Genomic DNA, 54,754 nt, shown 5'->3' with positions numbered 1-54,754 from the left:
AAGGGTTGGCAGTCAAGAAAACCTCGGAAAGCAAAGCGGAGGTTGTGGTGGGTCATAGAAAGAGATGAAAAATTTTTTGAGTCAAAAAGAAAGTGGTGAACAAATGCCCGCCGGGTGGGATCCGATCGCACGACCTCCAGAATACCGGTCTGGCGCGATTACCACTACGCTACCGGCGGGGCTGTTTCCCATCACTTTCTCGGGAATTTATGTTAAGGTATTTTTGTTTCCTGCACTTGGGGGTGGTAACCAGCGCCATTCGGACCACTCGGGGTGAAGGGGACCTTCTTTTTAACCCCCGGGCCGTGACTCGAGTGTCTACGACATGTCGAGAGTGGTCGACCAGCGTTGAACCCTCTTAAGCTCCCTTTGGCACCAAGACTGCCAGAACAGAGGCCCTCGCTAAGCATGTAGCGAATCAGAAAATGGGAAATGAGAGGCTCCGTGAAATAAGACAGAAAATAAGGCTTGGCAGTCAAGAAAACCTCAGAAAGCAAAGGGGAGGTTGTGGTGGGTCATAGAAAGAGATGAAAAATATTTTGAGTCGAAAAGAAAGTGGTGAACAAATGCCCGCCGGGTGGGATCCGAACCCACGACCTCCAGAATACCGGTCTGCTGCGATAACCACTACGCTACTGACGGGGCTGTTTCCCCAGCATTTTCTCGGGTATTTATGTTAAGGTATTTTTGTTTCCTGCACTTGGGGGTGGTAGCCTGCGCCACTCGGACCACTCGGGGTGAAGGGGACCTTCTTTTTAACCCGCGGGCCGTGACTCGAGTGTCTACGACATGTCGAGAGTGGTCGACCAACGTTGAACCCACTTAAGCTCCCTTTGGCACCAAGACGGCCAGAACAGAGGCCCTCGCTAAGCAAGTAGCAAATCAAAAAATGGGAAATGAGGGGCTCCGTGAAATAAGACCGAAAATAAAGGTTGGCAGTAAAAAAAACCTCGGAAAGCAAAGGGGAGGTTGTGGTGGGTCATAGAAAGAGATGAAGAATTTTTTGAGTCGAAAAGCAAGTGGTGAAAAAATGCCCGCCGGGTGGGATCCGAACCCACGACCTCCAGAATACCGGTCTGGTGCGATAACCACTACGCTACTGACGGGGCTGTTTCCCCAGCACTTTCTCGGGTATTTATGTTAAAGTATTTCTCATTCCTGCACTTGGGGGTGGTAACCAGCGCCATTCGGACCGCTCGGGGTGAAGGGGACCTTATTTTTAACCCCCGGGCCGTGACTCGAGTGTCTACGACATGTCGAGAGTGGTCGACCAGCGTTGAACCCTCTTAAGCTCCCTTTGGCACCAAGACTGCCCAAACAGAGGCCCTCGCTAAGCATGTAGCGAATCAAAAAATGGGAAATGAGGGGCTCCATGAAATACGACAGAAAATAGGGGTTGGAAGTCAAAAAAACCTTGGAAAGCAAAGGGGAGGTTGTGGTGGGTCATAGAAAGAGATGAAGAATTTTTTGAGTCGAAAAGCAAGTGGTGAAAAAATGCCCGCTGGGTGGGATCCGAACATGCGACCTCCAGAATACTGGTCTGGTGCGATAACCACTACGCTACCGGCGGGGCTGTTTCCCCATCACTTTCTCGTGTATTTATGTTAAGGTATTTGTGTTTCGTGCACTTGGGGGTGGTAGCCTGCGCCACTCGGACCACTCAGGGTGAAGGGTACCTTCTTTTTAACCCCCGGGCCGTGACTCGAGTGTCTACGACATGTCGAGGGTGGTCGACCAGCGTTGAACCCTCTTAAGCTCCCTTTGGCACCAAGACTGCCAGAACAGAGGCCCTCGGTAAGCATGTAGCGAATCAGAAAATGGGAAATGAGGGGCTCCGTGAATAAAGACAGAAAATAAGGGTTGGCAGTCAAGAAAACCTCGGAAAGCAAAGGGGAGGTTGTGGTGGGTCATAGAAAGAGATGAAAAATATTTTGAGTCGAAAAGAAAGTGGTGAACAAATGCCCGCCGGGTGGGATCCGAACCCACGACCTCCAGAATACCGGTCTGGTGCGATAACCACTATGCTACTGACGGGGCTGTTTCCCCAGCACTTTCTGGGGTATTTATGTTAAGGTATTTTTGTTTCCTGCACTTGGGGGTGGTATCAGCACCACTCGCACCAGTCGGGGTGAAGGGAACCTTCTTTTTATTCCCCGGGCCGTGACTCGAGTGTCTACGACATGTCGAGAGTGGTCGACCAGCGTTGAACCCTCTTAAGCTCGCTTTGGCACCAAGATTGCCAGAACAGGGGCCCTCGCTATGCATGTAGCGAATCAGAAAATGGGAAATGAGGGGCTCCGTGAAATAAGACAGAAAATAAGGCTTGGCAGTCAAGAAAACCTCGGAAAGCAAAGGGGAGGTTGTGGTGGGTCATAGAAAGAGATGAAGAATTTTTTGAGTCGAAAAGAAAGTGGTAAACAAATGCCCGCCGCGTGGCATCCGAACCCACAACCTCCAGAATACTGGTCTGGTGCGATAACCACTACGCTACAACCGCGGCTGTTTCCCCATCACTTTCTCGTGTATTTATGTTAAGGTATTTGTGTTTCGTGCACTTGGGGGTGGTAGCCTGCGCCACTCGGACCACTCGGGGTGAAGGGTACCTTCTTTTTAACCCCCGGGCCGTGACTCGAGTGTCTACGACATGTCGAGGGTGGTCGACCAGCGTTGAACCCTCTTAAGCTCCCTTTGGCACCAAGACTGCCAGAACAGAGGCCCTCGGTAAGCATGTAGCGAATCAGAAAATGGGAAATGAGGGGCTCCGTGAATAAAGACAGAAAAAAAGTATTGGCAGTCAAGAAAACCTCGGAAAGCAAAGGGGAGGTTGTGGTGGGTCATGGAAAGAGATGAAGAATTTTTTGAGTCGAAAAGAAAGTGGTGAACAAATGCCCGCTGGGTGGGATCCGAACCCACGACCTCCAGAATACCGGTCTGGTGCGATAACCACTACGCTACTAGCGGGGCTGTTTCCCCAGCACTTTCTCGGATATTTATGTTAAAGTATTTTTGTTTCCTGCACTTGGGGGTTGTAACCAGCGCCATTCGGACCGCTCGGGGTGAAGGGTACCTTCTTTTTAACCCCCGGGCCGTGACTCGAGTGTCTACGACATGTCGAGAGTGTTCGACCAGCGTTAAATCCTCTTAAGCTCCCTTTGGCACCCAGACTGCAGAACAGAGGCCCTCCATAAGCATGTAGCGAATCCGAAAATGGGAAATCAGTGGCTCCGTGAATTAAGACAGAAAATAAGGGTTGGCAGTCAAGAAAACCTCGGAAAGCAAAGGGGAGGTTGTGGTGGGTCATAGAAAGAGATGAAGAATTTTTTGAGTCCAAAAGAAAGTGGTAAACAAATGCCCGCCGGGTGGCATCCGAACCCACAACCTCCAGAATACTGGTCTGGTGCGATAACCACTACGCTACAACCGGGGCTGTTTCCCCAGCACTTTCTCGGTATTTATGTTAAAGTATTTTTGTTTCCTGCACTTGGGGGTGGTAACCAGCGCCATTCGGACTGCTCGGGGTGAAGGGGACCTTCTTTTTAACTCCCGGGCCGTGACTCGAGTGTCTACGACATGTCGAGAGTGGTCGACCAGCGTTGAACCCTCTTAAGCTCCCTTTGGCACCAAGACTGCCAGAACAGGGGCCCTCGCTAAGCATGTAGCGAATCAGAAAATGGGAAATGAGGGGCTCCGTGAAATAAGACAGAAAATAAGGCTTGGCAGTCAAGAAAACCTCGGAAAGCAAAGGGGAGGTTGTGGTGGGTCATAGAAAGAAATGAAGAATTTTTTGAGTCGAAAAGAAAGTGGTAAACAAATGCCCGCCGGGTGGCATCCGAACCCACGACCTCCAGAATACTGGTCTGGTGCGATAACCACTACGCTACCAGCGGGGCTGTTTCCCCACACTTTCTCGGTATTTATGTTAAAGTATTTTTGTTTCCTGCACTTGGGGGTGGTAACCAGCGCCATTCGGACTGCTCGGGGTGAAGGGGACCTTCTTTTTAACTCCCGGGCCGTGACTCGAGTGTCTACAACATGTCGAGAGTGGTCGACCAGCGTTGAACCCTCTTAAGCTCCCTTTGGCACCAAGACTGCCAGAACAGAGGCCCTCGCTAAGCATGTAGCGAATCAGAAAATGGGAAATGAGTGGCTCCGTGAAATAGGACAGAAAATAAGGGTTGGCAGTCAAGAAAACCTCGGAAAGCAAAGCGGAGGTTGTGGTGGGTCATAGAAAGAGATGAAAAATTTTTTGAGTCAAAAAGAAAGTGGTGAACAAATGCCCGCCGGGTGGGATCCGATCCCACGACCTCCAGAATACCGGTCTGGCGCGATTACCACTACGCTACCGGCGGGGCTGTTTCCCATCACTTTCTCGGGAATTTATGTTAAGGTATTTTTGTTTCCTGCACTTGGGGGTGGTAGCCTGCGCCAGTCGGACCACTCGGGGTGCAGGGGACCTTCTTTGTAACCCCCGGGCCGTGACTCGAGTGTTTACGACATGTCGAGAGTGGTCGACCAGCGTTGAACCCTCTGAAGCTCCCTTTGGCACCAAGACTGCCAGAACAGGGTCCCTCGCTAAGCATGGGGCGAATCAGAAAATGGGAAATGAGTGGCTCCGTGAAATAAGACAGAAAATAAGGGTTGGCAGTCAAGAAAACATCGGAAAGCAAAGCTGAGGTTGTGGTGGGCCATAGAAAGACATGAAGAATTTTTTGAGTCGAAAGAAAGTGGTGAAAAAATGCCCGCCGGGTGGGATCCGAACCCACGACCTCCAGAATACCGGTCTGGTGCGATAACCACTACGCTACAGCGGGGCTGTTTCCCCAGCACTTTCTCGGGTATTTATGTTAAAGTATTTCTCATTCCTGCACTTGGGGGTGGTAACCAGCGCCATTCGGACCGCTCGGGGTGAAGGGGACCTTCTTTTTAACTCCCGGGCCGTGACTCGAGTGTCTACAACATGTCGAGAGTGGTCGACCAGCGTTGAACCCTCTTAAGCTCCCTTTGGCACCAAGACTGCCAGAACAGAGGCCCTCGCTAAGCATGTAGCGAATCAGAAAATGGGAAATGAGTGGCTCCGTGAAATAGGACAGAAAATAAGGGTTGGCAGTCAAGAAAACCTCGGAAAGCAAAGCGGAGGTTGTGGTGGGTCATAGAAAGAGATGAAAAATTTTTTGAGTCAAAAAGAAAGTGGTGAACAAATGCCCGCCGGGTGGGATCCGATCGCACGACCTCCAGAATACCGGTCTGGCGCGATTACCACTACGCTACCGGCGGGGCTGTTTCCCATCACTTTCTCGGGAATTTATGTTAAGGTATTTTTGTTTCCTGCACTTGGGGGTGGTAACCAGCGCCATTCGGACCACTCGGGGTGAAGGGGACCTTCTTTTTAACCCCCGGGCCGTGACTCGAGTGTCTACGACATGTCGAGAGTGGTCGACCAGCGTTGAACCCTCTTAAGCTCCCTTTGGCACCAAGACTGCCAGAACAGAGGCCCTCGCTAAGCATGTAGCGAATCAGAAAATGGGAAATGAGAGGCTCCGTGAAATAAGACAGAAAATAAGGCTTGGCAGTCAAGAAAACCTCAGAAAGCAAAGGGGAGGTTGTGGTGGGTCATAGAAAGAGATGAAAAATATTTTGAGTCGAAAAGAAAGTGGTGAACAAATGCCCGCCGGGTGGGATCCGAACCCACGACCTCCAGAATACCGGTCTGCTGCGATAACCACTACGCTACTGACGGGGCTGTTTCCCCAGCATTTTCTCGGGTATTTATGTTAAGGTATTTTTGTTTCCTGCACTTGGGGGTGGTAGCCTGCGCCACTCGGACCACTCGGGGTGAAGGGGACCTTCTTTTTAACCCGCGGGCCGTGACTCGAGTGTCTACGACATGTCGAGAGTGGTCGACCAACGTTGAACCCACTTAAGCTCCCTTTGGCACCAAGACGGCCAGAACAGAGGCCCTCGCTAAGCAAGTAGCAAATCAAAAAATGGGAAATGAGGGGCTCCGTGAAATAAGACCGAAAATAAAGGTTGGCAGTAAAAAAAACCTCGGAAAGCAAAGGGGAGGTTGTGGTGGGTCATAGAAAGAGATGAAGAATTTTTTGAGTCGAAAAGCAAGTGGTGAAAAAATGCCCGCCGGGTGGGATCCGAACCCACGACCTCCAGAATACCGGTCTGGTGCGATAACCACTACGCTACTGACGGGGCTGTTTCCCCAGCACTTTCTCGGGTATTTATGTTAAAGTATTTCTCATTCCTGCACTTGGGGGTGGTAACCAGCGCCATTCGGACCGCTCGGGGTGAAGGGGACCTTATTTTTAACCCCCGGGCCGTGACTCGAGTGTCTACGACATGTCGAGAGTGGTCGACCAGCGTTGAACCCTCTTAAGCTCCCTTTGGCACCAAGACTGCCCAAACAGAGGCCCTCGCTAAGCATGTAGCGAATCAAAAAATGGGAAATGAGGGGCTCCATGAAATACGACAGAAAATAGGGGTTGGAAGTCAAAAAAACCTTGGAAAGCAAAGGGGAGGTTGTGGTGGGTCATAGAAAGAGATGAAGAATTTTTTGAGTCGAAAAGCAAGTGGTGAAAAAATGCCCGCTGGGTGGGATCCGAACATGCGACCTCCAGAATACTGGTCTGGTGCGATAACCACTACGCTACCGGCGGGGCTGTTTCCCCATCACTTTCTCGTGTATTTATGTTAAGGTATTTGTGTTTCGTGCACTTGGGGGTGGTAGCCTGCGCCACTCGGACCACTCAGGGTGAAGGGTACCTTCTTTTTAACCCCCGGGCCGTGACTCGAGTGTCTACGACATGTCGAGGGTGGTCGACCAGCGTTGAACCCTCTTAAGCTCCCTTTGGCACCAAGACTGCCAGAACAGAGGCCCTCGGTAAGCATGTAGCGAATCAGAAAATGGGAAATGAGGGGCTCCGTGAATAAAGACAGAAAATAAGGGTTGGCAGTCAAGAAAACCTCGGAAAGCAAAGGGGAGGTTGTGGTGGGTCATAGAAAGAGATGAAAAATATTTTGAGTCGAAAAGAAAGTGGTGAACAAATGCCCGCCGGGTGGGATCCGAACCCACGACCTCCAGAATACCGGTCTGGTGCGATAACCACTATGCTACTGACGGGGCTGTTTCCCCAGCACTTTCTGGGGTATTTATGTTAAGGTATTTTTGTTTCCTGCACTTGGGGGTGGTATCAGCACCACTCGCACCAGTCGGGGTGAAGGGAACCTTCTTTTTATTCCCCGGGCCGTGACTCGAGTGTCTACGACATGTCGAGAGTGGTCGACCAGCGTTGAACCCTCTTAAGCTCGCTTTGGCACCAAGACTGCCAGAACAGGGGCCCTCGCTAAGCATGTAGCGAATCAGAAAATGGGAAATGAGGGGCTCCGTGAAATAAGACAGAAAATAAGGCTTGGCAGTCACGAAAACCTCGGAAAGCAAAGGGGAGGTTGTGGTGGGTCATAGAAAGAGATGAAGAATTTTTTGAGTCGAAAAGAAAGTGGTAAACAAATGCCCGCCGCGTGGCATCCGAACCCACAACCTCCAGAATACTGGTCTGGTGCGATAACCACTACGCTACAACCGCGGCTGTTTCCCCATCACTTTCTCGTGTGTTTATGTTAAGGTATTTGTGTTTCGTGCACTTGGGGGTGGTAGCCTGCGCCACTCGGACCACTCGGGGTGAAGGGTACCTTCTTTTTAACCCCCGGGCCGTGACTCGAGTGTCTACGACATGTCGAGGGTGGTCGACCAGCGTTGAACCCTCTTAAGCTCCCTTTGGCACCAAGACTGCCAGAACAGAGGCCCTCGGTAAGCATGTAGCGAATCAGAAAATGGGAAATGAGGGGCTCCGTGAATAAAGACAGAAAAAAAGTATTGGCAGTCAAGAAAACCTCGGAAAGCAAAGGGGAGGTTGTGGTGGGTCATGGAAAGAGATGAAGAATTTTTTGAGTCGAAAAGAAAGTGGTGAACAAATGCCCGCTGGGTGGGATCCGAACCCACGACCTCCAGAACACCGGTCTGGTGCGATAACCACTACGCTACTAGCGGGGCTGTTTCCCCAGCACTTTCTCGGATATTTATGTTAAAGTATTTTTGTTTCCTGCACTTGGGGGTTGTAACCAGCGCCATTCGGACCGCTCGGGGTGAAGGGTACCTTCTTTTTAACCCCCGGGCCGTGACTCGAGTGTCTACGACATGTCGAGAGTGTTCGACCAGCGTTAAATCCTCTTAAGCTCCCTTTGGCACCCAGACTGCAGAACAGAGGCCCTCCATAAGCATGTAGCGAATCCGAAAATGGGAAATCAGTGGCTCCGTGAATTAAGACAGAAAATAAGGGTTGGCAGTCAAGAAAACCTCGGAAAGCAAAGGGGAGGTTGTGGTGGGTCATAGAAAGAGATGAAGAATTTTTTGAGTCCAAAAGAAAGTGGTAAACAAATGCCCGCCGGGTGGCATCCGAACCCACAACCTCCAGAATACTGGTCTGGTGCGATAACCACTACGCTACAACCGGGGCTGTTTCCCCAGCACTTTCTCGGTATTTATGTTAAAGTATTTTTGTTTCCTGCACTTGGGGGTGGTAACCAGCGCCATTCGGACTGCTCGGGGTGAAGGGGACCTTCTTTTTAACTCCCGGGCCGTGACTCGAGTGTCTACGACATGTCGAGAGTGGTCGACCAGCGTTGAACCCTCTTAAGCTCCCTTTGGCACCAAGACTGCCAGAACAGGGGCCCTCGCTAAGCATGTAGCGAATCAGAAAATGGGAAATGAGGGGCTCCGTGAAATAAGACAGAAAATAAGGCTTGGCAGTCAAGAAAACCTCGGAAAGCAAAGGGGAGGTTGTGGTGGGTCATAGAAAGAAATGAAGAATTTTTTGAGTCGAAAAGAAAGTGGTAAACAAATGCCCGCCGGGTGGCATCCGAACCCACGACCTCCAGAATACTGGTCTGGTGCGATAACCACTACGCTACCAGCGGGGCTGTTTCCCCACACTTTCTCGGTATTTATGTTAAAGTATTTTTGTTTCCTGCACTTGGGGGTGGTAACCAGCGCCATTCGGACTGCTCGGGGTGAAGGGGACCTTCTTTTTAACTCCCGGGCCGTGACTCGAGTGTCTACAACATGTCGAGAGTGGTCGACCAGCGTTGAACCCTCTTAAGCTCCCTTTGGCACCAAGACTGCCAGAACAGAGGCCCTCGCTAAGCATGTAGCGAATCAGAAAATGGGAAATGAGTGGCTCCGTGAAATAGGACAGAAAATAAGGGTTGGCAGTCAAGAAAACCTCGGAAAGCAAAGCGGAGGTTGTGGTGGGTCATAGAAAGAGATGAAAAATTTTTTGAGTCAAAAAGAAAGTGGTGAACAAATGCCCGCCGGGTGGGATCCGATCCCACGACCTCCAGAATACCGGTCTGGCGCGATTACCACTACGCTACCGGCGGGGCTGTTTCCCATCACTTTCTCGGGAATTTATGTTAAGGTATTTTTGTTTCCTGCACTTGGGGGTGGTAGCCTGCGCCAGTCGGACCACTCGGGGTGCAGGGGACCTTCTTTGTAACCCCCGGGCCGTGACTCGAGTGTCTACGACATGTCGAGAGTGGTCGACCAGCGTTGAACCCTCTGAAGCTCCCTTTGGCACCAAGACTGCCAGAACAGGGTCCCTCGCTAAGCATGGGGCGAATCAGAAAATGGGAAATGAGTGGCTCCGTGAAATAAGACAGAAAATAAGGGTTGGCAGTCAAGAAAACATCGGAAAGCAAAGCTGAGGTTGTGGTGGGCCATAGAAAGACATGAAGAATTTTTTGAGTCGAAAGAAAGTGGTGAAAAAATGCCCGCCGGGTGGGATCCGAACCCACGACCTCCAGAATACCGGTCTGGTGCGATAACCACTACGCTACAGCGGGGCTGTTTCCCCAGCACTTTCTCGGGTATTTATGTTAAAGTATTTCTCATTCCTGCACTTGGGGGTGGTAACCAGCGCCATTCGGACCGCTCGGGGTGAAGGGGACCTTCTTTTTAACTCCCGGGCCGTGACTCGAGTGTCTACAACATGTCGAGAGTGGTCGACCAGCGTTGAACCCTCTTAAGCTCCCTTTGGCACCAAGACTGCCAGAACAGAGGCCCTCGCTAAGCATGTAGCGAATCAGAAAATGGGAAATGAGTGGCTCCGTGAAATAGGACAGAAAATAAGGGTTGGCAGTCAAGAAAACCTCGGAAAGCAAAGCGGAGGTTGTGGTGGGTCATAGAAAGAGATGAAAAATTTTTTGAGTCAAAAAGAAAGTGGTGAACAAATGCCCGCCGGGTGGGATCCGATCGCACGACCTCCAGAATACCGGTCTGGCGCGATTACCACTACGCTACCGGCGGGGCTGTTTCCCATCACTTTCTCGGGAATTTATGTTAAGGTATTTTTGTTTCCTGCACTTGGGGGTGGTAACCAGCGCCATTCGGACCACTCGGGGTGAAGGGGACCTTCTTTTTAACCCCCGGGCCGTGACTCGAGTGTCTACGACATGTCGAGAGTGGTCGACCAGCGTTGAACCCTCTTAAGCTCCCTTTGGCACCAAGACTGCCAGAACAGAGGCCCTCGCTAAGCATGTAGCGAATCAGAAAATGGGAAATGAGAGGCTCCGTGAAATAAGACAGAAAATAAGGCTTGGCAGTCAAGAAAACCTCAGAAAGCAAAGGGGAGGTTGTGGTGGGTCATAGAAAGAGATGAAAAATATTTTGAGTCGAAAAGAAAGTGGTGAACAAATGCCCGCCGGGTGGGATCCGAACCCACGACCTCCAGAATACCGGTCTGCTGCGATAACCACTACGCTACTGACGGGGCTGTTTCCCCAGCATTTTCTCGGGTATTTATGTTAAGGTATTTTTGTTTCCTGCACTTGGGGGTGGTAGCCTGCGCCACTCGGACCACTCGGGGTGAAGGGGACCTTCTTTTTAACCCGCGGGCCGTGACTCGAGTGTCTACGACATGTCGAGAGTGGTCGACCAACGTTGAACCCACTTAAGCTCCCTTTGGCACCAAGACGGCCAGAACAGAGGCCCTCGCTAAGCAAGTAGCAAATCAAAAAATGGGAAATGAGGGGCTCCGTGAAATAAGACCGAAAATAAAGGTTGGCAGTAAAAAAAACCTCGGAAAGCAAAGGGGAGGTTGTGGTGGGTCATAGAAAGAGATGAAGAATTTTTTGAGTCGAAAAGCAAGTGGTGAAAAAATGCCCGCCGGGTGGGATCCGAACCCACGACCTCCAGAATACCGGTCTGGTGCGATAACCACTACGCTACTGACGGGGCTGTTTCCCCAGCACTTTCTCGGGTATTTATGTTAAAGTATTTCTCATTCCTGCACTTGGGGGTGGTAACCAGCGCCATTCGGACCGCTCGGGGTGAAGGGGACCTTATTTTTAACCCCCGGGCCGTGACTCGAGTGTCTACGACATGTCGAGAGTGGTCGACCAGCGTTGAACCCTCTTAAGCTCCCTTTGGCACCAAGACTGCCCAAACAGAGGCCCTCGCTAAGCATGTAGCGAATCAAAAAATGGGAAATGAGGGGCTCCATGAAATACGACAGAAAATAGGGGTTGGAAGTCAAAAAAACCTTGGAAAGCAAAGGGGAGGTTGTGGTGGGTCATAGAAAGAGATGAAGAATTTTTTGAGTCGAAAAGCAAGTGGTGAAAAAATGCCCGCTGGGTGGGATCCGAACATGCGACCTCCAGAATACTGGTCTGGTGCGATAACCACTACGCTACCGGCGGGGCTGTTTCCCCATCACTTTCTCGTGTATTTATGTTAAGGTATTTATGTTTCGTGCACTTGGGGGTGGTAGCCTGCGCCACTCGGACCACTCAGGGTGAAGGGTACCTTCTTTTTAACCCCCGGGCCGTGACTCGAGTGTCTACGACATGTCGAGGGTGGTCGACCAGCGTTGAACCCTCTTAAGCTCCCTTTGGCACCAAGACTGCCAGAACAGAGGCCCTCGGTAAGCATGTAGCGAATCAGAAAATGGGAAATGAGGGGCTCCGTGAATAAAGACAGAAAATAAGGGTTGGCAGTCAAGAAAACCTCGGAAAGCAAAGGGGAGGTTGTGGTGGGTCATAGAAAGAGATGAAAAATATTTTGAGTCGAAAAGAAAGTGGTGAACAAATGCCCGCCGGGTGGGATCCGAACCCACGACCTCAAGAATACCGGTCTGGTGCGATAACCACTATGCTACTGACGGGGCTGTTTCCCCAGCACTTTCTGGGGTATTTATGTTAAGGTATTTTTGTTTCCTGCACTTGGGGGTGGTATCAGCACCACTCGCACCAGTCGGGGTGAAGGGAACCTTCTTTTTATTCCCCGGGCCGTGACTCGAGTGTCTACGACATGTCGAGAGTGGTCGACCAGCGTTGAACCCTCTTAAGCTCGCTTTGGCACCAAGACTGCCAGAACAGGGGCCCTCGCTAAGCATGTAGCGAATCAGAAAATGGGAAATGAGGGGCTCCGTGAAATAAGACAGAAAATAAGGCTTGGCAGTCAAGAAAACCTCGGAAAGCAAAGGGGAGGTTGTGGTGGGTCATAGAAAGAGATGAAGAATTTTTTGAGTCGAAAAGAAAGTGGTAAACAAATGCCCGCCGCGTGGCATCCGAACCCACAACCTCCAGAATACTGGTCTGGTGCGATAACCACTACGCTACAACCGCGGCTGTTTCCCCAGCACTTTCTCGGTATTTATGTTAAAGTATTTTTGTTTCCTGCACTTGGGGGTGGTAACCAGCGCCATTCGGACTGCTCGGGGTGAAGGGGACCTTCTTTTTAACTCCCGGGGCGTGACTCGAGTGTCTACGACATGTCGAGAGTGGTCGACCAGCGTTGAACCCTCTTAAGCTCCCTTTGGCACCAAGACTGCCAGAACAGGGGCCCTCGCTAAGCATGTAGCGAATCAGAAAATGGGAAATGAGGGGCTCCGTGAAATAAGACAGAAAATAAGGCTTGGCAGTCAAGAAAACCTCGGAAAGCAAAGGGGAGGTTGTGGTGGGTCATAGAAAGAGATGAAGAATTTTTTGAGTCGAAAAGAAAGTGGTAAACAAATGCCCGCCGGGTGGCATCCGAACCCACGACCTCCAGAATACTGGTCTGGTGCGATAACCACTACGCTACCAGCGGGGCTGTTTCCCCAGCACTTTCTCGGTATTTATGTTAAAGTATTTTTGTTTCCTGCACTTGGGGGTGGTAACCAGCGCCATTCGGACTGCTCGGGGTGAAGGGGACCTTCTTTTTAACTCCCGGGCCGTGACTCGAGTGTCTACGACATGTCGAGAGTGGTCGACCAGCGTTGAACCCTCTTAAGCTCCCTTTGGCACCAAGACTGCCAGAACAGAGGCCCTCGCTAAGCATGTAGCGAATCAGAAAATGGGAAATGAGTGGCTCCGTGAAATAAGACAGAAAATAAGGGTTGGCAGTCAAGAAAACCTCGGAAAGCAAAGCGGAGGTTGTGGTGGGTCATAGAAAGAGATGAAAAATTTTTTGAGTCAAAAAGAAAGTGGTGAACAAATGCCCGCCGGGTGGGATCCGATCCCACGACCTCCAGAATACCGGTCTGGCGCGATTACCACTACGCTACCGGCGGGGCTGTTTCCCATCACTTTCTCGGGAATTTATGTTAAGGTATTTTTGTTTCCTGCACTTGGGGGTGGTAGCCTGCGCCAGTCAGACCACTCGGGGTGCAGGGGACCTTCTTTGTAACCCCCGGGCCGTGACTCGAGTGTCTACGACTTGTCGAGAGTGGTCAACCAGCGTTGAACCCTCTGAAGGTCCCTCTGGCACCAAGACTGCCAGAACAGAGTCCCTCGCTAAGCATGTGGCGAATCAGAAAATGGGAAATGAGTGGCTCCGTGAAATAAGACAGAAAATAAGGGTTGGCATTCAAGAAAACATCGGAAAGCAAAGCTGGGGTTGTGGTGGGCTATAGAAAGACATGAAGAATTTTTTGAGTCGAAAGAAAGCGGTGAAAAAATTCCCGCCGGGTGGGATCCGAACCCACTACCTCCAGAATACCGGTCTGGTGCGATAACCACTACGCTACCAGCGGGGCTGTTTCCCCAGCACTTTCTCGGGTATTTATGTTAAAGTATTTTGTTTCCTGCACTTGGGGGTGGTAACCAGCGCCATTCGGACCACTCGGGGTGAAGGGGACCTTCTTTTTAACCCCCGGGCCGTGACTCGAGTGTCTACGACATGTCGAGAGTGGTCGACCAGCGTTGAACCCTCTTAAGCTCCCTTTGGCACCAAGACTGCCAGAACAGAGGCCCTCGCTAAGCATGTAGCGAATCAGAAAATGGGAAATGAGAGGCTCCGTGAAATAAGACAGAAAATAAGGCTTGGCAGTCAAGAAAACCTCAGAAAGCAAAGGGGAGGTTGTGGTGGGTCATAGAAAGAGATGAAAAATATTTTGAGTCGAAAAGAAAGTGGTGAACAAATGCCCGCCGGGTGGGATCCGAACCCACGACCTCCAGAATACCGGTCTGCTGCGATAACCACTACGCTACTGACGGGGCTGTTTCCCCAGCATTTTCTCGGGTATTTATGTTAAGGTATTTTTGTTTCCTGCACTTGGGGGTGGTAGCCTGCGCCACTCGGACCACTCGGGGTGAAGGGGACCTTCTTTTTAACCCGCGGGCCGTGACTCGAGTGTCTACGACATGTCGAGAGTGGTCGACCAACGTTGAACCCTCTTAAGCTCCCTTTGGCACCAAGACGGCCAGAACAGAGGCCCTCGCTAAGCAAGTAGCAAATCAAAAAATGGGAAATGAGGGGCTCCGTGAAATAAGACCGAAAATAAAGGTTGGCAGTAAAAAAAACCTCGGAAAGCAAAGGGGAGGTTGTGGTGGGTCATAGAAAGAGATGAAGAATTTTTTGAGTCGAAAAGCAAGTGGTGAAAAAATGCCCGCCGTGTGGGATCCGAACACGCGACCTCCAGAATACCGGTCTGGCGCTATAACCACTACGCTACCGGCGGGGCTGTTTCCCCATCACTTTCTCGTGTATTTATGTTAAGGTATTTTTGTTTCCTGCACTTGGGGGTGGTAACCTGCGCCACTCGGACCACTCGGGGTGAAGGGTACTTTTTTTTAACCCCCGGGCCGTGACTCGAGTGTCTACGACATGTCGAGGGTGGTCGACCAGCGTTGAACCCTCTTAAGCTCCCTTTGGCACCAAGACTGCCAGAACAGAGGCCCTCGGTAAGCATGTAGCGAATCAGAAAATGGGAAATGAGGGGCTCCGTGAAATAATACAGAAAATAAGGCTTGGCAGTCAAGAAAACCTCGGAAAGCAAAGGGGAGGTTGTGGTGGCTCATAGAAAGAGATGAAAAATGTTTTGAATCGAAAAGAAAGTGGTGAACAAATGCCCGCCGGGTGGGATCCGAACCCACGACCTCCAGAATACCGGTCTGGTGCGATAACCACTACGCTACTGACGGGGCTGTTTCCCCAGCATTTTCTCGGGTAATATTGTTAAGGAATTTTTGTTTCCTGCACTTGGGGGTGGTAGCCTGCGCCACTCGGACCACTCGGTGTGAAGGGGACCTTCTTTTTAACCCCCGGGCCGTGACTCGAGTGTCTACGACATGTCGAGGGTGGTCGACCAGCGTTGAACTCTCTTAAGCTCCCTTTGGCACCAAGACTGCCAGAACAGAGGCCCTCGGTAAGCATGTAGCGAATCAGAAAATGGGAAATGAGGGGCTCCGTGAAATAAGACACAAAATAAGGGTTGGCAGTCAAGAAAACATCGGAAAGCAAAGCTGAGGTTGTGGTGGGTCATAGAAAGAGATGAAGAATTTTTTGAGTCGAAAAGCAAGTGGTGAAAAAATGCCCGCCGGGTGGGATCCGAACATGCGACCTCCAGAATACTGGTCTGGTGCGATAACCACTACGCTACCGGCGGGGCTGTTTCCCCATCACTTTCTCGTGTATTTATGTTAAAGTATTTGTGTTTCCTGCACTTGGGGGTGGTAGCCTGCGCCACTCGGACCACTCGGGGTGAAGGGTACCTTCTTTTTAACCCCCGGGCCGTGACTCGAGTGTCTACGACATGTCGAGGGTGGTCGACCAGCGTTGAACCCTCTTAAGCTCCCTTTGGCACCAAGACTGCCAGAACAGAGGCCCTCGGTAAGCATGTAGCGAATCAGAAAATGGGAAATGCGTGGCTCCGTGAAATAAGACAGAAAATAAGGGTTGGCAGTCAAGAAAACATCGGAAAGCAAAGCTGAGGTTGTGGTGGGCCATAGAAAGACATGAAGAATTTTTTGAGTCGAAAGAAAGTGGTGAAAAAATGCCCGCCGGGTGGGATCCGAACCCACGACCTCCAGAATACCGTTCTGGTGCGATAACCACTACGCTACCGGCGGGGCTGTTTCCCCATCACTTTCTCGGGTATTTATGTTAAGGTATTTTTGTTTCCTGCACTTGGGGGTGGTAGCCTGCGCCACTCGGACCACTCGGGGTGAAGGGGACCTTCTTTTTAACCCCCGAGCCGTGACTCGAGTGTCTACGACATGTCGAGAGTGGTCGACCAGCGTTGAACCCTGTTAAGCTCCCTTTGGCACCAAGACGGCCAGAACAGAGGCTCGCTAAGCATGTAGCGAATCAGAAAGTGGGAAATGAGGGGCTCCGTGAAATAAGACAGAAAATAAGGGTCGGCAGTCAAGAAAACCACGGAAAGCAAAGGGGAGGTTGTGGTGGGTCATCGAAAGAGATGAAAAATATTTTGAGTTGAAAAGGAAGTGGTGAACAAATGCCCGCCGGGTGGGATCCGAACCCACGACCTCCAGAAAACCGGTCTGGTGCGATAACCACTACGCTACTGACGGGGCTGTTTCCCCAGCACTTTCTCGGGTATTTATGTTAAGGTATTTTTGTTTCCTGCACTTGGGGGTGGTAGCCAGCGCCACTCGCACCAGTCGGGGTGAAGGGAACCTTTTTTTTAATCCCCGGGCCGTGACTCGAGTGTCTACGACATGCCGAGAGTGGTCGACCAGTGTTGAACCCTCTTAAGCTCCCTTTGGCACCAAGACAGCAAGAACAGAGGCCCTCGCTAAGCTAGTAGCGAATAAGAAAATGGGAAATGAGAGGATCCGTGAAATAAGACAGAAAATAAGGGTTGGCAGTAAAAAAAACCTCGGAAAGCAAAGGGGAGGTTGTGGTGGGTCATAGAAAGAGATGAAGAATTTTTTGAGTCGAAAAGAAAGTGGTGAACAAATGCCCGCCGGGTGGGATCCGAACCCACGACCTCCAGAATACCGGTCTGGTGCGATAACCACTACGCTACCAGCGGGGCTGTTTTCCCAGCACTTTCTCGGGTATTTATGTTAAAGTATTTTTGTTTCCTGCACTTGGGGGTTGTAACCAGGGCCATTCGGACCGCTCGGGGTGAAGGGGACCTTCTTTTTAACCCCCGGGCCGTGACTCGAGTGTCTACGACATGTCGAGAGTGGTCGACCAGCGTTGAACCCTGTTAAGCTCCCTTTGGCACCAAGACGGCCAGAACAGAGGCTCGCTAAGCATGTAGCGAATCAGAAAGTGGGAAATGAGGGGCTCCGTGAAATAAGACAGAAAATAAGGGTCGGCAGTCAAGAAAACCACGGAAAGCAAAGGGGAGGTTGTGGTGGGTCATCGAAAGAGATGAAAAATATTTTGAGTTGAAAAGGAAGTGGTGAACAAATGCCCGCCGGGTGGGATCCGAACCCACGACCTCCAGAAAACCGGTCTGGTGCGATAACCACTACGCTACTGACGGGGCTGTTTCCCCAGCACTTTCTCGGGTATTTATGTTAAGGTATTTTTGTTTCCTGCACTTGGGGGTGGTAGCCAGCGCCACTCGCACCAGTCGGGGTGAAGGGAACCTTTTTTTTAATCCCCGGGCCGTGACTCGAGTGTCTACGACATGCCGAGAGTGGTCGACCAGTGTTGAACCCTCTTAAGCTCCCTTTGGCACCAAGACAGCAAGAACAGAGGCCCTCGCTAAGCTAGTAGCGAATAAGAAAATGGGAAATGAGAGGATCCGTGAAATAAGACAGAAAATAAGGGTTGGCAGTAAAAAAAACCTCGGAAAGCAAAGGGGAGGTTGTGGTGGGTCATAGAAAGAGATGAAGAATTTTTTGAGTCGAAAAGAAAGTGGTGAACAAATGCCCGCCGGGTGGGATCCGAACCCACGACCTCCAGAATACCGGTCTGGTGCGATAACCACTACGCTACCAGCGGGGCTGTTTTCCCAGCACTTTCTCGGGTATTTATGTTAAAGTATTTTTGTTTCCTGCACTTGGGGGTGGTAGCCTGCGCCACTCGGACCACTCGGGGTGAAGGGGACCATCTTTTTAACCCCCAGGCCGTGACTCGAGTGTCTACGACATGTCGAGAGTGGTCGACCAGTGTTGAACCTTCTTAAGCTCCCTTTGGCACCAAGACTGCCCAAACAGAGGCCCTCGCTAAGCATGTAGCGAATCAAAAAATGGGAAATGAGGGCTCCATGAAATAAGACAGAAAATAGGGGTTGGAAGTCAAAAAAAACTTGGAAAGCAAAGGGGAGGTTGTGGTGGGTCATAGAAAGAGATGAAGAATTTTTTGAGTCGAAAAGCAAGTGGTGAAAAAATGCCCGCCGGGTGGGATCCGAACATGCGACCTCCAGAATACTGGTCTGGTGCGATAACCACTACGCTACCGGCGGGGCTGTTTCCCCAGCACTTTCTCGGGTATTTATGTTAAGGTATTTTTGTTTCCTGCACTTGGGGGTGGTAGCCTGCGCCTGTCGGACCACTCGGGGTGCAGGGGACCTTCTTTGTAACCCCCGGGCCGTGACTCGAGTGTCTACGACATGTCGAGAGTGGTCGACCAGCGTTGAACCCTCTGAAGCTCCCTTTGGCACCAAGACTGCCAGAACAGAGGCCCTCGGTAAGCATGTAGCGAATCAGAAAATGGGAAATGAGGGGCTCCGTGAATAAAGACAGAAAATAAGGGTTGGCAGTCAAGAAAACCTCGGAAAGCAAAGGGGAGGTTGTGGTGGGTCATAGAAAGAGATGAAAAATATTTTGAGTCGAAAAGAAAGTGGTGAACAAATGCCCGCCGGGTGGGATCCGAACCCACGACCTCCAGAATACCGGTCTGGTGCAATAACCACTATGCTACTGACGGGGCTGTTTCCCCAGCACTTTCTGGGGTATTTATGTTAAGGTATTTTTGTTTCCTGCACTTGGGGGTGGTATCAGCACCACTCGCACCAGTCGGGGTGAAGGGAACCTTCTTTTTATTCCCCGGGCCGTGACTCGAGTGTCTACGACATGTCGAGAGTGGTCGACCAGCGTTGAACCCTCTTAAGCTCCCTTTGGCACCAAGACTGCCAGAACAGGGGCCCTCGCTAAGCATGTAGCGAATCAGAAAATGGGAAATGAGGGGCTCCGTGAAATAAGACAGAAAATAGGGCTTGGCAGTCAAGAAAACCTCGGAAAGCAAAGGGGAGGTTGTGGTGGGTCATAGAAAGAGATGAAGAATTTTTTGAGTCGAAAAGAAAGTGGTAAACAAATGCCCGCCGGGTGGCATCCGAACCCACGACCTTCAGAATACTGGTCTGGTGCGATAACCACTACGCTACCACCGGGGCTGTTTCCCCAGCACTTTCTCGGTATTTATGTTAAAGTATTTTTGTTTCCTGCACTTGGGGGTGGTAACCAGCGCCATTCGGACTGCTCGGGGTGAAGGGGACCTTCTTTTTAACTCCCGGGCCGTGACTCGAGTGTCTACGACAGGTCGAGAGTGGTCGACCAGCGTTGAACCCTCTTAAGCTCCCTTTGGCACCAAGACTGCCAGAACGGGGGCCCTCGCTAAGGATGTAGCGAATCAGAAAATGGGAAATGAGGGGCTCCGTGAAAAAGGACAGAAAAAAAGGATTGGCAGTCAAAAAAACCTCGGAAAGCAAAGGGGAGGTTGTGGTGGGTAATGGAAAGAGATGAAGAATATTTTGAGTCGAAAAGAAAGTGGTGAACAAATGCCCGCTGGGTGGTTTCCGAACCCACGACCTCCAGAATACCGGTCTGGTGCGATAACCACTACGCTACTAGCGGGGCTGTTTCCCCAGCACTTTCTCGGGTATTTATGTTAAAGTATTTTTGTTTCCTGCCCTTGGGGGTTGTAACCAGCGCCATTCGGACCGCTCGGGGTGAAGGGTACCTTCTTTTTAACCCCCGGGCCGTGACTCGAGTGTCTACGACATGTCGAGAGTGGTCGACCAGTGTTGCACCTTCTTAAGCTCCCTTTGGCACCAAGACTGCCCGAACAGAGGCCCTCGCTAAGCATGTAGCGAATCAGAAAATCGGAAATGAGGGGCGCCGTGAAATAAGACAGAAAATAGGGGTTGGAAGTCAAAAAACCTTGGAAAGCAAAAGGGAGGTTGTGGTGGGTCATAGAAAGAGATGAAGAATTTTTTGAGTCGAAAGCAAGTGGTGAAAAAATGCCCGCCGGGTGGGATCCGAACACGCGACCTCCAGAATACTGCTCTGGTGCGATAACCACTACGCTACCGGCGGGGCTGTTTCCCCATCACTTTCTCGTGTTTTTATGTTAAGGTATTTTTGTTTCCTGCACTTGGGGGTGGTAGCCTGCGCCACTCGGACCACTCGGGGTGAAGGGTACCTTCTTTTTAACCCCTGGGCCGTGACTCGAGTGTCTACGACATGTCGAGGGTGGTAGAGCAGCGTTGAACCCTCTTAAGCTCCCTTTGGCACCAAGACTGCCAGAACAGAGGCCCTCGGTAAGCATGTAGCGAATCAGAAAATGGGAAATGAGGGGCTCCGTGAATAAAGACAGAAAATAAGTGTTGGCAGTCAAGAAAACCTCGGAAAGCAAAGGGGAGGTTGTGGTGGGTCATAGAAAGAGATGAAAAATATTTTGAGTCGAAAAGAAAGTGGTGAACAAATGCCCGCCGGGTGGGATCCGAACCCACGACCTCCAGAATACCGGCCTGGTGCGATAACCACTACGCTACTGACGGGGCTGTTTCCCCAGCACTTTCTCGTGTATTTATGTTAAGGTATTTTTGTTTCCTGCACTTGGGGGTGGTAGCCTGCGCCACTCGGACCACTCGGGGTGAAGGGTACCTTCTTTTTAACCCCCGGGCCGTGACTCGAGTGTCTACGACATGTCGAGAGTGTTCAACCAGCGTTAAACACTCTTAAGCTCCCTTTGGCACCCAGACTGCCAGAACAGAGGCCCTCCCTAAGCATGTAGCGAATCAGAAAATGGGAAATGAGGGGCTCCGTGAAATAAGACAGAAAATAGGGGTTGGAAGTCAAAAAAATCTTGGAAAGCAAAGGGGAGGTTGTGGTGGGTCATAGAAAGAGATGAAGAATTTTTTGAGTCGAAAAGAAAGTGGTGAACAAATGCCCGCCGGGTGGGATCCGAACCCACGACCTCCAGAATACCGGTCTGGCACGATAACCACTACGCTACCGGCGGGGCTGTTTCCCATCACTTTCTCGGGTATTGATGTTAAGGTATTTTTGTTTCCTGCACTTGGGGGTGGTAGCCTGTGCCAGTCGGACCACTCGGGGTGCAGGGTACCTTCTTTTTAACCCCCGGGCCGTGACTCGAGTGTCTACGACATGTCGAGGGTGGTCGACCAGCGTTGAACCCTCTTAAGCTCCCTTTGGCACCAAGAGTGCCAGAACAGAGGCCCTCGGTAAGCATGTAGCGAATCAGAAAATGGGAAATGAGGGGCTCCGTGAAATAAGACAGAAAATAGGGGTTGGAAGTCAAAAAAATCTTGGAAAGCAAAGGGGAGGTTGTGGTGGGTCATAAAAAGAGATGAAGAATTTTTTGAGTCGAAAAGAAAGTGGTAAACAAATGCCCGCCGGGTGGCATCCGAACCCACAACCTCCAGAATACTGGTCTGGTGCGATAACCACTACGCTACAACCGGGGCTGTTTCCCCAGCACTTTCTCGGTATTTATGTTAAAGTATTTTTGTTTCCTGCACTTGGGGGTGGTAACCAGCGCCATTCGGACTGCTCGGGGTGAAGGGGACCTTCTTTTTAACTCCCGGGCCGTTACTCGAGTGTCTACGACATGTCGAGATTGGTCGACCAGCGTTGAACCCTCTTAAGCTCCCTTTGGCACCAAGACTGCCAGAACAGAGGCCCTCGATAAGCATGTAGCGAATCAGAAAATGGGAAATGAGTGGCTCCGTGAAATAAGACAGAAAATAAGGGTTGGCAGTCAAGAAAACCTCGGAAAGCAAAGCGGAGGTTGTGGTGGGTCATAGAAAGAGATGAAAAATTTTTTGAGTCAAAAAGAAAGTGGTGAACAAATGCCCGCCGGGTGGGATCCGATCCCAGGACCTCCAGAATACCGGTCTGGTGCGATAACCACTACGCTACTGACGGGGCTGTTTCCCCAGCATTTTCTCGGGTATTTATGTTAAGGTATTTTTGTTTCCTGCACTTGGGGGTGGTAGCCTGCGCCACTCGGACCACTCGGGGTGAAGGGGACCTTCTTTTTAACCCGCGGGCCGTGACTCGAGTGTCTACGACATGTCGAGAGTGGTCGACCAGCGTTGAACCCTCTTAAGCTCCCTTTGGCACCAAGACGGCCAGAACAGAGGCCCTCGCTAAGCATGTAGCGAATCAAAAAATGGGAAATGAGGGGCTCCGTGAAACAAGACCGAAAATAAAGGTTGGCAGTAAAAAAAACCTCGGAAAGCAAAGGGGAGGTTGTGGTGGGTCATAGAAAGAGATGAAGAATTTTTTGAGTCGAAAAGCAAGTGGTGAAAAAATGCCCGCCGTGTAGGATCCGAACACGCGACCTCCAGAATACCGGTCTGGTGCTATAACCACTACGCTACCGGCGGGGCTGTTTCCCCATCACTTTCTCGTGTATTTATGTTAAGGTATTTTTGTTTCCTGCACTTGGGGGTGGTAGCCTGCGCCACTCGGACCACTCGGGGTGAAGGGTACCTTCTTTTTGACCCCCGGGCCTTGACTCGAGTGTCTACGACATGTCGAGGGTGGTCGACCAGCGTTGAACCCTCTTAAGCTCCCTTTGGCACCAAGACTGCCAGAACAGAGGCCCTCGGTAAGCATGTAGCGAATCAGAAAATGGGAAATGAGGGGCTCCGTGAAATAAGACAGAAAATAAGGCTTGGCAGTCAAGAAAACCTCGGAAAGCAAAGGGGAGGTTGTGGTGGGTCATAGAAAGAGATGAAAAATATTTTGAGTCGAAAAGAAAGTGGTGAACAAATGCCCGCCGGGTGGGATCCGAACCCACGACCTCCAGAATACCGGTCTGGTGCGATAACCACTACGCTACTGACGGGGCTGTTTCCCCAGCATTTTCTCGGGTATTAATGTTAAGGAATTTTTGTTTCCTGCACTTGGGGGTGGTAGCCTGCGCCACTCGGACCACTCGGTGTGAAGGGGACCTTCTTTTTAACCCCCGGGCCGTGACTCGAGTGTCTACGACATGTCGAGGGTGGTCGACCAGCGTTGAACTCTCTTAAGCTCCCTTTGGCACCAAGACTGCCAGAACAGAGGCCCTCGGTAAGCATGTAGCGAATCAGAAAATGGGAAATGAGGGGCTCCGTGAAATAAGACACAAAATAAGGGTTGGCAGTCAAGAAAACCTCGGAAAGCATAGCGGAGGTTGTGGTGGATCATAGAAAGAGATGAAGAATTTTTCGAGTCGAAAGAAAGTGGTGAAAAAATGCCCGCCGGGTGGGATCCGAACCCACGACCTCCAGACTACCGGTCTGGTGCGATAACCACTACGCTACTGACGGGGCTGTTTCCCCAGCATTTTCTCGGGTATTAATGTTAACGAATTTTTGTTTCCTGCTTTTGGGGACGGTAGCCTGCGCCACTCGGACCACTCGGTGTGAAGGGGACCTTCTTTTTAACCCCCGGGCCGTGACTCGAGTGTCTACGACATGTCGAGGGTGGTCGACCAGCGTTCAACTCTCTTAATCTCCCTTTGGCACCAAGACTGCCAGAACAGAGGCCCTCGGTAAGCATGTAGCGAATCAGAAAATGGGAAATGAGGGGCTCCGTGAAATAAGACACAAAATAAGGGTTGGCAGTCAAGAAAACCTCGGAAAGCAAAGCGGAGGTTGTGGTGGATCATAAAAAGAGATGAAGAATTTTTCGAGTCGAAAGAAAGTGGTGAAAAAATGCCCGCCGGGTGGGATCCGAACCCACGACCTCCAGAATACCGGTCTGGTGCGATAACCACTACGCTACCGGCGGGGCTGTTTCCCCATCACTTTCTCGGGTATTTATGTTAAGGTATTTTTGTTTCCTGCACTTGGGGGTGGTAGCCTGCGTCACGCGGACCACTCGGGGTGAAGGGTGCCTTCTTTTTAACCCCTGGGCCGTGACTCGAGTGTCTACGACATGTCGAGAGTGGTCGACCAGCGTTGAACCCTCTTAAGCTCCCTTTGGCACCAAGACTGCCAGAACAGAGGCCTTCGGTAAGCACGTAGCGAATCAGAAAATGGGAAATGAGCGGCTCCGTGAATAAAGACAGAAAATAAGGGTTGGCAGTCAAGAAAACCTCGGAAAGCAAAGGGGAGGTTGTGGTGGGTCATAGAAAGAGATGAAAAATATTTTGAATCGAAAAGAAAGTGGTGAACAAATGCCCGCCGGGTGGGATCCGAACCCACGACCTCCAGAATACCGGTCTGGTGCGATAACCACTACGCTACTGACGGGGCTGTTTCCCCAGCACTTTCTCGTGTATTTATGTTAAGGTATTTTTGTTTCCTGCACTTGGGGGTGGTAGCCTGCGCCACTCGGACCACTCGGGGTGAAGGGTACCTTCTTTTTAACCCCCGGGCAGTGACTCGAGTGTCTACGACATGTCGAGAGTGTTCGACCAGCGTTAAACACTCTTAAGCTCCCTTTGGCACCCAGACTGCCAGAACAGAGGCCCTCCCTAAGCATGTAGCGAATCAGAAAATGGGAATTGAGGGGCTCCGTGAAATAAGACAGAAAATAGGGGTTGGAAGTCAAAAAAACCTTGGAAAGCAAAGGGGAGGTTGTGGTGGGTCATAAAATAAGATGAAGAATTTTTTGAGTCGAAAAGCAAGTGGTGAAAAAATGCCCGCCGTGTGGGATCCGAACACGTGACCTCCAGAATACTGGTCTGGTGCGATAACCACTACGCTACCGGCGGGGCTGTTTCCCTATCACTTTCTCGTGTATTTATGTTAAGGTATTTTTGTTTCCTGCACTTGGGGGTGGTAGCCTGCTACACTCGAACCACTCGGGGTGAAGGGTACCTTCTTTTTAACCCCCGGGCCGTGACTCGAGTGTCTACGACATGTCGAGGGTGGTCGACCAGCGTTGAACCCTCTTAAGCTCCCTTTGGCACCAAGAGTGCCAGAACAGACGCCCTCGGTAAGCATGTAGCGAATCAGAAAATGGGAAATGAGGGGCTCCGTAAAATAAGACAGAAAATAAGGGTTGGCAGTCAAGAAAACCTCGGAAAGCAAAGGGGAGGTTGTGGTGGGTCATAGAAAGAGATGAAAAATATTTTGAGTCGAAAAAAAAGTGGTGAACAAATGCCCGCCGGGTGGGATCCGAACCCACGACCTCCAGAATACCGGTTTGGTGCGATAACCACTACGCTACTGACGGGGCTGTTTCCCCAGCACTTTCTCGGGTATTTATGTTAAGGTATTTTTGTTTCCAGCAAAGGGGGTGGTAGCCAGCGCCACTCGCACCAGTCGGGGTGAAGGGAAGCTTCTTTTTAACCCCCGGGCCGTGAGTCGAGTGTCTACGACATGTCGAGAGTGGTCGACCAGCGTTGAACCTTCTTAAGGGCACAGGGTAAGGCGAAATTTTGAAAAAATGACTTTTTGTTTTTCTTCGCATTTAGGGAAGTTCAATTCCTTGTGCACATTTTCCATATTCACAATAGCCTTAAAAATTCTTATTTCTCGCTAAAAAGCAGTTTTCCCATAAGTAAGCAGCAAGTGCCCACATCCTCTTAAGAATGTTCTCAGGGTTTATTGTCATGTTTTTTCATCAAAAAACTTCCAGTTTCAGATCAAAATGCTTTTCTGTAACCAGCTGTATTAGGAAATTGCTTAGCAACTACTGCATAGCTGATTTTTAATGAGGGCAATCCAAAGACCTTGTTGCAGGTTTTTTCCACATTTGGCCTTCGAAGTTGCGCACAAAAAACATCTTTTTTGAGCTTCACACTCTAATGATTGCAACATTGGATGCTGTTCTTTCATTAAATAATGAAGCAATGCATGAGCCAGCATTTTGAAATCATTCAGACCAAAACCTAGGCGCAACACCACCATGAAGTGGCTTAAAGAGGTTGATCCCAAGCAAAATACTTTGTGAACAGATCTGTACGATGGTGCACAAAATAGTCAAGGAAGGACAGACGACCGGGTGAAAAGTGAAAAAATGACATTGACAGTGATTATGAAGCTGGTGCTTTTTAAATAAATGGCTCCAGTGGTGTTTATGGCAAAAAGTATTGTTTTTCAGCTCTTTTTTTACTTTAAACTCAATTATCTCTAAACAATGTCTTTCTTACATAGGTACCATTATTTCCCATATCTTCCAAGACAACGAGCTGATTTTTTTTCCCTGTCATCTACATAACTTGTCTCACCTGCTGTACTAGAATTAAAAATATGCATGTAACAGTTTTTTTGGTACACAACTTTTAATACTAAAATAATGCCAAAATTTAGGTAATAAACAAAAAATTATAAAAAATTGAATTTTTTAGGAATGATCAAAATTCTAGTACAGTTAAGAGAGCACGAAATTTGAAAGAAAATGATATATAAAAGGTATGTAGGTAATTTTCTTAGATGACAAGAAAAATGTACCTCAATATGGCCAAAAATGCATGGGAAGTATAGGGCTTACCCTGTGCCCTTAAGCTCCCTTTGGCACCAAGACTGCCAGAACAGGGGCCCTCGCTAAGCATGTAGCGAATCAGGAAATGGGAAATGAGGGGCTCCGTGAAATAAGACAGAAAATAAGGCTTGGCCGTCAAGAAAACCTCGGAAAGAAAAGGGGAGGTTGTGGTGGGTCATAGAAAGACATGAAGAATTTTTTGAGTCGAAAGAAAGTGGTGAAAAAATGCCCGCCGGGTGGGATCCGAACCCACGACCTCCAGAATACCGGTCTGGTGCGATAACCACTACGCTACCAGCGGGGCTGTTTCCCCAGCACTTTCTCGGGTATTTATGTTAAAGTATTTCTGATTCCTGCACTTGGGGGTGGTAACCAGCGCCATTCGGACCGCTCGGGGTGAAGGGGACCTTATTTTTAACCCCCGGGCCGTGACTCGAGTGTCTACGACATGTCGAGAGTGGTCGACCAGCGTTGAACCCTCTTAAGCTTTCTTTGGTACCAAGACTGCCAGAACAGAGGCCCTCGCTAAGCATGTACCGAATCAGAAAATGGGAAATGAGTGGCTCCGTGAAATAAGACAGAAAATAAGGGTTGGCAGTCAAGAATACCTCGGAAAGCAAAGCGGAGGTTGTAGTGGGTCATAGAAAGAGATGAAAAATTTTTTGAGTCAAAAAGAAAGTGGTGAACAAATGCCCGCCGGGTGGGATACGAACCCACGACCTCCAGAATACCGGTCTGGTGCGATAACCACTACGCTACAGCGGGGCTGTTTCCCCAGCACTTTCTCGGGTATTTATGTTAAAGTATTTCTGATTCCTGCACTTGGGGGTGGTAGCCTGCGCCAGTCGGACCACTCGGGGTGCAGGGGACCTTCTTTGTAACCCCCGGGCCGTGACTCGAGTGTCTACGACGTGTCGAGAGTGGTCGACCAGCGTTGAACCCTCTGAAGCTCCCTTTGGCACCAAGACTGCCAGAACAGGGTCCCTCGCTAAGCATGGGGCGAATCAGAAAATGGGAAATGAGTGGCTCCGTGAAATAAGACAGAAAATAAGGGTTGGCAGTCAAGAAAACATCGGAAAGCAAAGCTGAGGTTGTGGTGGGCCATAGAAAGACATGAAGAATTTTTTGAGTCGAAAGAAAGTGGTGAAAAAATCCCCGCCGGGTGGGATCCGAACCCACGACCTCCAGAATACCGGTCTGGTGCGATAACCACTACGCTACAGCGGGGCTGTTTCCCCAGCACTTTCTCGGGTATTTATGTTAAAGTATTTCTGATTCCTGCACTTGGGGGTGGTAACCAGCGCCATTCGGACCGCTCGGGGTGAAGGGGACCTTATTTTTAACCCCCGGGCCGTGACTCGAGTGTCTACGACATGTCGAGAGTGGTCGACCAGCGTTGAACCCTCTTAAGCTCCCTTTGGCACCAAGACTGCCAGAACAGAGGCCCTCGCTAAGCATGTAGCGAATCCGAAAATGGGAAATGAGTGGCTCTGTGAAATAAGACAGAAAATAAGGGTTGGCAGTCAAGAAAACCTCGGAAAGCAAAGCGGAGGTTGTGGTTGGTCATAGAAAGAGATGAAGAATTTTTTTGAGTCGAAAGAAAGTGGTGAAAAAATGCCCGCCGGGTGGGATCCGAACCCACGACCTCCAGAATACCGGTCTGGTGCGATAACCACTACGCTACTGACGGGGCTGTTTCCCCAGCACTTTCTAGGGTATTTATGTTAAGGTATTTTTGTTTCCTGCACTTGGGGGTGGTACCAGCACCACTCGCACCAGTCGGGGTGAAGGGAACCTTCTTTTTCTTCCCCGGGCCGTGACTCGAGTGTCTACGACATGTCGAGAGTGGTCGACCAGCGTTGAACCCTCTTAAGCTCCCTTTCGCACCAAGACTGGCAGAACAGGGGCCCTCGCTAAGCATGTAGCGAATCAGAAAATGGGAAATGAGGGGCTCCGTGAAATAAGACAGAAAATAAGGCTTGGCAGTCAAGAAAACCTCGGAAAGCAAAGGGGAGGTTGTGGTGGGTCATAGAAAGAGATGAAGAATTTTTTGAGTCGAAAAGAAAGTGGTAAACAAATGCCCGCCGGGTGGCATTCGAACCCACGACCTCCAGAATACTGGTCTGGTGCGATAACCACTACGCTACCAGCGGGGCTGTTTCCCCAGCACTTTTTCGGTATTTATGTTAAAGTATTTTTGTTTCCTGCTTTTGGGGGTGGTAACCAGCGCCATTCGGACTGCTCGGGGTGAAGGGGACCTTCTTTTTAACTCCCGGGCCATGACTCGAGTGTCTACGACATGTCGAGAGTGGTCGACCAGCGTTGAACCCTCTTAAGCTCCCTTTGGCACCAAGACTGCCAGAACAGAGGCCCTCGCTAAGCATGTAGCGAATCAGAAAATGGGAAATGAGGGGCTCCGTGAAATAAGACAGAAAATAAGGGTTGGCAGTCAAGAAAACCTCGGAAAGCAAAGCGGAGGTTGTGGTGGGTCATAGAAAGAGATGAAAAATTTTTTGAGTCAAAAAGAAAGTGGTGAACAAATGCCCGCCGGGTGGGATCCGAACCCACGACCTCCAGAATACCGGTCTGGCGCGATAACCACTACGCTACCGGCGGGGCTGTTTCCCATCACTTTCTCGGGAATTTATGTTAAGGTATTTTGTTTCCTGCACTTGGGGGTGGTAGCCTGCGCCAGTCAGACCACTCGGGGTGCAGGGGACCTTCTTTTTAACCCCCGGGCCGTGACTCGAGTGTCTACGACATGTCGAGAGTGGTCGACCAGCGTTGAACCCTCTTAAGCTCCCTTTGGCACCAAGACTGCCAGAACAGAGGCCCTCGCTAAGCATGTAGCGAATCAAAAAATGGGAAATGAGGGGCTCCGTGAAATAAGACCGAAAATAAAGGTTGGCAGTAAAAAAAACCTCGGAAAGCAAAGGGGAGGTTGTGGTGGGTCATAGAAAGAGATGAAGAATTTTTTGAGTCGAAAAGCAAGTGGTGAAAAAATGCCCGCCGTGTGGGATCCGAACACGCGACCTCCAGAATACCGGTCTGGTGCTATAACCACTACGCTACCGGCGGGGCTGTTTCCCCATCACTTTCTCGTGTATTTATGTTAAGGTATTTTTGTTTCCTGCACTTGGGGGTGGTAGCCTGCGCCCCTCGGACCACTCGGGGTGAAGGGTACCTTCTTTTTAACCCCCGGGCCGTGACTCGAGTGTCTACGACATGTCGAGGGTGGTCGACCAGCGTTGAACCCTCTTAAGCTCCCTTTGGCACCAAGACTGCCAGAACAGAGGCCCTCGGTAAGCATGTAGCGAATCAGAAAATGGGAAATGAGGGGCTCCGTGAAATAAGACAGAAAATAAGGCTTGGCAGTCAAGAAAACCTCGGAAAGCAAAGGGGAGGTTGTGGTGGGTCATAGAAAGAGATGAAAAATATTTTGAGTCGAAAAGAAAGTGGTGAACAAATGCCCGCCGGGTGGGATCCGAACCCGCGACCTCCAGAATACCGGTCTGGTGCGATAACCACTACGCTACTGACGGGGCAGTTTCCCCAGCATTTTCTCGGGTATTAATGTTAAGGAATTTTTGTTTCCTGCACTTGGGGGTGGTAGCCTGCGCCACTTGGACCACTCGGTGTGAAGGGGACCTTCTTTTTAACCCCCGGACCGTGACTCGAGTGTCTACGACATGTCGAGGGTGGTCGACCAGCGTTGAACTCTCTTAAGCTCCCTTTGGCACCAAGACTGCCAGAACAGAGGCCCTCGGTAAGCATGTAGCGAATCAGAAAATGGGAAATGAGGGGCTCCGTGAAATAAGACACAAAATAAGGGTTGGCAGTCAAGAAAACCTCGGAAAGCAAAGCGGAGGTTGTGGTGGATCATAGAAAGAGATGAAGAATTTTTCGAGTCGAAAGAAAGTGGTGAAAAAATGCCCGCCGGGTGGGATCCGAACCCACGAACTCCAGAATACCGGTCTGGTGCGATAACCACTACGCTACCGGCGGGGCTGTTTCCCCATCACTTTCTCGGGTATTTATGTTAAGGTATTTTTGTTTCCTGCACTTGGGGGTGGTAGCCTGCACCACTCGGACCACTCGGGGTGAAGGGTAACTTCTTTCTAACCCCCGGGCCGTGACTCGAGTGTCTACGACATGTCGAGGGTGGTCGACCAGCGTTGAACCCTCTTAAGCTCCCTTTGGCACCAAGACTGCCAGAACAGAGGCCCTCGCTAAGCATGTAGCGAATCAAAAAATGGGAAATGAGTGGCTCCGTGAAATAAGACAGAAAATAGGGGTTGGCAGTCAAGAAAACCTCGGAAAGCAAAGCGGAGGTTGTGGTGGGTCATAGAAAGAGATGAAAAATTTTTTGAGTCAAAAAGAAAGTGGTGAACAAATGCCCGCCGGGTGGGATCCGAACCCACGACCTCCAGAATACCGGTCTGGCGCGATAACCACTACGCTACCGGCGGGGCTGTTTCCCATCACTTTCTCGGGAATTTATGTTAAGGTATTTTTGTTTCCTGCTTTTGGGGGTGGTAGCCTGCGCCAGTCAGACCACTCGGGGTGCAGGGGACCTTCTTTTTAACCCCCGGGCCGTGACTCGAGTGTCTACGACATGTCGAGAGTGGTCGACCAGCGTTGAACCCTCTTAAGCTCCCTTTGGCACCAAGACTGCCAGAACAGAGGCCCTCGCTAAGCATGTAGCGAATCATCAAATGGGAAATGAGAGGCTCCGTGAAATAAGACAGAAAATAAGGGTTGGCAGTCAAGAAAACCTCGGAAAGCAAAGCGGAGGTTGTGGTGGGTCATAGAAAGAGATGAAGAATTTTTCGAGTAGAAAGAAAGTGGTGAAAAAATGCCCGCCGGGTGGGTTCCGAACCCACGACCTCCAGAATACCGGTCTGGTGCGATAACCACTACGCTACCGGCGGGGCTGTTTCCCCATCACTTTCTCGGGTATTTATGTTAAGATATTTTTGTTTCCTGCACTTGGGGGTGGTAGCCTGCGCCACTCGGACAACTCGGGGTGAAGGGGACCTTCTTTTTAACCCGCGGGCCGTGACTCGAGTGTCTACGACATGTCGAGAGTGGTCGACCAGCGTTGAACCCTCTTAAGCTCCCTTTGGCACCAAGACGGCCAGAACAGAGGCCCTCGCTAAGCATGTAGCGAATCAAAAAATGGGAAATGAGGGGCTCCGTGAAATAAGACAGAAAATAAGGCTTGGCAGTCAAGAAAACCTCGGAAAGCAAAGCGGAGGTTGTGGTGGGTCATAGAAAGAGATGAAGAATTTTTCGAGTAGAAAGAAAGTGGTGAAAAAATGCCCGCCGGGTGGGTTCCGAACCCACGACCTCCAGAATACCGGTCTGGTGCGATAACCACTACGCTACCGGCGGGGCTGTTTCCCCATCACTTTCTCGGGTATTTATGTTAAGATATTTTTGTTTCCTGCACTTGGGGGTGGTAGCCTGCGCCACTCGGACAACTCGGGGTGAAGGGGACCTTCTTTTTAACCCCCGGGCCGTGACTCGAGTGTCTACGACATGTCGAGGGTGGTCGACCAGCGTTGAACCCTCTTAAGCTCCCTTTGGCACCAAGACTGCCAGAACAGAGGCCCTCGCTAAGCATGTAGCGAATCATCAAATGGGAAATGAGAGGCTACGTGAAATAAGACAGAAAATAAGGCTTGGCAGTCTAGAAAACCTCGGAAAGCAAAGGGGAGGTTGTGGTGGGTCATAGAAAGAGATGAAAAATATTTTGAGTCGAAAAGAAAGTGGTGAACAAATGCCCGCCGGGTGGGATCCGAACCCGCGACCTCCAGAATACCGGTCTGGTGCGATAACCACTACGCTACTGACGGGGCAGTTTCCCCAGCATTTTCTCGGGTATTAATGTTAAGGAATTTTTGTTTCCTGCACTTGGGGGTGGTAGCCTGCGCCACTTGGACCACTCGGTGTGAAGGGGACCTTCTTTTTAACCCCCGGACCGTGACTCGAGTGTCTACGACATGTCGAGGGTGGTCGACCAGCGTTGAACTCTCTTAAGCTCCCTTTGGCACCAAGACTGCCAGAACAGAGGCCCTCGGTAAGCATGTAGCGAATCAGAAAATGGGAAATGAGGGGCTCCGTGAAATAAGACACAAAATAAGGGTTGGCAGTCAAGAAAACCTCGGAAAGCAAAGCGGAGGTTGTGGTGGATCATAGAAAGAGATGAAGAATTTTTCGAGTCGAAAGAAAGTGGTGAAAAAATGCCCGCCGGGTGGGATCCGAACCCACGACCTCCAGAATACCGGTCTGGTGCGATAACCACTACGCTACCGGCGGGGCTGTTTCCCCATCACTTTCTCGGGTATTTATGTTAAGGTATTTTTGTTTCCTGCACTTGGGGGTGGTAGCCTGCACCACTCGGACCACTCGGGGTGAAGGGTAACTTCTTTTTAACCCCCGGGCCGTGACTCGAGTGTCTACGACATGTCGAGGGTGGTCGACCAGCGTTGAACCCTCTTAAGCTCCCTTTGGCACCAAGACTGCCAGAACAGAGGCCCTCGCTAAGCATGTAGCGAATCAAAAAATGGGAAATGAGGGGCTCCGTGAAATAAGACCGAAAATAAGGGTTGGCAGTAAAAAAAACCTTGGAAAGCAAAGGGGAGGTTGTGGTGGGTCATAGAAAGCGATGAAGAATTTTTTGAGTCGAAAAGCAAGTGGTGAAAAAATGCCCGCCGTGTGGGATCCGAACACGCGACCTCCAGAATACCGGTCTGGTGCGATAACCACTACGCTACCGGCGGGGCTGTTTCCCCATCACTTTCTCGGGTATTTATGTTAAGGTATTTTTGTTTCCTGCACTTGGGGGTGGTAGCCTGCGCCTTTCGGACCACTCGGGGAGAAGGGGACCTTCTTTTTAACCCCCGGGCCGTGACTCGAGTGTCTACGACATGTCGAGAGTGGTCGACCAGCGTTAAACCCTCTTAAGCTCCCTTTGGCACCAAGACTGCCAGAACAGAGGCCCTCACTAAGCATGTAGCCAATCAGAAAATGGGAAATGAGGGGCTCCGTGAAATAAGACAGAAAATAAGGGTTGGCAGTCAAAAAAACCTCGGGAAGCAAAGGGGAGGTTGTGGTGGGTCATAGAAAGAGATAAAGAATTTTTTTAGTCGAAAAGCAAGTGGTGAAAAATGCCCGCCAGGTGGGATCCAAACACGCGACCTCCAGAATACCGGTCTGGTGGGATAACCACTACTCTACCGGCGGGCCTGTTTCCCCATCACTTTCATGTGTATTTATGTTAAGGTATTTTTGTTTCCTGTACTTGGGGGTGGTAGCCTGCGCCACTCGGACCACTCGGGGTGAAGGGGACCTTCTTTTTAACCCCTGGGACGTGCCTCGAGTGTCTACGACATGTCGAGGGTGGTCGACCAGCGTTGAACCCTCTTAAGCTCCCTTTGGCACCAAGACTGCCAGAACAGAGGCCCTCGGTAAGCATGTAGCGAATCAGAAAATGGGAAATGAGGGGCTCCGTGAAATAACACAGAAAATAAGGGTTGGCAGTCAAGAAAACCTCGGAAAGCAAAGGGGAGGTTGTGGTGGGTCATAGAAAGAGATGAAAAATATTTTGAGTCGAAAAGAAAGTGGTGAACAAATGCCCGCCGGGCGGCATCCGAACCCACGACCTCCAGAATACCGGTCTGGTGCGATAACCACTACGCTACTGACGGGGCTGTTTCCCCAGCACTATGTCGAATATTTATGTTAAGGTATTTTTGTTTCCTGCACTTGAGGGTGGTAGCCAGCGCCACTCGCACCAGTCGGGGTGAAGGGAACCTTCTTTTTAACCCCCGGGCCGTGACTCGAGTGTCTACGACATGTCGAGAGTGGCCGACCAGCGTTGAGCCCTCTTAAGCTCCCTTTGGCACCAAGACTGCCAGAACAGGGGCCCTCGCTAAGCATGTAGCGAATCAGAAAATGGGAAATGAGGGGCTCCGTGAAATAAGACAGAAAATAGGGCTTGGCAGTCAAGAAAACCTCGGAAAGCAAAGGGGAGGTTGTGGTGGGTCATAGAAAGAGATGAAGAATTTTTTGAGTCGAAAAGAAAGTGGTGAACAAATGCCCGCCCGGTGGGATCCAAACACGCGACCTCCAGAATACCGGTCTGGTGGGATAACCACTACTCTACCGGCGGGCCTGTTTCCCCATCACTTTCTTGTGTATTTATGTTAAGGTATTTTTGTTTCCTGCACTTGGGGGTGGTAGCCTGCGCCACTCGGACCACTCGGGGTGAAGGGGACCTTCTTTTTAACCCCCGGGCCGTGCCTCGAGTGTCTACGACATGTCGAGGGTGGTCGACCAGCGTTGAACCCTCTTAAGCTCCCTTTGGCACTAAGACTGCCAGAACAGAGGCCCTCGGTAAGCATGTAGCGAATCAGAAAATGGGAAATGAGGGGCTCCGTGAAATAACACAGAAAATAAGGGTTGGCAGTCAAGAAAACCTCGGAAAGCAAAGGGGAGGTTGTGGTGGGTCATAGAAAGAGATGAAAAATATTTTGAGTCGAAAAGAAAGTGGTGAAAAAATGCCCGCCGGGCGGCATCCGAACCCACGACCTCCAGAATACCGGTCTGGTGCGATAACCACTACGCTACTGACGGGGCTGTTTCCCCAGCACTATGTCGAATATTTATGTTAAGGTATTTTTGTTTCCTGCACTTGAGGGTGGTAGCCAGCGCCACTCGCACCAGTCGGGGTGAAGGGAACCTTCTTTTTAACCCCCGGGCCATGACTCGAGTGTCTACGACATGTCGAGAGTGGCCGACCAGCGTTGAGCCCTCTTAGGCTCCCTTTGGCACCAAGACTGCCAGAACAGGGGCCCTCGCTAAGCATGTAGCGAATCAGAAAATGGGAAATGAGGGGCTCCGTGAAATAAGACAGAAAATAGGGCTTGGCAGTCAAGAAAACCTCGGAAAGCAAAGCGGAGGTTGTGGTGGGTCATAGAAAGAGATGAAGAATTTTTTGAGTCGAAAGAAAGTGGTGAAAAAATGCCCGCCGGGTGGGATTCGAACCCACGACCTCCAGAATACCGGTCTGGTGCGATAACCACTACGCTACCGGCGGTGCTGTATCCCCATCACTTTCTCGGGTATTTATGTTACGTTATTTTTGTTTCCTGCACTTGGGGGTGATAGCCAGCGCCACTCGGACCACTCAGGGTGAAGGGGACCTTCTTTTTAACCCCCGGGCCGTTACTCGAGTGTTTACGACATGTCGAGAGTGGTCGACCAGCGTTGAACCCTCTTAAGCTCCCTTTGGAACCAAGACTACCAGAACAGAGGCCCTCGCTAAGCATGTAGTAAATCAGAAAATGGGAAATGAGGGGCTCCGTGAAATAAGACCGAAGATAAGGGTTGGCAGTCAAGAAAACCTCGGAAAGCAAAGGGAAGGTTGTGGTGGGTCATAGAAAGAGATGAAAAAATTTTTTGAGCCGAAAAGAAAGTGGTGAACAAATGCCCGCCGGGTCGGATCCGAACCCACGACCTCCAGAATACCGGTCTGGTGCGATAACCACTACGCTACCAGCGGGGCTGTTTCCCCAGCACTTTCTCGGGTATTTATGTTAAAGTATTTTTGTTTCCTGCACTTGGGGGTGGTAGCCTGCACCACTCGGACCACTCGGGGTGAAGGGGACCTTCTTTTTAACCCCCGGGCCGTGACTCGAGTGTCTAAGACATGTCGAGGGTGGTCGACCATCGTTGAACCCTCTTAAGCTCCCTTTGGCAACAAGACTGCCAGAACAGAATCCCTCGGTAAGCATGTAGCGAATCAGAAAATGGGAAAAGAGGGGCTCCGTGAAATAAGACAGAAAATAGGGGTTGGCAGTCAAGAAAACCTCGGAAAGCAAAGGGGAGGTTGTGGTGGGTCATAGAAAGAGATGAAGAATTTTTTGAGTCGAAAAGAAAGTGGTGAACAAATTCCCGCCGGGTGGGATCCGAACCCACGACCTCCAGAATACCGCTCTGGTGCGATAACCACTATGCTACTGGCGTGGCTGTTTCCCCAGCACTGTCTCGGGTATTTATGTTAAGGTATTTTTGTTTCCTGCACTTGGGAGTGGTAGCCTGCGCCACTCGGACCACTCGGGGTGAAGGGTACCTTCTTTTTAACCCCCGGGCCGTGACTCGAGTGTCTACGACATGTCGAGGGTGGTCGACCATCGTTGAACCCTCTTAAGCTCCCTTTGGCACCAAGACTGCAAGAACAGAGGCCTTCGGTAAGCATGTAGCGAATCAGAAAATGGGAAATGAGGGGCTCCGTGAAATAAGACAGAAAATAGGGGTTGGCAGTCAAGAAAACCTCGGAAAGCAAAGGGGAGGTTGTGGTGGGTCATAGAAAGAGATGAAAAATTTTTTGAGTCGAAAAGAAAGCGGTGAACAAATGCCCACCGGGTGGGATCCGAACCCACGACCTCCAGAATACCGGTCTGGTGCGATAACCACTACGCTACTGGCGGGGCTGTTTCCCCAGCACTGTCTCGGGTATTTATGTTAAGGTATTTTTGTTTCCTGCACTTGGGGGTGGTAGCCAGCGCCACTCGCACCGCTCGGGGGGAAGGGGACCTTCTTTTTACTCCCGGGCCGTGACTCGAGTGTCTACGACATTTCAAGCATGGTCCACCAGCATTGAACCCTCTAAAGCTCTCTTTGGCACCAAGACTGCCAGAACAGAGGCCCTCGCTTTGCATGTAGCGAATCAGAAAATGGGAAATGAGGGGCTTCGTGAAATAAGACAGAAATAAGACTTGGCAGTCAAGAAAACCTCGGAAAGCAAAGGGGAGGTTGTGGTGGGTCATAGAAAGAGATTAAGAATTTTTTGAGTCGAAAAGAAAGTGGTGAACAAATGCCCGCCGGGTGGAATCCGAACCCACGACCTCCAGAATACCGGTCTGTTGCAATAACCACTACGCTACGGGCGGGGCTGTTTCCCCAGCACTTTCTCGGGTATTTATGTTAAGGGATTTTTGTTTCCTGCACTTGGGGGTGGTAGCCAGCGCCACTCGGACCACTCGGGGTGAAGGGGACCTTCTTTTTAACCCCCGGGCCGTGACTCGAGTGTCTACGACATGTCGAGAGTGGTCGACCAGCGTTGAACCCTCTTAAGCTCCCTTTGGCACCAAGACTACCAGAACAGAGACCATTTGTAAGGCCGGTGGTAGGAGAATGCAGACCAGTGAGCCGAAACCACTTTATTTGAAAGCCGAGCTGGAAGGGGGCAAGATGGCGGCAAAACCTGAATACCGATGATGATAGTTCGAAGAATATTAAGAGTAGGTGATGATGAATATGTACATAGGTGAAGATGCCACGGCCGCAAACGAGCGGGCAGCGATGATTGCATATTGCATTCCACTGGGACAAACAACCTCCAGTCACCAATCCGGATACCACTCTGTGTAAATATATATATATATATATATATATATATATATATATATGTAGCGGTTGTCCAGTTTCCCCTATTGTCTGAACTTGCAGCCCGCGCGGCATACGCTGACCCGTCATGGTGCAACCTTGAACGCTGCATTGTTAACACGACCCCTTTTTCTCTCTCTCGTTCCCCCCCCCCTTTATTTTACTTGTTTGTTTGTTGATGTTGTGACATAGGCGTAGCCTGACTGTATGCACACTCCCCATTTCCGAAACATTTTCCGCTCTTTCTCACAGTTATATGCAAACGTATATAAGAAATGTGTTCAAAATGTTTGCGACAGCAAAATCATGAGCGCTGACAGGACCACAGCAAAGAGCATCTGGAAATTTCCGCAGACCGAAACCACAACAGTTGTGATCGGGGACTCCAAGACCAAGTATTTGTATCGTCACTTCGATCCCCTCTGCCCTGGAACCTCCGCTTTTGTTTCTCAGCCTGGCGCATGCATTGCTGACGCACGCTCACTGATCGACTTTATCCCTGCCTCTGCCACTACAGTTTCTCTGCATGTTGGTACTAATGATCTCAGCTCTACTTCCGCTGAACATGCTTTCTCTGACTACCGCTCACTGACTGACCTCATTCTAGAATCTCGACCGAACATTTCCACTATTAACGCCAGTCTCATTCTTCCCCGCTCCGCTAACCACCGCCGCGACTACCGCATATCTCGCTTCGCTCGCTGCTGCAACGAAAAGGCACGCCGTTTCAACTCACTTCTCCGCGAGTTTTGCCGCCACTCACGCTTTGTCCGCTTCGTCGATCATGGCTTTGAGCGCCTTCCAGTCTGCCGAGTACTCGCTGCGGACGGCTTACACCCAAGCTTCGAGGGTGTGGCCTTGCTGGCCGGCCACATTCGTGCACTCTGCTTCATGCAACAGCGCTGCAATCCTCTGGGCTGGCGCGACTTCGCATGCACCACCGACCCAGTTGCAGCCCCGGCTATATTGCCAAATGACAGCGACTTTCCACCACTGCCTCCAATTCTATCCAGTGTAAGGACCCCGGAGCAGTGTCGTGCCAGCAGCCCACCACCACCGCCCCCCAGATCCACCACAACCATGGCGCCCCGGGCGAGCGCCAGCGCCCCTACCCCGAAGTCCACGGACGAGCGTCGCGCCAGCGACATGCCAACCCCTACTGGCAAACCTGCAGCGGCCACAACACCCCGAGGGAACGCTCGCGGCTACACTAAGAAGCTCCCTGACCGGCGCCGCACCAACAGCATGCCACGCCCAACCTCCGCATCTTCAGCGACCACCGAGCCCACGAAAACCAACAGTAGCGCGTCCGCCGGACCTTCCGGGGTCCAAAATCCAGCCCTCTGTGCCACATGCCCTTACAACCTTCGAAAGAATCGGCATAGCAGCAACTGACTACAACACAAAAAAACAGGTAACGCGGCCTCCTTCCCCGTTTAAAGACAGTTTTTGAAGCTAAGAAAAATCACCGAAAAGCGCATACGTTCCGAATTGCACGTTTCCGCTCTTGCACAGTACTTGACTACCGCGGTCGCTCCCAGGGGTCTTAGGATTAGAATAAAACCTGCTACTACCGAACTCTCCCCGTACAACATGAATAAGTGGAAACAGGTACTCGATAAAGCATCCTTACAATTAACTGAAATATTCCTCAATCACTACGAAACTACGGCTCATTCTCTCCGAAAGAAAGAGGGACTACTTAGTCAGGAACTAAGCAAAAGAGAGTTGAACCTTTTAAGCAACTACGAATCTAAGACGGCCTCCGCCATATCCCGAACAAAAGACTGAAAGTTTAACCGAGATAAGATTTCTAATACTGGCCACATGCGTAAGAACCTAACAAGCTCCGGCACTAGTAAGTGCCACAACTCTGACAATACGGCCGATAATGTCACTACGACTGTAATAAATGCTTCGACTACTGCACCCCAAACAGTTCAGTTAAATCCCTGTACTAATATTTTTCCCTCGCCTGCCGTCACAAAAGAAAACCTTACCGGGAATGTAATGAACCTCTCAAGTATAACCCTCTCCCCAGCTCAGATGAACGTCTTGTCAAAGGGCCTAAACTTTTGCCCAGCTACTGGTGGTTTTGATGAATTTCAACTTTTTAAGAACTTAGATAACTTCGCCAGAAACATGAGACTACGAGAATACTTCTACTATCACCCCGCAACGGAAGAAGCCCGCAGAACCCTACCTAGCTATAAGCACTGGACCCCTCCCACACAGCGTGATAATTGCCTCGACATGTACATCAAAGCTGTCCAACGCGATGTGCGAAAAGCTTACCAAACACAAATTTCGTTCCACCAAAACATGACTACCAACGAAAAGAAAGCACTAGAGGAACTCGCAAGCTGTCCCGACATAATTATTAAACCTGCCGACAAGGGAGGCGCAAACGTAATCCTTGACAAAACCGACTATGTTAACGAGGCCAATAAGCAACTTTCAGTATCGACGTTCTATAAAGCACTACCCAATGATCCCACTCAAGATTATAAGCAAATTGTCAAAGATAAATTTGCTAAGCTTGTTAAAAATAAAACAATAAATGAAACCACGGCTCGTTCCCTGATCCCCTTAAGCCCAGTAGCCGGTAAATTCTATCTTCTCCCAAAGATTCATAAGGTGAACAACCCAGGGCGCCCCATTGTTTCTGGCATTGGCACTGTTACCGAAAACCTCTCGCGCTATGTGGACAATCTCATTTGCGACATTCCGCCCAGCTTTCCCTCTTTCATTAAGGATAACAATGACTTTCTCTCAGACATCTCAAAAATTGAAATTCCTGATAACTGCCTTCTAGTCACCCTTGATGTTGCGTCACTGTATACTAACATCCCAAATGAAGATGGCATCGCCGCTGTATCCCTTGCGTATGAGCAGTCATCGTGCGACAAACCTATCGATTCTTCTGCTCTCCAAACATTCCTTAGGCTTATTCTTGAACTTAACAATTTTGAGTTCGACGGAGTTCATTACGTGCAAGTCAGCGGAACGTCAATGGGAACTCGAATCGGACCTAACTACGCTAATATCTTTATGGCTCACCTCGAATCAAACTTTCTTGACACCCAAAATTTAAAGCCAATGTACTATAAAAGGTATATTGATGACATAATCATGATCTGGCAACACGGTGAGGCGGAGCTCCTCACCTTCATTGAGGCATTTAACCTAGCCCATCCTAGTATTTCCCTTGCTCATTGCTATTCGGAACACAGTGTAAACTTTCTGGACGTCACCGTTACTATCTTCCAAGGTCGGCTTCAAAGTAAACTGTATAGAAAACCGACAGACACGCAGCAGTATTTGCACTTCCGAAGCAGCCATGTCAGACACTGCAAGACAGCAATACCTTACAGCCAAGCCCACCGATTTAGGAGAATTTGCTCAAACCAAGCCGACTTTAGACCGCCCTCCTGAATAAAAAATACCCGGAAAAAGTTATCGACGACGCTATTGTGCGAGCCAACCAATTAAACCGTAACGAAATCTTTAAGAAAAAAGCCCCCAACGGGAACCCGCAAACTAACTTAGTTTACACCCACTCATCCTCCGCTCCAAGAGTCAACCGTGCTCAAAAAACATCACAATATCCTAATGCAAAGTGACCGCTTAAAAAGCATATTCCCCGAACCACCACGCGTTGTCTACCGGCGTAATAAGAATTTAGGTGACTTTCTTACTAACTCTCGTATCAACCGACCGGCAACTACTGGCTGCATGCCCTGCAATAAACCCCGATGTAAAGTATGCCCACACATGACCACTACACAGCGCGCCACCAGCACGGCTTCAGACTACTACGTAAATATAAAAGGTAACTTTAACTGTGACTCCGCTAATGTCGTATATCTTGTAGAGTGCACTGTTTGTAGGCAACAATATATCGGCCAAACTGAAACGCCCTTCCGAGTACGGTTCAATAATCACCGCTCTCATGAAAAAAGCTGCCCTTATTTGCCCCTGTCAAGACATGTGAACAGTCCCGGGCATGCATTTGAACATCTTAAAGCAACCATTTTAGAATCCGCCTTCAAAACGCACTACGACCGCGAGGTTCGGGAATCTTATCTCATTTATAAGTTTGGGTCAGCCACGCTTGGAATTAATGAAAGTCACGGAAAACTAACGTGCTTATCCCTCGAATAAAATTAGCGGCTTCATAATTTTTATAACTATGTTCCTTATTCCTACCCTCGAGTTTGCCATCAGAATTCGCAGAAACTCTCCTTATACAGCAGCTTTATTAGCCTAATGCGGCTCAACAATGCCATTTGTCCTGGAGAGGGAAGCCTCGTTCCCACCATCACTCAAGAATGTTTAACTCTTTGTGATCTATTCATGTTTAACCTTTTGTGACCCTACCTATTTCCTGTTCAATTGCTAGCTTCTGTGAAATGCTGTTTTGTGCCCCCTATCTATTCTCTTGACCCGCGGGGGGCACACCCATCTTCGCTTCGCCCCGAACCAGTCTCAGCAGTCACTGAATACCTCAGTGTATACTCTTCCCTTTCTTTTCAAACCGCGCTTGTCCAGTTTCCCCCATTGTCTGAACTTGCAGCCCGCGCGGCATACGTTGACCCGTCATGGTGCAACCTTGAACGCTGCATTGTTAACACGACCCCTTTTTCTTTCTCTCGCTCCATCCCCCTTTTTATTTTTCTTGTTTGTTTGTTGATGTTGTAACAAAGGCGTAGCCTGACTGTATGCCCACTCCCCATTTCCGAAACATTTTCCGCTCTTTCTCACAGTTTTATGCAAACCTATATAAGAAATGTGTTCAAAATGATTGCGACATATATATATATATATATATATATATATATATATATATATATATATATATATGAATATATATATATATATATATACATATAGGTAGGAAATGAGGGGCTTGTTGAGGAAATACAGAAAGATAGGCCGGCAGCCTAGGGTTGTAGTCAGGGTTGTTGTTAGAAGCATGGGGTTGTTGTTAGTCTCTTTGTTTACTACGTTTAGTGAAGTTAACGTTTTTTTATATACGTAAGAAAGAAAGAAAGAAAACACGCGCCCAGAGTGGGGCCCCAACCCACGTGTTTCAATTTGATCTCGAATGTCGTACCAATTCAGCTATCTGGGGAAATGTGTTCTCCTTCACTTTCTGGGGTATTTATATTAACTGGAACTGTATCTGACGCATGAGGGTGGTAGCCAGCGCCACTCTGACTACACGGGCAGAAGGGGGCCTTCTTTTTAACCCCCGGGCGGGACTCGAACGTCTACAGACTGTCGTGAGCGGGCAACTGGCGGCTCACCCTCTTATGCTACCTTGACATCAAGACTGCCAGAACCGAGACCCTCGCTACGCTTTCGCAGAACAATATAGTTTGGAAATGAGGGCCTCGTTGAGGAAATACAGAAAGATAGGTCGGCAGCCAAAAACGCCAAATAGGCATAGGGGCGTTGTTAATCTTTTTTTTACTACGGTTTGTGAAGTTAACGTTTTCTTAAATATAAGCAAGAAACAAAGAAAGAAAGAAAAACACGCGCCCGGAGTGGGGACCGAACCCACACCTTTTGATTTGATCTCGAATGCTATACCAATGCGGCTATCTGGGCGACTGTGTTCTCCTTCACTTTCTGGGGTATGTATATTTACTAGAACTGTATCTGACGCTTGAAGGTGGTAGCCAGCGCCACTCTGACTACACGGGCAGAAGGGGACCTTCTTTTTAACCCCCGGGCGGGACTCGAACGTCTACAGACTGTCGTGAGCGGGCAACTGGTGGCTAACCCTCCTATCCTACCTTGACATCAAGACTGCCAGAACCGAGACCCTCGCTACGCTTTCGCAAAACAATATAGTTTGGAAATGAGGGCCTCGTTGAGGAAATACCGAAAGATAGGTCGGCAGCCTAAAATGCCAAAGGAGGCATAGGGGCGTTGTTAGGCTTTTTTTACTACGGTTTGTGAAGTTACCGTTTTCTTAAATATAAGTAAGCAAGAAAGAAAGAAAGAAAGCGAAACACGCGCCCGGAGTGGGGACCGAACCCACACCTTTCGATTTGATCTCGAATGCTATACCAATGCGGCTATCTGGGCGACTGTGTTCTCCTTCACTTTCTGGGGTATTTATATTTACTAGAACTGTATCTGACGCTTGCGGGTGGTAGCCAGCGCCACTAAGCACCACCACCAGCACCACCCTCAAGTGTCAGATACAGTTCTGTGTGGTTTGTTTTGTACGAACATTCGCGGGCTCTGTTCAAAATTACCTGGTAATTGTATGGGACCACATGATTTTTTTGCCTAGTGCATAAGATAGCGGAATATATTATTCGATGTACTGCTTCTTCTTTTTGTGTGTGCGTGCACTGACGAAATAAGGGCCTCTTTTTTATCTCTTTACCTTTTCATTTATTTTATCTGTCATGGGTACAACGGCTAGCCACTAATTGTTTTCTCGTAACCTGGAACGTGTTTTCATGGGTATGGGAAATTAGAGGATTCTGTTTCACTTCCAACACCATTCTTAGTTCGTGGGTTAACAGTGCAGTGAGTGCTAACCTAGCCAAGATTGCCACCACTAACTTTATATTCTTCCCATTTCCATTGAAAGTTGTTTTATCCTTGCGAAGTTTTTTTTTCTCGATATTTATTCTCTTCCCCTGGACAGTCTACTTTTATCGTTAGGGCGGAATTATATTATGTAAATATATTTATTTCTGAACTTAAGAGTGAGATGTCAATGTTACACTGGAAACAACCCAACAGTGCAGTACAACCATAAACAAAGACATTTTATAGCATTCAGGGAAGCTTCACATAAAAAATTCGCTCAATCCACGCTGTTAAACTTGATAGAAAGCAAAGCTTTAAGCGCCACCCCCAACCATTGGCCATGTCACGTCACTTGAACTCACACACGTGTCTCTACAACGAGTAAAACCAGAGGTTCTGCAAGCCGTTACCTGGAATTCCTCGGGATGGTGTCCCAAACGCAGCAGCATCGGCCACTACTCGAAGAGAGTGGCGGGGGCCGCGCCTGTAGCCCAGCTGTGCATCGGCGGAAAGAAAACGGAGAGGAGCGTCTTTCGAAGAGTGAGAAAGTGGAACCTAGCCATACCAATGTGCTAGCTCGGTGCTACACCACCGCGCGGCCGAAGTGCACACACCGAAACAAGTCGGCACGTGAGCTTAGAGATTCCCATTTATACAGGTTTAAGCTAAATAGTTTGTAAGTTTACGGATTGTAAGAAAGGTGAAAAAACTTTCATAATCGTTATTTATCAGAACCAGGTGCTCCTTTCGCCCTTTGCAATGCCTGTTATAACCCAACAAATTTTTTTTTACCGATTAAGAAAACGGAGCCCCATTCATTGCAAGCAGTACGAAATAGGTAGCGTTTCGCCAGCGGCCAGATGTATGTGGCCTGTAGATTTTTTTCGCCCCATAATGCATCGTTGGGATACGACATTTAATTCCGCCGGGATCGGGTTACTCAGGAGGTGCTCTCAGAAAAGTTAATCAAGTCATGTGAAGAAAGCGCTCAATGAACGCAAAGCTGCCGCTGAGCAGGCCCAAAACAACTGTCGCTAAAGCAGGGTACAAAGCCGTCCCACTGAGAAGCATGCAGTTGTGAGGAAGGGAGCAGGCACCTGCACGTTGGGAACGATAGGCATTCGCGCCAATTCGGCGGCGCGTTCTGTACTGTCCTCCGTGAGGGAAAACCACCCTCCCGAGCCACGTTGGGAGTTTGTGGTTGCGCACGCCACGAAAAAACTTTTGGCTGGTAGAGGTAGAAAAGTTTTCGGCAATTTCTGTGCGCAATTAACTTTCCTGAGTGCTCGAGAGGAAGAGCGCCCCAAAATTTCCAAATGGCGAGCACCACCCAAAATCTCGAGGCTGCGGCGACCATCTCATCCATTCTAACCGGCCCCCTAATTTCTCTATTCGAAAATACTGAACACACCATTCCGACTAATTTTAGATCACCTACTCAAATCACTTATCAACACTTCTCTGCCCACTGATTTGCAATAACGGACTTAATTAGGCACCCTTCAGTTTTGCAGCTTAGCTGATTCAGGATAATAAAATGCTTTCACATTTCTTTTTAATGTGGACCTGGCATGGCCCTAAAGATTTTAAATTTTCCGTCTTTCTTATAACAATAAAAAAACACGTCACTGTCCAAGAAGGGCCGCTTTAAACCTGTTCAAGCTAGAATAAGCAGAAGGTATGGGTTAATTGTTCATGGAATCCCTTAAGGCCTTGATAAGGGGGCAGGCGTCCATTCAGATTATTCAAACTTTGCTCAAAATTAATCACCTTGCACATAGGAACCACGAGAAAAAAGCTATGATATGTTGCCCCGGTTGATACGTTCATGCTAACTTATTCTAAATTCAAATAGACATTGTGGGAAATGGGCAGTACCTTACACAAATGAATGAGCATATATAGACAACTTTGCACAAACTTCATGGTAATAAAGGGAAGAGAAACTGATAGGGAGAGGGATGGAAGACTATGCATAATATTGGTAGTGCTGTCCGGCAGGGGTCAAAAATATCCGGAGATGCAACGTAGAGCACCATACCCAAAAACTATAAATTACAGCTTTAAAGCCTCGGAACCAGTTCGGAATGGTTTCTTTGATTCGTTCCGGTTCGGGTTCACTTCCAAAATGTCGGAAAAAATACGTGATCGCCTCGGTGCCGGTTGTAAGCAAAAATTCGGGTTCGGTTCATGTTCTGGTTCGACTCCCTGCCACGAAAGCAGAGCCACCACAATAAATTTCTGTGCTACCATTGAAAGAGTTTTACAGGTAAAGAATTAAAGCCTCGAACAATGGCCTTGTGAGCTCTCGTGAAGTTCCAGCTGACGAGAGCCTTGACTGCTTACCAAGCATGTATCTCGAGAACGTCTTTGACCATCAGGGTAACGTTATGGGAAAAGGAACACACGGTCCTCTGCCGTTTTTTTCTATATCGCATGTCATTTTTTGAATACCTCCCACAAATGATAGGCTTCCATGAACAGGGTCTATCGATGTAGTTGTAAATACATGTATCTCCCCACATTTCTAGATTATTGATGTAGTGTTTTTGACACAAGACACACCGGCTGCAAAACTGTCAGTCATTCTTTTAGTCAAATGCACTGAGTAAGTTGTTAGTTGAGACTATGATGTCAAAAAGCTTCAATTCAGGTGACTGCTTGCCGAAGCGAAAAAAATATCAAAGTGAAAACCAGCGGAAAGAGACCACCTGTCACTTACTCTGTCTGCAAATATGACCCCGAACCACTCTAAAGCTGTCATCTCACCAAAAGATTTAGAACCTGAAACAGAAGTGGAACTCCTTCAGTTTCTTCGAAGTCCAAGAGTCTCTTCTGTCAAACGAATTCTAATCCGGATAGCAAACGAAGAAACTCCGAGAGATTACTTCACACTAAGGAACCCCACCAGAAACGGTCTAAGTGGGCCCACAATCCTGCATTGTGCAACCGGATGTCCCTAATCTAAGGCGATCTTTGAAGTGCCAAGAATTAGGCCATGCATCTCAAACGTGTCGAGAAATCTGACTTGTCCTAAATGTGTGGAGAGGTATCATTCGTCGGATGACTGTCGAAAAAGCACAGCTTAAGGTCGAATTGCAGTGGCAAACAGACTGCTTATTCGTGAACCTGCCCGAAATTCAAGTCCCAAAAGTCCGTAGATAAAAGAAACACAAAATATCACCTTTAAGGAGCGCGGAAAAGCCGCAATCTGCTTTCTGGCACATTTTATTTAAACTTTGCCCGTCGGGTGTTGGGGTGGCGTTTCGTCAGCACAGCGACATAGTGCAGCCTCCCTGCTGACGTGTCGGTATCTCCACCTTTAGTTAATTGGCCACCTTCTGCTTCTGTGACACCTGTTGAAGCTTAGATGGCCCTCCCTCAATTGGCTTTGGCGGTCCATTCAGTGCATTTCCACTAATTTTGGATACCTCGGCGAATGTGGTTACAACAGTCCTCGTCGGGTGCGCTCCCGTGTCTCCCGATACACCTCCGCTTCCCCTCAGTCTCAGCATGTCTGAGGGTGGAGAGGACATGAACACTCGAAACCGTGGAGCCACACACACCTTCACCGTAATTCTAGGCTCCTGCTCAGAAGCTTGTGAACGCTTCAGGTTGCGCTCGCTATGGGCGTAAAAGACACACTTTTACGTCAATTGCTTCAGTTTCAGTTTCAAAGTCAATTTCAGTCAATTTTAGTCAATTTTTAGTCAATTTCTGATAGCAGATTTACCTGATCACTATTCATGAATGTGAGCCAACACAGAAAGTGACCAGACGGAGTACAATTGAAAACAATGTTTTTCAATGAGCACTAGATTTAAACTCTTGATGGTGTATTCAGAGTTTCATGATACTTAAAATATTAAGTGCTCCTGTCTCCACCGGCATAAGGTTGTCACTGGGGTATACAGTATTTTAAGGAGAACCAAAAACAAAAGAAACTCAGTCAGCTTAAAAGCAAGCATCAACCTTTCAAAACAATTGTCTTTCAGCTTGTGTCAGCCATCCAGCCATGGCGGGTTTAGCTTTGTTGTATCGCCTCATTGGAAACACTTCGTCCGGAAATCATGCGTTAAAAAAAAAGAAGTTTTTAGAAAGCTCTCCAAAAATACAACCACTCCACATAGACAAATAATTTGCTACCCATATATCTCGTCCCGTTCATCCCAATTTCCCACAGCGAACTACAGTTCTTTATAGCCAGGGTAAATAAGAGTTAGCTAGAAATATAAAGGACAGGTTTTCCTGCTTTCGTGAGTTTCCCAGTAGTTCCATGCTGAGGATGTACCAGTCTGCAACATTGTGCACAGAAAGTCTCGTAGAGACCATCCCACTACCCGTTGTACTCTAAGAAACGGCAGGATACTTGGTTAATCAGAATGTCTGTTCGCGCTTTTAGCGTTAAAATTGTTCCCTCGCCCTCTGATATGCACACAAATTTTGTGCATAAGACAAGTTGAACCTATTGGTATTGCGTACTGGTGCAGTCCCAAACACTTTTAAGGTTATCACGGGATCACCGATAATGGGGTCTTTTAATTTGTATGGCAACCGTTTTAGAATTTTTCGAGTTAGATAGCGTACACCTAGTGCAAATGTAGTTTTACTTTGTTCCAATTTCTCAGAACAGAAGCATGAAAACCAAGATGTTTGATTGTTTCTCTGACAGAAGCGTATCTCAAGTCGTAAGTTTTTATACTTCGTAATAAGCCCGAACTTTCGTCAGATATGATTGAAAACAGCAACCCATAGGTTAAAAACAAATGTATATGCTCCATAATTATACATTTTTAAAATTTTTCAGAGCCGCCCGTTTCTCCGGTTTAACTGCAGCAATTACGCAAGCAGCGCTCCCACCCCTCAACAGATTATTATACGAAAGGGTGGAAAATATTCTGTACTAGATCATTTGCTGTGCGTTATAAGCATCAGAAATCATTCATAGAAAAGTAGGATGGGTGTTGAGATGTAGAATGAAATAAGGTTATTTCGAACTTCCCGGTATTCAAACTGATGCTTTGGTCTTCTTCACAATAGAACCATTTTACTCCGCTCCTGTAATTCAAAGTAGCCAAAATAGACGAGTAATTCTGAAATGCCGCCCCAATAAATATCTTATCAACAGCAGACAGCCTATCAGGGTTGCGTCAGTAACAAAGGAATGCTGCCACTATATGGCATGCACCAGCTCCTGTGCTTGGTGCCAACCGGTACTGGCCACATTTCTGCACCCTTCGGTACTCAATTGCGATAATTGTGTTGCCAGAAATAAAACGGCGTCTCCGCACCTGAGTGCAGTCATCATGCATTGGAGCTATCCTGCAAGCACTGAACATAGTTTGCTGAGTCCCAACGCAGCAACCGAACTCAAGCACGCGATACTAATGACCTCAAATAGAAAAAAGTGCCCATCTCCCCGTGAGGGAGACTCCAGTAAATGCGTCGCAAAGGGGGTGGGTGTATTGCATTAACGTTTAGTGTTTGGGGAGTTGGTGGTAGTGAATGCCTTGTACCAGCAGCTTCTTGACGTAGTTTGAATGAGTCAAGGATGTAAGGCACGTTCGTAGCCTTTCATTCTGTGTCGGTTTTGTGGCGCAGTGGGAAGAGCACCGTGTACCTCGCGTTCCGCCCACAGGTAGTAAATGACTTGTATCAGCAGCTTCTTGATGTAGTTTAAATGCGTCAAGGATATAAGGCGCGTTCGTAGCCTTCCATTCTCTGTTGGCTTGGTGGCGCAGTGGGTAGAGCACCATGTACCTTGAGTTCCGCCCGCAGGGTCGTGGGATCAAAACCAGGCGCCTGTAAGTATTATTTTTTTTATATATTGTAGGGGGAAGGGTACGGACCTGTTGTTGAGAGGGAGGAGGGTAGCGTGATGCGGGAGAGGAGGAGTGGGGCAGAGGGTGCACCTGGAACGCCTGTTGCGGACGCCGAGGCACGCCAACGCCGGGTGACATCGTGAGTTAAAGAAATGCTCTGCATTTAAATGGGTATAAGCACTCTAACTCACGACTCAAGTAGATGAATCAACGTGTGAAGCCTGGTGCAGCACTGCTCATTGGGGCTCAATTTATACTTGACTTTCGAATTTCAAATATAATTTTGACAAATATGTATGAGTAACCCCCAAAGAAGTAGGGACGTCATTAAAGGAACCGAAGAATAAGACAAAAGGCACCAGAATCACTAAGGGCAAATCCCAAGGAATGGAAATGCGCCGGATCTTGTGGAAAGGAAAGAAAACAGAACAAAAATACGAGCACGCTTTGCTCTTGGAACACCTACGCTTCGTTGGACCATCACCGCTGCCTGACGAAACCTCAGGCTGTGATCTTGAATTGAGACCCCCTGACAACGCTCTGCCAGGTTCAGTGTTCGGCGAATTCATAGGGCGTAGAACGAGGACAAGAAACAGGACACACAACATAGCGCTATGTTGTGTTTCATCTTTCTTGTCCTAGTTCGTTGCGCTACGAATTCGTCAAAATCGCCACACCAACTTGACAAAGAATCCGTGTTCAGACATCGCAACGAATCCAGGTGGCCTATTACGCAAGGATGCTTGAGCTTTCTACCCACGGCAGTTCGCGAACGCATCAGAGGCTATATGGACCATTGTCTTCTGGCGGCGACGGGTGTGCTCGCTACAACAAAGACTTAAACATAAGAAAATATCCGTATTGGCACTACTAATAGAAACTTAAGGCCAACTATGACTGCAGACATGAGGTACCGGTTTTTTATAACAACTATATACCGTGAACGGCTACTCTAAAGAGAGAGAGAGTGAGGGAGAGAGAGAGAGAGATGAAACTTTATTCTGCAACTCAAGTCTGAGCCGCGGAGTTATGAGTCCTCGGAGGAAGGGGGTCTCCCACGGTGCTCCGACGGTCGCGAGCTTGGCGGAGGTTACAGAGTTTCAATGTGGGCAGCTAAGAGGGACCACAGGGTTGCCAGCAGGTTTTCAGGGGTTGCGGCCCAGCTAGACCACCAGTTGAGGAATATCAGGTGGGAAAGCTTTGGGCGAAAGAAATGTGGAAGACGAGCGCTAATAGGTATGTTCATTGTCCAGATAGCCACCGCCTACCTGACAGTGCGGACGATCTGGTGACTTCTGTATGTAGTGGAGGAGCAGATTAGAGGGGAGGGACAATGTCTGCGCCTGTTTAATATATGTAGCCTGTCTCCGTGACATAAATTTAGATGGGGAGGAAAGTATCATTCTTGTTTTGCGGAGGCTGCCGAGATGTTCGCTTTGCCTTTTGGGATTCATTACTCTTTCCTATTTTGGATTGTATTCCTCTGGCCACGGCTGAGGGATTCCCGGGAAATGAGCGTCGCAGGCAAGAGCGTGAGCTCTTTCATTACCCTCTATGCCTTGGTGGCCACGGATTCATTTGAGGAAAACGTGTAGATGGGGATGAGCGTTCATGTATATGTCAGGCTAGTGTGGACAGTGGATAGAACGTCATTCGAGGCGGAAATTCGTAGTGCTTCCTGACTGTCCATGCGGGCTGTAATGTGGGTGGTCCAATGCTGGTGAAGCATAATGGCTTCTGCGACGGTTTGAGTCTGCAGCTGTGGGCGAGGGTCGTTGACGTGATGCCATATGTGAGCTGTGCAGGGGCCAACCGATGCTGTTGTCGTTGTATGCTCCACAAAACGGGCGTCTGTGTATTAGGTGTCATGAAATGGCTCGGGCAGATATTGAGTGCGAGATGCTCTACGTTCTTGATCTGTGGCTCCACTCATGTGTTTTGGTATTGGTAGCATATTGATTTTTGGTTTGCTTTCCCATGGTGGCGGAGGGAGAGTGATGGGTGGGAGTTGGTCAGTGTGGTACCCGAGGGCACCAAGAATTGCCCACCCTTGCATTGAACTTGTTTGTCGGTAGTGCTCAGCTTGATGATAAACTGATGCTTCTTCTTCAATAGTGTTGTGGAGGGCAGCGTCATTAATTAATGCCATGAAAGTGTAGAGAGCACCTCCCATTACTGTGCGGATGTATTTTATGATAACTGTTTCTATTTTGTTGGCGTGTGCCTTGGTAAGGCGCTGAAAAGGTATGCTTACATGACGCGTGAGAACACGAGGTCTTCCACTACTTTGCGTAATTCGTGTTGTTGAAGGCCTTGGTGGTGTCGAGTCACGCGACGGAGCATTTGGTGAATTTCTGTAGTTTGAGCAATGATAGCTTTGACCCGTTTTGTACTTTTACGACTTGTTAGAGGAGGAAGCCCAGGACCTTGATGTGGCTATGGTGAGGGATGGGTATGTTGTTTACTGTCTGAGCAATCAGGTTGCGATATTCGTTATTTTTTTCGTCCTCTTGTCAAATACAACTACATATTCAGATTTCTCGTTTGAGCAGCAGAGTCCGACATGGTGGGCGTGCCCACTGAAAATATCGAGGCCCTGTTGTAACGTGTATTCCAGCTCTCCGGGGCTACCCTCTGTACACCTTAGTGTGACGTCGTCAGCGTATATGGCGTGCTGGTTATTTAAAATAGCTTGGGTTAGTTTAGCGGGGAGGTTCTTCATCGCCAGATTGAAGAGCGTTGGTGATAATATGGATCCTTTTGGAGTGCCTCTGTGAAGTGGGTAAGGCCGAGATGATTTCCCATCGTGTTCAAAGATGCAGATGGTTCGGTCGGTTAGAAATTGTTTAACGTAATGGAAAATACGGATTCCCGGTGCAGTTTCCTTGATGCTGAGAACTATAGCGTCTTGCAGAGGCTGAGAAGTATAGCGTCTTGCAGCACATTGTCATAAGCTTTTTTTTTATATCTACTCCTACAATGGTGCGTAATTTGGCTGCACTGGGCAGTGTGCATTGCGTATACGTCCTCACGAATGCGCGTGGCAATGTCCGGTGTGCGCACATGCTTTCAAAATCCAACCATTGTGGCTTGCAGGTGGCCGTTGCTTTCCAGGTGCCATTCCAGTCAAGCGAGCACCATCTTCTCCCTTAGTTTTCCTACACACGATGGCACGGAAATAGGAAGTAAGTTGGCGAGTGTGTTGGGTGGTCTTCCTAATTTGGAGGTGAGGGTAAAATGAACTTCTTTTCATTCCCCAATCCCGAATAATGGGGCCGAGAAGTTCTGTAACTTTCTCGTCAGGCAGGTTGCGGATCATTCTGTATGTAATTTTATCGGGTCCGGGTGCCGTGTGGCGAGTGAGTTGATGCAGTGCGATGTTTAGTTCTCCGCGTGAAAGGCCGAGTTGATTCCTTCATCCTCATCTTCTGGGGCTGATTTTATGGAACTGATGTCGATGCGTGTTGTACTACAAGGGAGGGGTTGGATGTGTTACGGATCAGTTCTGTGATATGTGGTTTCCTACCACTGTTAAGTGAAGCCGCTGGACGGTGTATTTCCTTTTTGTTGTCGCAGTAGTGTGCGCAACATTTGCCTGACCCTTGCCATAAGAAGGTTTCTGTTAAGCCCTTCGCATACTTGAAGCTAATTCTGTGTGGCGAACTTGTCAGCATATCCGTGCTCTTCGTGATGGAGGCCGTAAAGGCGTCCTTTGAGCACGCTGATATGTTACCACGTTTGCAGCGTTTGACAATAGCATGGCGCTTTTTCCAAAGGGTAAGAAGGTGCTGGTCAATGTAGGGATTGAATTCGGTGCGGGCTGTTTTTTTGGTGTGCTTATGTTCCATTGTCACGCTGACGTCACTCCATTCTGCAGAGGGAATGCCGCTTGTGTCAATTTCTTGCAGGTGTTTGCAGACATTCGGCCAATTCGGGCCTGTTTGATCGGTTTCTTTGTGATGACCAAGTGAGAGGGGCACTTAATTGGATAATGGTGTGGTCACTCCCGAGAG

General features: G+C 49.2%; 9 non-coding genes across 9 annotated transcripts; all 9 read right to left on the bottom strand.

The window, feature by feature from the left end:
• Positions 1-3,814: 3,814 nt before the first annotated feature.
• On the bottom strand, positions 3,815-3,887 carry Trnat-agu (transfer RNA threonine (anticodon AGU)). The gene has a single exon. It is a non-coding gene; the product is annotated as a tRNA-Thr (tRNA).
• A 5,022-nt stretch (positions 3,888-8,909) lies between these two features.
• Trnat-agu (transfer RNA threonine (anticodon AGU)) lies at positions 8,910-8,982 on the bottom strand. The gene has a single exon. It is a non-coding gene; the product is annotated as a tRNA-Thr (tRNA).
• A 4,095-nt stretch (positions 8,983-13,077) lies between these two features.
• On the bottom strand, positions 13,078-13,150 carry Trnat-agu (transfer RNA threonine (anticodon AGU)). Its single transcript has one exon. It is a non-coding gene; the product is annotated as a tRNA-Thr (tRNA).
• Positions 13,151-24,194: 11,044 nt separating this feature from the next.
• Trnat-ggu (transfer RNA threonine (anticodon GGU)) lies at positions 24,195-24,267 on the bottom strand. The gene has a single exon. It is a non-coding gene; the product is annotated as a tRNA-Thr (tRNA).
• A 4,723-nt stretch (positions 24,268-28,990) lies between these two features.
• On the bottom strand, positions 28,991-29,063 carry Trnat-agu (transfer RNA threonine (anticodon AGU)). Its single transcript has one exon. It is a non-coding gene; the product is annotated as a tRNA-Thr (tRNA).
• A 390-nt stretch (positions 29,064-29,453) lies between these two features.
• On the bottom strand, positions 29,454-29,526 carry Trnat-ggu (transfer RNA threonine (anticodon GGU)). Its single transcript has one exon. It is a non-coding gene; the product is annotated as a tRNA-Thr (tRNA).
• Positions 29,527-31,306: 1,780 nt separating this feature from the next.
• On the bottom strand, positions 31,307-31,379 carry Trnat-ggu (transfer RNA threonine (anticodon GGU)). Its single transcript has one exon. It is a non-coding gene; the product is annotated as a tRNA-Thr (tRNA).
• A 1,779-nt stretch (positions 31,380-33,158) lies between these two features.
• On the bottom strand, positions 33,159-33,231 carry Trnat-ggu (transfer RNA threonine (anticodon GGU)). The gene has a single exon. It is a non-coding gene; the product is annotated as a tRNA-Thr (tRNA).
• Positions 33,232-35,940: 2,709 nt separating this feature from the next.
• On the bottom strand, positions 35,941-36,013 carry Trnat-ggu (transfer RNA threonine (anticodon GGU)). Its single transcript has one exon. It is a non-coding gene; the product is annotated as a tRNA-Thr (tRNA).
• Between the last annotated feature and the right edge of the window lie 18,741 nt (positions 36,014-54,754).

Source organism: Haemaphysalis longicornis, unplaced genomic scaffold (genome assembly GCF_048455015.1).
Source record: "Haemaphysalis longicornis isolate Haplotype H1 unplaced genomic scaffold, Haemaphysalis longicornis Haplotype H1 scaffold_8, whole genome shotgun sequence".
NCBI classification, from domain to species: domain Eukaryota; kingdom Metazoa; phylum Arthropoda; class Arachnida; order Ixodida; family Ixodidae; genus Haemaphysalis; species Haemaphysalis longicornis.
The sequence above is the reverse complement of the archived record's forward strand: the minus strand, read 5'-3'. Positions and strand labels throughout refer to the sequence as shown.